This window comes from Protopterus annectens, chromosome 2.part0 (assembly GCF_019279795.1).
Source record: "Protopterus annectens isolate FY-2018-M chromosome 2.part0, PAN1.0, whole genome shotgun sequence".
NCBI lineage: Eukaryota > Metazoa > Chordata > Ceratodontiformes > Protopteridae > Protopterus > Protopterus annectens.
The window spans coordinates 618,441,857-618,513,945 of NC_056728.1; positions in this window are offsets into that span (position 1 = coordinate 618,441,857).

Sequence of the window (72,089 nt, forward strand, 5' to 3'; positions counted from 1 at the left end):
AGCGCTCTTTTACCCTCTCCGGTTCGTCTAACTGGAAGCACTTTTGAAAAAGGTTTAGTGTTGATTGATGCATTCTCTTAGCATCATTGATTTTCTTACCATCACCACCATTCCTCATTTCTCCCCCAGTCAAGCGTGAACTGTCACTCGCATCAGCTGGTTGTGATGTAACCGAAGTAGGCGTGGTCACAGACACACTATCAGTTTCTTTAGTTAGTACCAGTTCCCAAAAAGGAGTGCTTATTAACATTGACTCCAGAAATTCATCAAGAGTGTCCATAGAGGTTTTTTGAGCCATAGGTTTATTACTATTATTGTTTAAAGAAAACACATCACTCTTCGGCCAAGAAAAGATATGGCCTTTTTGAAAATCTGCCATATCTCGTAGCAGCTTGCGTTTCTTGATTGCCTCTAGGGGATCATCAAGTGCATGCAATCTGTCGAGCATTTTCTGATAATTATTAAGCATAGTATTAAAGCAAGACATAGCCATAATTTCAGTTTCCATATTCATTATCTCCTCCTTCAATTCTTTCTCATTGTTGGAGAAAAAATCTGTTGTGATGCATACCAGCTATGGGAGTAGTGATAACTGCCAAGGCTGCCAGCACATGCATTCATGATAATCCCCTGGGCATTGCACATGACTTGGCAGTTGATGGAGTGGTACCCCTTATGGTTGATGTAGATTCTACCCTCCTCACCGAGTGGTGCCTTGATGTGCACATGAGTGCAATCTATGGCACCCAGTACCTCAGGGTAGTGTTGCATATTGCTAGCCCTTGCCTCAGTAGTGAGGGGGAAAGAAATGTGCTCACTGGCATGTGGTAGTATGGCATCCAGGATCTGGTGGAGTACCCTGGATGCTGATGCCTGTGAGACCTCCATCATGTCCTAGATGGCCTTTGGAAAGTACCTGTAGCTAGTATTCTTAGGGCTACACATACCTTTTTTCCACTGGGATGGATTCTCCTCTGTTGGCTGTGGGTCTGTACTGAGGGTGGCAAAGCTCAGTGAGTTCTTGTAGTATGTCCCTGTCCACCCTTTAGCGCTCTACAATCTCCAGCTCATGTAGCCCCTGGAAGGTTACTCTGGGACTGAACACACTTCTCCTTCTCTGTCTAGGCCTGTTGTCAGCAGTAGCAGCACTGACTTCAGCATCTAGCACATACAAGTGCAGCAGACCTGCAGCAGCCCATATCATTACCTCAGTTAAAATTCCCAAGTCTGTACTCCAAGGGTCCAGAGTATTGGGGTAAAATCAGAATGTAGGGTGTATGCATACTTTATACAGCTCTGCTGTAGGTGCAGAATTTGTGATTGGCTAACTGTGATGCATTTTACCTGCCTACAAAATAATTGACATAATTTTATGGCCCTGTTTTAGCTTAAACAAGGGTTAAAACTAATTAAATAAATTTTTTCGGACACGCTCAGTATGGTGGCATGCCACACAAACATGCGCACGGAAAGTAAACAAAGCTTAGAAGTTAGTGGACACACACCCCCTGGAAGGACAAGCTCAGACAGATGGCATGCCATGCAACCACACACACCTAAGTTGAAATGAACTTAGAAGTCAGTAGACACACACACACACCCCTGGTGAAAGCTACATCCTATGTAAACAACAACATGGGTCTAAACCTACATGACGGGGATATGCAGACACTATTATTCCTTTCTGCTATTTAGTAACTCCACCTTATTTGCATAGGTATCCATGCTCACAGCCTGGAAACTACACTCTACATAGTCCAATCACTTTAGCAACAGCACCAATGCACCATTGTAGGGACTCCACGCACAGTCCTGTAATACATTTCTCTCACATTATATTAATTTTTTTTCTGATTTTTTTTTTTATTTTTCTATAAAGCATGTCTGCACACTGTAGCATGCTGTGCAAACATGCCCAGATTATTAAAAACAATTTTATTTATTCCTTTCATTCTTCCAACATACAGGATAATAATTTCACTCATATGTGTATATGGTATGGCATTTCTGTCCATATATCTCCATTTTTACAACCCCTTTTGTCTGTCTACACTCCTGTACAGATACTTTTTCTGCATACACTACAGACACTGACACGTGTCTACACAGATGCCTATCTACTTGCTGGATCGCTCTACCTGCCTCATTTGCAAGAGATTCACCTGCTTATGAGGTGATTTGCATGCCATGAAAATTTGTATGTTGGCGCTTACATGCCCCACCACTCAGCAGCGCTTACTGAATTTAAAAATATTCATGCCCATGTAAGCAGCGCGGAGCAATGCCTACATGGAAAAAAAAAACATGTAGGCTTTATTAAATTCCCCCACAATCTAAGTAAGTCATCAAGGTTCCCTGAAAACCTCAAACTAGTATGTGAATACGCCATCACTTCAAAATAGTTAATGCAAGCATTATTTAAGTTATGGTGTTAGAGCAACTGAGTATTCAAAGGGGCAGGTCTAGAAAGTCCAAAGCTAAAATATACCAGATGATGATCAGACCAGGAGAATGGCTCCACTTCTGGGCCTGAGGCTTACACATCCCTATGAAAGAACAGTTTATTATGGCTTATTTCCACATGTAAAAACAATGTTACTTGTGGTAATTTATGTGTTATCAGGTGAGACACAAAAGTGCTGCTTCTGTCTGTCCAAGAAGCCATTCAGGTTCAAAATAATGGATTCCTCCTTTAAATGTTATACTTATCATATATAGACCCTTGCACTCCTAGAACATACATGAAAATGAGTGCTTTACTCTCCTTTTGACCATTCAATAGCCTTTCCTATTTCTGACTCAATGAACCATTTTCATGTCCTTAACTGTTTGTTTTCTTGGTCACTCCCACGATGAGTCTACTACCCTTCAAGCTTATTTTTTTACAAGATGTGTAGATACACACACACACACACACACACACACACACACACACACACACACACACACGCAGCAACTTCTCTACTGTAAAAATGCAGCACTTTCAAGTAAATAAAATAAGAAAAAAGCAGTCAGAGAGCCAATATTGAGTGCTTTCATCCAGTTTAATATGCTGGACTTCTTCAGAAATATGACACTATCCATTCAAAATGTCAGTATATATATAGCTGACAGCATAATTAGAAGTGATATCATGAAATGATCAACGAATGTAAAGAATAGTAAGTGAACTTCTGCATAATAAATATTAAAATACAGCATCAAATGAATATGCAGAAGGACTGTAGTGCAGTAAATAACATTTTGCATAATAAATATTACAGTAAAGCACAGAATGAGATAAATATGCACTAGGACTCATGAATATGGAACAAAACAGAGAATAGGACTCATGAATATATAACAATACAGGGAATTCATATAAAAAGTAAAAATTATAGACGCCATTTCAGGGCACATCTAATATTCAAGTTCTCATTTAACCCCGGTGGTGCTTCTGCATTTAAAAAAAGTTGCCATTTTAATTCTTTAACTTCTAAAAGAGTGTTTTTTGTCTCCAAAGAAAACAGGAACCTGCTCTAAAACAAAGAATTTAAACTGTGAGAAAGCAGTACATGTAAGACTATGCTTGGCTAATGCATTACTGAGATCAGTATTTCTAATAGCAGCAGCATGCTCCTTAATTCTTGTAGAGAGTTTACGAATAGTCTTACTAATATAAAATGAAAAATAAGTTGAGCATACAGCAGCATATACAACAAAAATAGAATTGCAGTCATAATAATGCTGGAAATGAACTGTAAAATTATTATGAAGAAACAAGTACGAATCACCTGTAAGGATCCATTTACAAGCAATGCACTTCCCACAGGAAAACATGCCTATCCTAGATTGTATAATAGGAGACAGTAAAAAAGGTGTGTCTCTGTTCTCAAACAGTATACACAGAGACTTAAACGTCTTATGTGTAAAAACAGGAGAAGCACCTAATTTTAGGTTAATTTCCTGGCTAGAGGTCAGAATGTCCCAGTTGTTAAAACACAAATTTTTGATAGCAGAAGCATCTCTACAAATAGGAATGGGAAATGACGTAAATCTGTCAGTATTCTCATTAGAGAGTGTCTTAGTGTGTACATTAACATCAAGTGGTGGAAGATTAGGAAAAGGCATAGTATTATTGACTGGGCAACTATGAATATTTTTACTCTTAGGTATAAAACCTTTTAAAATAATAGGTGGAAATCTAGTATGTTTCAAACTATTAATTTCATTGAAAATAGACAGTAATACATTAATAGGATAATCCCTTTCTACTAAAAAAGGGGTGAATAAATGACAATCTTGTACAAAATCCGAATCATCAAAAATTATTCTGGATAATCTGATGTATTATCCCCTAGCCATATTTCTCTTTATAAACATAGGGTGCATACTGTAGTAATGTAAATAATTGTTTCTGAAAGCACTTTTCCTGTAAATAGAAGACATCCATGACAAATAGTTAGTATTAATAGATAGTTGTACATCCAAAAAGTTAACAGAATTGCCGCAGGCTGAAACTTTGAGCTTAAGGAACGAAATGCTATTATACAAATTATTAAAAAAGTTCAAGAGATCTGACTTACTACCTTCCAGACAAGAAACAAATTATCGATATACCTCCTATATAAAAACACTTGACTGAAGCCAGGCAAAGAAGTCAAAGTGTTAATTTCCCACCATGCCAACACCAAATTTGCAAATGCTGGGGCTAATTTGGCTCCCATGGCAACTCTTTTAGTCTGATGAAAAATCTTATCAGTGAAATAAAAGTAATTATTCGTGAGTGCTAATGACGTTAATGTACAAATAGAATCAATTTTATTCTGTGAAAGGTTAGTATGTCCAGTGAGGTATGATTTTAAATAAGTAATACCAATATCATGAGATATATTAGAGTATAAAGACTCTATATCTAGTGTGACTTGGATAATGTCAGACACTGGTGGTTTATTTAAGTGTAAGAGGTTTAAAAAATCCCATGAGTCCCTTAGAAAAAATGGAGATTTCTGTACAATAGGATTTAATAAAATGTCTATATATTCTGCTATACCCTCAGTTTTAGTTCTTTTATTGGATACTATATGTCTAAATGGAGGGTTAATAGTATCCTTGTGGATTTTAGGAATCCCAAAGAACTTGCCTAGATGAGGATTAGAAACTGTGAGGAAAGAAACTTCTGTATCTGAAATTAGATTATTTCTATACAACTCATTTATAGTTTTGTCAATAGATTTAAAAGCTTTATTCACATCAGACATAGAGGCTTGAGTGTAAAATTCATTGTTAGTGAGGTCCTTTAATAAGGAATTAGTGTATCTATCCTGCTCCATTAAAACAATACACGAGCCTTTGTCTGCTCTCATAATTCTCAGAGACTTATCTTTTATGAGAGCTTTTAAAGTAACCTGTTGTTGAATAGAAAGATTAAACCACTTACTTTTACTTTTGTTTGAGAGTAACAACCTTATGTCTTTTTCACACAGTTTAGAGAAGATGTGTAAAGTATTACATAAAGGTGGGTTAAATAGACTTTTTGTGATAGGTAATTTAGGTAGTGTTTCTGTGTCATCAGTACCAGAACAGTCAGAATCGTTAACATCCATAGAAGTAACACTTTCAACAGTTTTTTTGAGATGCAATAACTTAAGGTTAAGTTTTCTGACATATAACCTAAGGTCTAATAGCAATGAAGAGACATTAGCCAGGAAAGCTGGAATAAAAGTGGATCCTAAGTTTAGTAAACCCAGTAAATTATCAGAAAAAGTTCTGTCAGTTAAATTGAATACATCAGTATTGGAATAATTGATCATATTTAAAACAGGGGTAGACTCAGTGTTAGAAATCAAAACATGGTTGGAATCCAAAACAGGGTTAGCATCAGAGTTCCTGTTAAAAGCATCCTCAGAATTAATCTGGACCTCATCAGTAGAGTTAACCTGTTGTTGGAGGGTGTTTAGACAATTCAACAAGTTGGTGTTCTCCTTGGTCTTCCTCTGGGTATCCCTCTCCCTTGTTGTGTGCTGGATCTTAGGGAGAATATTCTTGTAAAGTCTGGTTGGTAATTTCCTTCTCTTCGATCCATGGTATTGCCCCTGCCATTGAACTGAACTAATTTCCATCTCCTTCTGGTGATGATGGGGGACGGAGTCTGATTCACATTGGCTAAAAAAGAATGGTTATTAGAAATGGCAGAGTCACGTCTATTATTAGCTGAAGAGATGGAGAGAGATCTAGTGTTTAGTATAGCAGGAGATATATTGGTAGAAGCAGGAATGGAACCTGGAAGGCTAGTAGTGGTAATAGTAGGAGCAGACAGAACAGAAAAAGAAGTATTAGTGAAGGCAGGGTAGTTAGAAGAGGGGGTAGTAGAAGCAGTCTGAAAACTTAGAGTGGAATCAGTGGTGATAATAGAGGGGAAAGAGTTAGTAGTTCGGTTAATTAAAGACAAATTAGCAGAGTCAATTGGACGAGCAGTCTCTGTGACTACTACAATAGGAATTTGTTGGTGTCCATTATTAAGTGGAGGGTGGTTTTCTGAGGCTGAAGAATTCTGCAAGTCTGAGGAACTGTATGGACTAACAACCAAATAATGATTAGACTGATTATTGAAAGCTGAAGTGGTTGTACTAGTATTGTTAGCCAAAGGGATGTCATTTCTGGAATTTCTATAACTGAATCTGAATAATTACTTTTATTTCACTGATAAGATTTTTCATCAGACCAAAGGAGTTGCCATAGGGGACAAATTAGCCCCAGCATTCGCTAATTTGGTGTTTGCATGGTGGGAAATTAACACTTTGACTTCTTTACCTGGCTTCAGTCAAGTGTTTTTATATAGGAGTTATATTGATGATTTGTTTTTTGTCTGGAAGGGTAGTAAGTCAGATCTCTTGAACTTTTTTAATAATTTGTATGATAGCATTTCGTTCCTTAAGCTCAAAGTTTCAGCCTGCGGCAATTCTGTTAACTTTTTGGATGTACAACTATCTATTAATACTAACTATTTGTCATGGATGTCTTCTATTTACAGGAAAAGTGCTTTCAGAAACAATTATTTACATTACTCCAGTATGCACCCTATGTTTATAAAGAGAAATATGGCTAGGGGATAATACATCAGATTATCCAGAATAATTTCTGATGATTCGGATTTTGTACAAGATTGTCATTTATTCACCCCTTTTTTAGTAGAAAGGGGTTATCCTATAAATGTATTACTGTCTATTTTCAATGAAATTAATAGTTTGAAACATACTAGATTTCCACCTATTATTTTAAAATGTTTTATACCTAAGAGTAAAAATATTCATAGTTGCCCAGTCAATAATACTATGCCTTTTCCTAATCTTCCACCACTTGATGTTAATGTACACACTAAGACACTCTCTAATGAGAATACTGACAGATTTACGTCATTTCCCATTCCTATTTGTAGAGATGCTTCTGCTATCAAAAATTTGTGTTTTAACAACTGGGACATTCTGACCTCTAGCCAGGAAATTAACCTAAAATTAGGTGCTTCTCCTGTTTTTACACATAAGAAGTTTAAGTCTCTGCGTTTACTGTTTGAGAACAGAGACACACCTTTTTTACTGTCTCCTATTATACAATCTAGGATAGGCATGTTTTCCTGTGGGAAGTGTATTGCTTGTAAATGGATCCTTACAGGTGATTCGTACTTGTTTCTTCATAATAATTTTACAGTTCATTTCCAGCATTATTATGACTGCAATTCTATTTTTGTTGTATATGCTGCTGTATGCTCAACGTATTTTTCATTTTATATTGGTAAGACTCTTCGTAAACTCTCTACAAGAATTAAGGAGCATGCTGCTGCTATTAGAAATACTGATCTCAGTAATGCATTAGCCAAGCATAGTCTTACATGTACTGCTTTCTCACAGTTTAAATTCTTTGTTTTAGAGCAGGTTCCTGTTTTCTTTGGAGACAAAAACACTCTTTTAGAAGTTAAAGAATTAAAATGGCAACTTTTTTTAAATGCAGAAGCACCACCGGGGTTAAATGAGAACTTGAATATTAGAAGTGCCCTGAAATGACGTCTATAATTTTTACTTTTTATATGAATTCCCTGTATTGTTATATATTCATGAGTCCTATTCTATGTTTTGTTCTATATTCATGAGTCCTAGTGCATATTTATCTCATTCTGTATTTTACTGTAATATTTATTATGCAAAATGTTATTTATTGTACTACAGTCCTTCTGCATATTCATTTGATGCTGTATTTTAATATTTATTATGCAGAAGTTCACTTACTATTCTTTACATTCGTTGATCATTTCATGATGTCACTTCTAATAATGCTGTCAGCTATATATATACTGACATTTTGAATGGATAGTGTCATATTTCTGAAGAAGTCCAGCATATTAAACTGGATGAAAGTGCTCAATATTGGCTCTCTGACTGTTTTTTTCTTATTTTATTTAATTAAAAGTGATGTATTTTTACTGTAGAGAAGTTGCTGTGTGTATATTTACTCTCCTCTTCGTGGTTTCTCAGAGTTTTATTTTAGTATTGCTATACATTCTCTTTAGTTTGGCCTATGGAGTCGCTAGGAGAGTTTGGCTCTAGTAGCCAGTTAAATACGGATTTTTCACCTCTATCCATGCCACCAAACTTCTTTGCATCTATGTACACAGATGCACATCAGGATACTTCTACATTGACTGCTACCACAAACCTTTCAACAGATCGACTAACCAGCTCCAATATTAGTCCTGCAATGCTGAACTACACCACTACAGAGGTACAACTACAATATTTACTTAATGGAAATGTTCCTAATGCTGTTTCTAACTGTGTCACTAATCTGGACAGTCTACCGATTGCTACTACATCTATTGGGTTGCCGGTTAACTCTACTGTGAATACTTTGCCATGCATATCTAAGACTAATACTATTGGACTGCCTGCAGCTAATTTTGCTGTTTCTGTACCAATTTCCTCCACCACTATTAATTTACCTACTGTAGTGAACTTGACTGGGTTACAGGCTGCAACTGCAGCTAAAACGAATGGATTGCAAGCTAAAATGAACGGACTACAAGCTGCAGCCGTATTACAGGGATTACCATTACTTACAAACAAAAATGGATCTTTTCCTTCGAATATTAGAAATAGTCCTAATATAAGTACTACTATGGCTTCTACAAATATTTCTGCAATTCCCGCCCCAAAGCATAACTTGTCTGCTTTGCCTCAATGCACAATAACTGTCTCTAACGGACTGTTATCCCCGCCCACTCTGTCTACTGCTGAATCAATTCTACGAGTGCAAGCTCTTAATTCTCAAAGAAGCAATGACAGTTTACAAGATACTAGGGCTGGTTTTTCACTTTCTAACTTGAATCATTTCACTAGTGTTTCGAATGACTTTACAACATACTCGACTACTGTTTTTAACAACCAAGCACAGTTAAATAATTTACACACACCGACTAGGATGTCAGATGCAAGGCAGATTCCCGCTTCTTCTGCAGATCAGTTGAATGCTACTGAAACACAGCCTTTTACGGGACAACAACATTTTTTTACCACTATGACTGAAGATTTATTGGCATTTGTTAATAGGGATAGCCTTACCAATCCATTCACTGAAGTGGTTAATTTTCCACAAACAGTTAATGCATCGGACTCTATGCAAACTAGTCAGGCTAGAAGTTTCAGAGACCTAAAACAGAAGCTATTCAATCTGGAAAGACTGTTCATTTCCTTCAAGAATGTACAGTATAATAACTTTTATTTATCCTACTGTCTCAGCAAAGATATCGTTCCATTGGGGCTAAGAACAACTAAATTCCCAAACAATATTACCTCTAACTCTGCTTTATACAAAGAACTAGTAGCCCTATATAACACCACGGGCTTAATTGTTATGAGATCCTTAACTGAACACAATAATTCTGTGCTTGAAGAGATTGACAAAGATATTCATGCCTTGCACTCAGAGGTTGTTGTTCACCCTGACTTAAACAAGCTTATACATATTTTTAATGGAATCCAACCGAGAGTCACTAGACATGAAGCTACCCTGATACACAGAAAGAAACTGAAACTGCAGAGAGATTTACTTCAATATTCTAACAACAGAGCCTATCTCTTAAGAGCAGAAAGGAAATTTAGATTTGGTTATAGAAATTCCAGAAATGACATCCCTTTGGCTAACAATACTAGTACAACAACTTCTGCTCACAATAACCAGTCTAATAGTTATTTGGTTGTTAGTCCATACAGTTACTCAGACTTGCAGAATTCTTCAGCCTCAGGAAAACCACCCTCCACCTAATAATGGACACCAACAAGTTCCTATTATAGTAGTCACGGAGACTGCTCGTCTAATTGACTCTGCTAATTTGTCTTTAATTAACCCAACTACTAACCCTTTCCCCTCTTTTATCACCAATGATTCCACTCAAAGTTTTCAGACTGCTTCTACTACCCCCTCTTCTAACTACCCTGCCTTCACTAATACTTCTTTTTCTGTTCCGTCTGCTCCTACTATCACCACTACTAGCCTTTCAGGTTCCGTTCCTGCTTCTACCAATATATCTCCTGCTATACTAAAAACTAGATCTCTCTCCATCTTTTCAGCTAATAATAGACAGGACTCTGCCATTTCTAATAACCGTTCTTTTTTAGCCAATGTGAATCAGACTCCATCCTCCATCATCACCAGAAGGAGAGGGAAATTAGTTCAGTTCAATGGCAGGGACAATACCATGGATCGAAGAGAAGGACATTACCAACCAGACTTTACAAGAATATTCTCCCTAAGATCCAGCACACAACAAGGGAGAGGGATACCTAGAGGAAGACCAAGGAGAACATCAACTCGTTGAATTGTCTAAACACCCTCCGACAACAGGTTAACTCTATTGATGAGGTCCAGATTAATTCTGAGGAAGATTTTAACAGGAACTCTGATTCTAACCATGTTTTGGATTCTAACCCTGTTTTGGATTTCAACCCTGTTTTGGATTCCAACCATGTTTTGATTTCTAACACTGAGTCTACCCCTGTTTTAAATATGATCAATTATTCCAATACTGATGTATTCAATTTAACTGACAGAACTTTTTCTGATAATTTACTGGGTTTACTAAAATTAGGATTCGCTTTTATTCCAGCTTTTCGGGCTAATGTCTCTTCATTGCTATTAGACCTTAGGTTATATGTCAGAAAACCTAACCTTAAGTTATTGCATCTCAAGAAAACTGTTGAAAGTGTTACTTCTATGGATGTTAACGATTCTGACTGTTCTGGTACTGATGACACAGAAACACTACCTAAATTACCTATCACAAAAAGTCTATTTAACCCACCTTTATGTAATACTTTACACATCTTCTCTAAACTGTGTGAAAAAGACATAAGGTTGTTACTCTCAAACAAAAGTAAAAGTAAGTGGTTTAATCTTTCTATTCAACAACAGGTTACTTTAAAAGCTCTCATTAAAGATAAGTCTCTGAGAATTATGAGAGCAGACAAAGGCTCAGGAATTGTTTTAATGGAGCAGGATAGATACACTAATTCCTTATTAAAGGACCTCACTAACAATGAATTTTACACTCAAGCCTCTATGTCTGATGTTAATAAAGCTTTTAAATCTATTGACAAAACTATAAATGAGTTGTATAGAAATAATCTAATTTCAGATACAGAAGTTTCTTTCCTCACAGTTTCTAATCCTCATCTAGGCAAGTTCTTTGGGATTTCTAAAATCCACAAGGATACTATTAACCCTCCATTTAGATATATAATATCCAATAAAAGAACTAAAACTGAGGGTATAGCAGAATATATAGACATTTTATTAAATCCTATTGTGCAGAAATCTCCATTTTTTTCTTAGGGACTCATGGGATTTTTTAAACCTCTGACACTTAAATCCACCACCAGGGTCTGACATTATCCTAGTCACATTAGATATAGATTCTTTATACTCTAATATACCTCATGATATTGGTATTACTTATTTAAAATCATACCTCACTGGACATACTAACTTTTCACAGAATAAAATTGATTCTATTTGTACATTAATGTCATTAGTACTCACGAATAATTAATTTTATTTCACTGATAAGATTTTTCATCAGTCCAGAGGAGCTGCCATGGGAGCCAAATTAGCCCCAGCATTCGTTAATTTGGTGTTGGCATGGTGGGAAATTAACACTTTGACTTCTTTGCCTCGCTTCAGTCAAGTGTTTTTATATAGGAGGTATATCGATGATTTGTTTTTTGTCTGGAAGGTTAGTAAGTCAGATCTCTTGAACTTTTTTAATAATTTGTATGATAGCATTTCATTCCTTAAGTTCAAAGTTTCAGCCTGCAGCAATTCTGTTAACTTTTTTGGATGTACAGGTATCTATTAATATTAACTATTTGTCATAGATGTCTTCTATTTACAGGAAAAGTACTTTCAGGAACAATTATTTACATTACTCCAGTATGCACCCTATGTTTATAAAGAGAATATGGCTAGGGGACAATACATCAGATTACCCAGAATCATTTCTGATGATTCGGATTTTGTACAAGAGTGTCATTTATTCACCACTTTTTTAGTAGAAAGGGTTACCCTATTAATGTATTACTGTCTATTTTCAATTAAATTAATACTTTGAGACATACAAGATTTCCACCTATTATTTTAAAAATTTTATACCTAAGAGTAAAAATATTCATAGTTGCCCAGTCAATAATACTATGCCTTTTCCTAATCTTCCACCACTTGATGTTAATGTACACACTAAGACACTCTCTAATGATAATATTGACAGATTTACATAATTTCCCATTCCTATTTGTAGAGATGCGCCTGCTATCAAAAATGTGTTTTTAACAATTGGGACATTCTGACCTCTAGCCAGGAAATTAACCTAAAATTAGGTGCTTCTCCTGTTTTTACACATAAGAAGTTTAAGTCTCTGCGTATACTGTTTGAGAACAGATACACACCTTTTTTTACTGTCTCCTATTATACAATCTAGGATAGGCATGTTTTCCTGTGGGAAGTGTATTGCTTGTAAATGGATCCTTACAGGTGATTCGTACTTGTTTCTTCATAATAATTTTACAGTTCATTTCCAGCATTATTATGACTGCAATTTTTTTTTTGTTGTATATGCTGCCGTATGCTCAACTTATTTTTCATTTTATATTAGTAAGACTATTCGTAAACTCTCTACAAGAATTAAGGAGCATGCTGCTGCTATTAGAAATACTGATCTCAGTAATGCATTAGCCAAGCATAGTCTTACATGTACTGCTTTCTCACAGTTTAAATTCATTGTTTTAGAGCAGGTTCCTGTTTTCTTTGGAGACAAAAACACTCTTTTAGAAGTTAAAGAATTAAAATGGCAACTTTTTTTAAATGCAGAAGCACCACCGGGGTTAAATGAGAACTTGAATATTAGATGTGCCCTGAAATGGCGTCTATAATTTTTACTTTTTATATGAATTCCCTGTATTGTTATATATTCATGAGTCCTATTCTCTGTTTTGTTCTATATTCATGAGTCCTAGTGCATATTTATCTCATTCTGTACTTTACTGTAATATTTATTATGCAAAATGTTATTTACTGTACTACAGTCCTTCTGCATATTCATTTGATGCTGTATTTTAATATTTATTATGCAGAAGTTCATTTACTATTCTTTACATTCGTTGATCATTTCATGATGTCACTTCTAATAATGCTGTCAGCTATATATACAGACATTTTGAATGGATAGTGTCATATTTCTGAAAATGTCCAGCATATTAAACTGGATGAAAGCGCTCAATATTGACTCTCTAACTGCTTTTTTTCTTATTTTATTTACTTAAAAGTGCTGTATTTTTACATTAGAGAAGTTGTTGTGTGTATATTTACTCTACTCTTCATGGTTTCTCAGAGTTTTATTTTAATATATATATATATATATATATATATATATATATATATATATATATATATATATATATATAGTCTTCCAAAATCTCCATGCACGTAGCCCTCATAGTGCTCAAACCATACCAATAAAGAACTCACACATAGGTTCCAGCACATAAAAACAGTCATCCAAAATCCTAGTAATTGACATGAAAGAAACAAATGAGCCAAGCAGTTGAGTCAAAATCGACAAACCTTATATTTCCAATAATATGGCCACAGTGGAAAGCGAGTAGTCAAGCAAACAACACAAACTGGTTTCACCCTCTGACATCTTCAGTGTGGTATAATCACAAACAGTTCTCCCCTTAATATATTTATGGTCTTAAAGCTGCAACACACAAAAATGTACATATATCAAACATTTCTATATAAGCATTAACTTATATTACTAACTTGAGTTTCGCCGTACAGCACAGAATGGGAAATTTACCGTTTTCCTCACTGTAGTGTGATCCTGGAGTTGGTATATTTATTTAGCAGGGAGTGTGTTTGTTTTTGTTTTTTTATTACAATTTTGAAGTTTCAAAACATCAGTCTTATGGTCTTAACCATTTGCAGTTTTAAGTTTTGAAACTTCGAGCTTGTGAAGTAGATCCATATATATGTGTATATATATATATATATATATATATATATATATATATATATATATATGTGTGTGTGTGTGTGTGTGTGTGTGTGTGTGTGTGTGTGTGTGTGTGTGTGTGTGTGTGTGTGTGTGTGTGTGTGTGTGTGTGTGTGTGTGTGTGTGCTCGCATGTACTGCATTTAATCTAAAACACTCAAGGTCGATTGAAAAATATCAACTGAAAAAGGTCAAAAACTCTGTAATCAAAATAATACTATGTATGTGTCAGGAAACGACTTTGGTGCATAAATAAATCTACATTTTAAAAAATCAAAGAAACACATTGGGCAGGATTCACGATGGCTTGCACGGAGTCTAAGAGTAGTGTAAGTCTCCATGCAGCCATAGCAATCCAGGAACAGCCTGTATTTGTGTGTAAGAGGGCACCTAAAAAAGCTCTTACACGGACAGGACGTGGGTATGCTAATTACCTCACTTGCAGCCGAAAGGCATGCAAATGAGGTAATTTAGTGATCCAGGAAGCAGAAACCTGCCCGTGTAAGAGCCATGTTATCTGCAGAAATGTACTCAGTTGACAACTGAGCACCGTTCTGCAAATAACACAATGGAGCCTTGTCAGCTCCAAATAAAGGTTGCATATGTTCCAGGCAGCATGCCAATGGCCAAATATGTGGCCACTGGCAATGTACCCTGATGCAAAAATGAAATAAAAATGTTTTGTTTTTTTTCGGCGAGTGACGATGTTTAATAGCGCAGCGCCGCGCAAACGGGTTGCGCTATAAAAAACAGAAAAATAAAAATTTAAAACCCACAAGCGTGGGTTTTATGCAAAGCATGAATTTACAATGTAAGGGAATAGCAGGCTGAAAACAACATGGCCACCGAGTAGGGGTTGCTAAGGGGGCAAGCTGAGTGTAAGACATGTAATTAAGCATTAGTAGGCAATCCTATTTAAATGAGTGGTAGGATAGTGAATCGCACTGTAACATAGCAAATGAGCACATTCCCTGCAGTGTAGGAGTAGGATAAGGGGGAGTAACAGAGTAGGAGATAGGTGACATCACAGGGGGGTATGTATGAAAGAAATGAAGCTCATTGGAGCACAGTGGCATGTGAAAGATGTCAGTGACACATCATGGAAAGAGGAGTGTCAACAAGTAGGCATGGGAAAGCCAAGAAATGGAAGGTGTACACTATGGATAACACCAAAGTTTCATGCTGGGCGTGCATGCGCATGTGTGCGCGCCTGGATGCACGAGTAAGATAGAGTGCGCACGTGTAAGAGTGAGTGCTCGCGTTTAAGCTGGAGTAAGCATGTAGGAGCCTGTTTAAAGACCTGTAAGCTTGTTTGCACTGGTGTGTGCACAGTTTAACCCGAATAAGCAGATTCTAGTCCGTCTAAGCATGTGTGCGTGTGTGTTAGCCGCTGTGAGCGTGTTTGCGCTTGTATGCTCGTCGCTCCCCCCTGAGGAAACAGAAAGGAAAAAGGAAGCAGAAGAAATACTAGGAAGCTAGCAGGGAATACTGGCAGAGCTAGCAGGTGAAAATAATCAGAAGTAGGCAATTACACAGGCAGAACAGTAGCCCAGCCCAGCACTTAAAACTCTGCAAACAACAGTGCAGTATGTTTCTCTCAAGAGACACTGCAACAGAGGAGTAAGCTATTAGAAGTGAAAACTGAAAAAGCTTCACTCAGACCAAAAATGCTAGGGGCTGCCATAGCTGTTATAAGGAGACATATGCAACATGCTGAGGGTGGTGACTATGCAAATGCTGCTGGACAACCCACAGTGAGGAGACGGAGAAGAGTGTACAGGCCCAGGGTCACCTACCAGGGGTTACATGAGCTGGAGATAGTGGAGCGCTATAGAGTGGACAGAGACCTCCTACAGCAAATTGCTGAGCTGTGCAGGCCATGCCTCACACACAGAACCAACAGAGGGGAATCCATCCCAGTGGAAACCAAGGTATGTGTTGGCCTAAGAATACTAGCAACTGGTACCTTCCAGAGACCAACTGGTGATATGATGGGGATATCGCAGGCATCAGCATCCAGGGTACTGCACCAGTTCCTGGATGCCATTTCAGCACATGTCGGTGATCATGTATATTTCTCCAATTCCCGTGAGGTATTGGCCGGCAATATGCGTCTCTTCCAGAAAATAGCGGAGTACCCTGAGGTAGTGGGTGTAATAGACTGCACGCATATACGCATCAAAGCACCAGCTGGTGAGCAGGGTAGGGCCTACATTAACCGCAAGGGCTTCCCCTCCATCAACTGCCAGGTCATGTGTGATGCCCAGGGCATAATAATGAATGTGTGTGCTGGCTGCCCTGGAAGCTACCATGATTCCCATAGCTGGCATTTGACGCAGCTATACCAGACATTTGCCAATGGGGACATCCCACATGGTCACTTAGTGGGGGATGCTGGCTATGCACTGGAGCCGTGGCTGATGACACCCATCAGAAATGCACACACACCTGAACAAGAACATCATAACGAGGCACATGCACAAACACGAAATGTAATCAAGCATGTGTTTGGGTTGCTCAAGTCACAGTTCCGGTGCCTGGACACATCTGGTGGAGCCTTGCAGTACTCACCAACTACATGTACCCAAATTGTCATGGTATGTGCTATGCTACATAATATGATTCTGTGAAAACAGCTGCAGCAGGAGCAGCATAGGGCTGGGCCAAACAGCCCCCCACCATTGCCAAGGCCATCACAGGCAGAGCGTGACTCAGAGGAGGAACAATCTGAGCCTGCCGCAGTAGGCAGAAGGAGGCGTGCCCAGTATGCCTTGGCCTTTTCAAAGAGGCAACGCATAGCACATACACTGGCTCATTAGGAACCCTGGAAATGATACCTCTCTCTGGCTCGCACATATAGTAAAAGGGATGCCTACGTTGACACAACCTGCTTTCAAACATGTACAGGGAGTGTAGTATGTGCATCCAACATAGACAGCCCTGCAGCACCACCTGAGGCATGATTGCCATGTGTTAAGCAATGTAACACCATGTAGTATATGCAAACTTGATGACCCTGACGAACATCCTACCCTCACCAAGCATGATGCCACAATATGAAGACAAGATGATCAATTACAATAATTGGCTTAAGTATTGCTTTTAGTCAAAGGGGATCCAATGCCTGTCAGCCTGGGATGACATGCTGAGCAAGACACGATGCTCCACCTGCTACGGATGGCTTGCACCTATCACCCCTGGCCTTTTGGATACTGGCAAAGGCTGTTGTCACCCCCACCATGCCTTGAATAGGTAAGGCTCAAAACACAAACCCACCTCCATAGGTATCACAAGGGATAAGAACCTAGAAGTAATGCTACCCAATGCCAGAAGTCTAAACTGCAAGATGCATGCAGTCCAAACTCTCCTCAGCATGGAGAATGTTGATATCTGTTCTGTAACAGAAACCTGGGTCAAGGCTCACAAGAGCACCCTAACACTACCAAGTTACACCTCATACCATGCTTTACAGCCCCAAATCATGGAGCAAACTGCAAAAGGAGGGTGACTATCAATAATTGTCAAGGATAACCACACCCCCAGGTTGGTGCCACAGCAAGAAGCAGCATGGACTATCCATGGGCAAGTAACAGTGGCTAAAACTGCCTGCCAGTTAGTAGCCTGCTACAGACCATCCTCCTAACTCCAGGAACTGCACTTGGCCTACTTCAGAACACATGAAAATATCAAGGTCTCTCCAAACAACATTATATTGGGCTACTGAAAATATTCAAACATAGACTGGGAGCATTATTCTAGCTCCAACACCCTAGGCCAAAGGTTCCTAGAATTCATAAACCAAAATGCTATGGAACAACTTACCACTCCCACAAGAGGGGTAAGCATACTGGATGTGATAATCAGCAACATGAGTACTCTATGCCCAAGATGAGAAGTTTATCCCTCACTGGTAAGATCAGACCATAGAGTAATCTCACTGGATATTCACATCCTGACCCCAGTCCCTGGGCAGAAAACCACAGTGAAAAACATGTGTAAAGCAAATGTTGCACACCTCCAAACTGAGGTGGAATCCATTAAAGACCTTGTGCCTGTGGAAAATATGGGCCAGACCTCAGAACCCTTTATAAATGCATTCTATGAACACATTCAGGAATGCATGGATTATGCAATCCCAAATAAAACCAAGACCCAATCCCATACATGCAGGCATCTGGCCTGGTGGACCCCAGCCATTACCAAACCATGCAAGAGAATGAGGAAGCTACTACATGATAGAGCAAAACCCAAAAAGGGAAGTAATCACTGATCAGTATTATGGTAAAAAAATATGGCCACACATAAAATCCTCTAAGGCCAGCTACAACATGTTGAATCTGGGAATCTTGAGGCAATGTTACACCTGCCTCATGTACACAGACAACCCCCTCCTCCCCCCAACAAATACAAATATATGTGAGAGATGCAACTATTTAGCCAAACTGGAGGCTGAGCTCTCTGAACTCAGTACTGGCAAAAACAGTCAGGAGGAGAAGCTAACCACACACACCGCAAACCCAGTCTCACATAGACCTATCACAACTGCAAACCAAACACATAAACACACAAAAACATTCCCAGAGGCTCTAATTAAAAATCTACCAAAACAACAGAGGCCTCCAAAGCAGACACCCTAGCAACCACTACCTCAAAACATAGCACATGCAACACATACTTCACAAAGTCAGTGTGCCAAACAGTCACAACCCTTAAGGCCAAACAACATGCCTGATACACTTGTAATAGGTGACTCCATAGTCAGACACACTGATGTCCCGCTCACCAGACTGAACAAGGGAAAGGTTACAGTAAGCTGCCTGTCGGGTGCTAGAATCCGCCACATAACACAAGCACTCAGGTCACTCCAAAGCAAGTACAAATATGACTCAGTCATTGTCCATGCCGGTGTGAATGACCTGAGACATACCTCCCTTGACTACATGAAAAGAGACATAGAGGAGCTCTCTGATTATGTATCCCAGGCTGGTATGACCCTGACCCTGAGCAGCATCTTACCCTCACCAAGAATGATGCCATAATACAAACACAGAATGATCAGCTTTAACAATTGGCTCAATTACTGGTGTCATTCTAAGGGGATCCAATGTCTGTCTGCTTGGGATGACATGCTTGACAAGCCACGCTGCTTCGCAAGGGATGGCTTGCACCTGTCACCCGTGGGCTTCCGGATATTGGCCAAGGCTCTTGCCACCTCCATAGTGCCTTTTTTAGGCAAGGCTCAAAAGACAAACCCACCTCCCTAGAAAATAAAGTGGAAAAAAACTAAGGGTAATGCTGCTCAACGCCAGAAGTTTAAACCTCAAGATGCATGCTCTCGAGGCCCACCTCAGTATGGAGAACATCGATGTCTGTGCAGTGATGGAAACCTGGTTCAAGGCTCCTGAGAGCACTCCAGCACTACCATGTTATACCTCATATCAGGCTTTTTGGCCCCAAAACTTGGACCGAACCACAAAAGGAGGGGGAGTAGCCATATTCATCAAAGATACCCACACCTCCAGGTTACTGGCAATGCATGAAGCATCGGAGACCATCCATGTACAACTAACCATAGGCAAAACTGCCGTACAGTTTGTAGCATGCTACAGACCACCCTCTCAAACTCAGGAACCCCACTCAACCTTCCTGAAGACACTGGAGAGTATGAATGTCTCTCCAAATACCATCATATTGGGAGACGTCAACTACCCAAACATAGATTGGGAGCATTACTCAAGCCCCAACACCCTAGCCCAAAGGTTCCTAGAATTCATAAACTCAAATGCAGTGGAACAACTAGTCAAAACTCCCACAAGAGGAGATAATATACTAGACCTGATCATCACAAACATGGGGACACAATGCTCCACACAGGAAGTATACCCATCATTGCTGAGATCAGACCATAAATTAATCTCACTGGAAATCCACATCCCATCCCCACCCCCTGCACAAAAGACCACAGTGAATAATTTCTCAAAAGCCAACTTCACACGTCTTAAGACTGAAGTGGTATCCTTCAAGGCCCCTGGGCCACTGGAAACCACAGACCACACCGCTGAATCCTTTATAAACACTTTCTATGGACAACTTCAAGAATGCATGGATCATGCAATCCCAAATAAAACCAAGACCCATTCCCCCAAAGGCAGGCGTCCTGTCTGGTGGACCCCAACCATTAACAAACTTTACAGCAGGAGGAGGAAGCTACTAAATGACAGAGCAAAATCCCTAAAAGGGAAGGCATCTCTGATCAGTACTAGCAAAAAACCACAATCACTCATAAAATCATCCAAGGCCAACTTTGACAGAAAAATCACAAAGGTCACAAAAGACAATCACAAGACCTTCTTTACTTATGTTAGAAACCTGGGTGGAAACTCCCCGATATGCTCAGAGTTAGTCCAACATGACACAAAATACACTGAACCCACAGACATTGCCAACATTCTGGCAGTCAGGTTCAGTGCAAATCCCCCCCCCCCGCAAGGAGAAATATCTATCCCAGCAGAGTGTAGCCTCCCTAACATCTCAGATGCCCAGGTGAGAAACACCCTCTCCAAAGCTAAAAACACAGCATTAATGGGACCAGACGGTGTCCCGGGTTGTGTGCTACATGAACTCCAAGAAGAACTAAACCCGCACATAAGGCTGCTGTTTAATCTCAGCCTTACTACAGGATACGTACCCAAAGAATGGTGTACATCAACAGTGGTCCCACTCCACAAAGGAGGTGCTTCTACAGACCCTGGAAATGAATGCCCCATAAACTTGACGAGCCTGGTCTGCAAAGCTATGGAGAGGATCATTATGGAACTCATAAACAAAGACATTGGGGACCTACAGACACTGGATCCTACCCAATTTGGCTTTGTCAAGGGCAGATCCTGCTTTTTGAACCTGGATGACTTTTTTGAAACAGTCACTAAGGCCATTGATGAGGGTAAGGCAGTTCACACTGCCTACCTTGACCTTGCAAAAGATTTCGACATAATACCCCATAGACAAGCTCACCAGCTCAAATGTAAACCCATATGTCATAAGATGGGTTGCAAATTGGCTCAAGGACAGAACCCACAAGGTCAGAATTGGTGGAGCCATGTCAGACTCTAAGCTAGTCACAAGCGGTGTCCCACAGGGCTCTATCCTGGAACCCCTCTTGTTCGGCATTTATTTTTACGAGGTGCAAGCAAACATAGGAGGATTGTTGCAGAAAAAGTTTGCAGATGACTGCAAACTGGGCGCCATAATTGATACTCCAGTGGACACAAGCATCCTTCAGAAAGGCCTCATAGAAACGGATAACTGGTGCTAGAGCCATGGCCTTAAACTGAACGGCAAAAAATGTATAGTCATACCCTTTGGGAAAAACAAGGTACCCACAAATTACCACATAGCTGGTAATCCATTAAGTATAGAAGAAGTAATCAGGGACCTAGGGACACAAGTTGACAGTAACCTCTCATTTGACACTCACATTGCCAAGGTGGCTAGGAAGACCTTATATATTGGCCACCTTATCATGAAAGCATTCACATCTAGATCAAGAGAGGTCATTGTGCCCCTATACTCTTCTCTTATCAGGCCCATAATTGAGTACAATGCCCCATTTGGGATGTACCTTAGCCGACACCTGAAGCAGTTAGAAAGACCCCAAAAGTACCTCACCAAGAGGATAAAGGGTCTCAAACATTTGTCATATGCTGCCTGGCTGAAGAAACTCCAGCTCTATTCAGTCGCATACTGCCTACTCAGAGGCAATCTATGCCTGACGTACAAGGCCATGTCCAATACAGAATTAATGGACATGCTCCACCTCAGAAAATCCAAATCCATCAGAACCACGAGAGCGAGAGATTTGAACCTCAACACAGAAATAAATAGGATGTGCTGGTGGGACAGATTCATAACCCAAAGGGACCCTACACTCTGGAACAGAATCCCAGTCCATGTTAGGCAGAGGCCCTCACTGACTCTCTTCAAGAGAAATCTTGACGAGTGATGGGAGATCGTAGGTTTACACCGGGGGTCATCTCTGTGTCACTACTAGACAGAGGCACAGTAAACTAAACCCTAAATGGGCATAATATTCACATTCCAAGGGGTGGCGAAAGCCACACACACTCTGGCTAGGCTTATAAATGCCCTAGGGCAGATAGCCTAGTATGAACCTATGAACCTATGAAGATACAAATTGTGCAGGACACTAAGGATAATCACAAGGCTTTCTTAACTGATGGTAGGAACCTTGGTGGAAATTCACAGATATGCTCAGAATTACTCCAAAATTACAAACAATACACCAAACCCACACACATTGCCAACATCCAACCTGACAGGTTCAGTGCAATCCCCCCCCCCCCCCCACCAAAATGCCAAATATCTATCCTAGCAGAGTGCTGGCCCCCTGACATTGCAGATGCTGAGGTAACAGCCAGCGTCTCCAAAGCAAAACACACAGCATCAATGGTACCAGATGGTGTCCTGGGCTGCGTCCAACATGAACTCCAAGAAGAATGGAACACCAAATAAAACTACTGCTCAATCTCAGCCTTACCACAGGATATGTACCCAAAGAGCAGGGTACAGCAACAGTGGTCCCTCTCCACAAAGGTGGTGCCTGAATGGATACTGCAAACTATCACCCCAGAATCCTGACTAGCTTGGTCTGCAAAGCTACGGAAAGGATCATAATGGACCTCAGAAATAAAGATATTGGGGACCTACAGACATTGGACCCTACCCAGTGTGGCTTTCTTAAGGGCAGATCCTGCCCCTTAAACATGTTTGACTCATTTGAGACAGTCACCAAGGCCACTGATGAGGGGAATGTGGTCCACACAGCCTATCTGGACTTTGCAAAAGCCTTCCATACAATACCCCACTTGTTCATTATAAATAAGCTCACCAGCTTAAATATAAACCCCTATTCAAGTAGATGGGTTGCAAACCAGCTCAAGGACAGAACTGACATGGTCAGAAATGCTGCAGCCATGTCAGACTACAAACCAGCTACAACTGTCATCCCACAAGGCTCAGTCCTGGGACCTCCCTTGTTTGGTATATATTTCCCAAAGGTACAGGCCAACATGGAAGGACTGTGTCTGAACAAGTTTGCAGATGACTACAAACTGGGCACCATATCTGACTCTCCAGCTAACACAAACATCCTACAAAACGGCCTCATAGAAACAGACAACTGGTGCCAGAGCCATGTCATCAAGCTAAATGCAGAAAAGTGTATAGTCATCCCCTTTGGAAAAACAGGAAGTGCCCACCAATTACCACATAGGTGTTAACCCATTAAGTACTTTAGAAGTAATAAGAGACCTGGGAACACAAGTTGATAGAAATCTTGCATTTGGCAACCATGTGGCCGTAGTGGTTAGAGAAACATATCATATACCCACCTAATCATGAAGGTATTCACATCTAGATCAGGGGAGGTCACCGTGCCTCTTCAGCCATCCTTCATCAGCCTCACAATTGAGTACAATGGCCCTTGTGGGATGTACCTTAGCAGACACCTCCAGCAACTGGAAAGACCCCAAACGTACCTCACCAGGAGGATCAAAGGGCTCTAATAGATTCCATGTGTTGCCTGATTAAACAAAGTGCAGCTCCACACAGTGCCATACAGTCTGCCCAGAGGTGATCTGTGCCTGATGTATAAAGCCATGTCCACGCTGGAATCAATGCACATGCTGCAGCTTGTAAAATCTGAATGCCTGTGAGCTATGCACATGAGAGACCTGAACCTCAGCACTGACATAAATAGGACATGCTGTAGTGATTGATCCATAACCCAGAAGCTCCCTCCACTCTTGAGTAAACTCCCAGTCCAGGTTAGCCAGAGAGTCCCTCGTTGACTCTCTTCAAGAGGAATCTTGATGAGTGGATGGGAGATGGTAGGTTTACCCTGGGTATCACTTTTATGTCACGGGTAGACAGAGGCACAGTATACTAACCTTGAAAAATGTCATGGCAAACTCCAGTTAAAATGTGTGTTGAAGGACAAACACACTGACTAGCATTAGAAATGGCCTAGGGCACATAGCTAGTGTTTGTCAATGTCCACCCAAGTTGCGGAATACACTACTAATGTTGGACAAGCCTGGTTTAAGTAGTTCATAGATGAACAAAATGCAACATGGTCATATTTGCACAACTGGCCCTTAACCAGTCTGGTGTGCTCAGTATGAATATTTAAAGCAGTGATAGGACTGAAACCCAGGATACTGTCCACTACAGTGAAAGTACTGAACCAGTACACTATACGATATTACAGTGTTTGGTCAGTATGAAAGAATGTGGACAACTGTATGCAAACTATCCCATGGAAACCCTGCAGGCACAGCATAATCCCTGTTGGGTTCAGACACAAAGCAGTTGGGCAGTAAGAACACAACATGACTTCCAACACACAACTATAAATGTGAAATATTGTTGAAGTTCGCACACAACCACAAATGTGGTGGACCTCATATCTCAACATATGGAAAGCTCACACTGCTCATGCTCGCACACTTTGATAAATGAGACATATGATAGGCAACAAACCATGGAAAGCCTGAACTGGGTATGCTCACACACTTAGCCCATGTCTCAGTATAGCAGTTGGCCACACATATCTGGCATTTGTATGTGTTAAGCCAGGAAACTCCCACAATACAGCAATATGCCAAGTGCACACAGTTAAATGACAACAGAAAAATAAGTAACATAGTGGATCCCTCTCATATTCAAACATCTTTCACAGATACACAAGTTGTTCATAGAAACAGGGAAAGCTATGGCAATAAAGACCTGCAAACAGTTTATCAGCAACAAATATTGTGCATCTGAAACTTAAACATAAGGGTGTAGAGGTCAATACTAGGCTGTTTGCCCTAGGGAATACATAAGCTTAGCCAGAGTGTATTTGGTGTCTGTCTCCCCAGTACAGTAGGCTACTGTGCCTCTGTAAAGTAGGTCACAGAAGGCACCGTTTAAGGCTAGTGTGCTGTGCCTCCGTCAAGCAGGGACACAGTGGAGATCCCAGAGGTTGCATTTGCAATGTCACATCCATGTGGCTGGAGTTTGCTGGAAGAGGGTTGGCGAGGAGTTATAACATTAATTGGGATTCAGTTCCAGACTGAGGGGAGCCTTATCTGCAGTGTCTGGACAATTTCACTGTCAACACTTGCAAGTGATGATTTTGGGGAGGGGGGGAGTTAGGGTGTGTGCAATTCTCTTTGAAAGAAATGGCCCTTTTGGCAACTGGAAATCCAGCACAGCAGGCAAAACGCTAGTAAACCACACGCCAGCAGAACAGCAAAGGAAGTCAGCTACAGCAACGTAGTAATCCACGTAAAATGTTTAATTTAAAACAACGACAATAGAGTTGAGCGCTTTCACTCGTAGTACACGAGCTTCATCAGAACTTCAAAAAAACACCTTTGCCTTCCTGTCATAAGTTTGCGCATTAAACCCCAAATCCAAAAGGCTCCAAACCCAAAAAAATCCAATGCAGAAGGTCACAAGCAGCAACTGTTTTATACTTCATCAGACAACTGAAACTGGCAACTGGAAGAACACACTACATGATATACATTCCTCTTTCGAAAGACTGATGATGTCAGCACCCTATAAGTATAGCAGGAGAAGGAAAACCTCCTAGTAATGTGAATCGCATGCTCCGCTAATGCATCTCTTTGGAGTATCATAACATAGTTAGGTAGTGGTTTGAATCCTACAAATGCCGTGTGTGTTTTTGTCACACAGTTTGTCAATGTGTGGTGGGTGTTGCTTTTATTATTGTATGACATATATTATAGTAGTAATTTCAATGCACACATGAGGTATGTGTGTGCCACATAGAGATATGTACCTGTGATCTTAAATAGTTCCTATGTGTGAAGCCTGCCTCATGTGAATCCATGGAATTTGCATTACACAACTTTTTCACTGTGATTTTCTGTGCAGGGGCTGGGGATGGTATGTGAATATAGTGAGATTACTCTATGGTGTCATCTTACCAGTGAGGGATACACTTCTGGTCTGGAGCATAGAGTCCACATGTTGGTGATGATCAGGTGCAGTATGTTTTCCCCTCTTGTGGGAGTGGTAACAAGTTGTTCCATAGCATTTGAGTGTATGGATTCTAGGAACCTTTCGCCTAGGGTGTTGGAGCTACAGTAATGCTCCCAGTCTATGTGTGGGTAGATGCAGCTGCCCAATATAATGTTGTTTGGAGACCACTTCATATATTCATGTGTTCTTATGTAGGCCAAGTGGGTTACCTGTGTTTAGGGGGGAGTTAGGGTGTGTGCAATTTTCTTTGAAAGAAATGGCCCTTTTGGCAACTGGAAAAACACACTACATGATGTACATTCCTCTTTCGAAAGACTGATGATGTCAGCACCCTGTAAGTATAGTAGGAGAAGGGAAACCTCCTAGTAATGCAAATAGCATTCTATGCTAATACATCTTTCTCTTTCAAGTGTCATAACATAGTTAGGTAAGGGTTTGAATCCTACAAATGCCATGTGTGTTTTTGTCAATGTGTGGTGGGTGTTATTATTGTATGACATATATTATAGCAGTAATTTCAATGCACACATGAGGTATGTGTGTGCCACATAGAGATATGTACCTGTGACCTTAAATAGTTCCTATGTGTGAAGCCTGCCTCATGTGAATTCATGGAATTTGCATTACACAACTTTTTCACTGTGGTTTTCTGTGCAGGGGCTGGGGTTGGTATGTGAATATAGTGATATTACTCTATGGTGTCATCTTACCTGTGAGGGATACACTTCTGGTCTGGAGCATAGAGTCCACATGTTGGTGATGATCAGGTGCAGTATGTTTTCCCCTCTTGTGGGAGTGGTAACAAGTTGTTCCATAGCATTTGAGTGTATGGATTCTAGGAACCTTTCGCCTAGGGTGTTGGAGCTACAGTAATGCTCCCAGTCTATGTGTGGGTAGATGCAGCTGCCCAATATAATGTTGTTTGGAGACACCTTCATATATTCATGTGTTCTTATGTAGGCCAAGTGGGTTACCTGTGTTTAGGGGGGGGGGGGTTAGGGTGTGTGCAATTTTCTTTGAAAGAAATGGCCCTTTTGGCAACTGGAAGAACACACACTACATGATGTACATTCCTCTTTCGAAAGACTGATGATGTCAGCACCCTGTAAGTATAGTAGGAGAAGGGAAACCTCCCAGTAATGCAAATAGCATTCTCTGCTAATACATCTTTCTCTTTCAAGTGTCATAGCATAGTTAGGTAAGGGCTTGAATCCTACAAATGCCATGTGTGTTTTTGTCACACAGTTTGTCAATGTGTGGTGGGTGTTGCTTTTATTATTGTATGACATATATTATAGCAGTAATTTCAATGCACACATGAGGTATGTGTGTGCCACATAGAGATATGTACCTCTGACCTTAAATAGTTCCTATGTGTGAAGCCTGCCTCATGTGAATACATGGAATTTGCATTACACAACTTTTTCACTGTGGTTTTCTGTGCAGGGGCTGGGGTTGGTATGTGAATATAGTGAGATTACTCTATGGTGTCATCTTACCAGTGAGGGATACACTTCTGGTCTGGAGCATAGAGTCCACATGTTGGTGATGATCAGGTGCAGTATGTTTTCCCCTCTTGTGGGAATGGTAACAAGTTGTTCCATAGCATTTGAGTGTATGGATTCTAGGAACCTTTCGCCTAGGGTGTTGGAGCTACAGTAATGCTCCCAGTCTATGTGTGGGTAGATGCAGCTGCCCAATATAATGTTGTTTGGAGACACCTTCATATATTCATGTGTTCTTACGTAGGCCAAGTGGATTACCTGTGTTTAGGAGGGTGGTCTGTAGCAGGCTATGAACTGGAAGCCAGTTCAACCCACTGTTAGTTGCACGTGGATAGTCTGTGATGCTTCATGCTGTGGCAACAACCTGTGGGTGTGGGTATCCTTGACATTTATTGAGACTCACCCTCCTTTCATAGTTAGTTCCATGTTTTGGGGCTGTCAAGCATGGTATGAGGTGTAACCTGGTAGTGCTAGGGTGCTCTTGGGAGCCTTGAACCAGGTTTCTGTCACTGCACAGATATCAACATTCTCCATGCTGTGTAGAGTTTGGACTGCATGCATCTTGCGGTTTACATTGAGTATCATTACTTCCATTTTCTTATCCCCTGTGCTACCTATGTAGGTGGCCTTCTGTTTTCAGCCTTACCACCAGAATGCAAAGATGTGCAGACATTACACTTTTGTAATTAATAGTGGTGTATAAAAAACTACAATGACAATCACACTGTTAATGCATCAGGCATGCTGGGATATACCCACAATGATATCATTACACTGTACTGTTAACAACATAGGTTCATAGGTTCATAGGTTCATAATAGGCTATCTTCCCGAGGGCATTTATAAGCTTAGCCAGTGTGTGTTTGGCTTTCACCACCCATTTTAAATGAAATTTTCTATACCCTTTTTCGAGGTTAGTATACTGTGCCTCTGTCTAACAGTGACACAGAAGTGATACCCGGGGTAAACCTATGATCTCCCATCCACTCATCAAGATTCCTCTTGAAGAGAGTCAATGAGGGACTCTGCCTAACCTGGACTGGGATTTTATTCCAGAGTGAAGGGAGCCTCTGGGTTATGAATCTGTCCCTCCAGCATGTCCTATTTATTTCGGTGCTGAGGTTCAAGTCTCTCGAGTGCATAGCTCGATGGGATTTGGATTTTCTGAGGTGCAGCATGTCCATTAATTCCGGGTTAGACATGGCTTTATACATCAGGCACAGATCGCCTCTGAGCAGGCAGTATGCCACTGAGTAGAGCTGGAGTTTCTTTAACTGGGCAGCATATGGCATCTGTTTGATCCCTTTGATCCTCTTGGTAAGGTACTTTTGGGGTCTTTCCAGTTGCTGCAGGTGTCTGGTAAGGTACATCCCAAAAGGGGCATTGTACTCGATTATGGGCCTGATGAGGGATGAGTAAGAGGCACGATGACCTCCCCTGATCTAGATGTGAATCCCTTCATGATTAGGTGGGCTATATAAAATGTTTTTCTAACCACTTTAGCCATGTGGTTGTCAAATGAGAGATTGCTATCAACTTGGGTCCCCAGGTCCCTAATTACTTCTTCTGTACTTAATGGATTATCACCTATGTGGTAATTTGTGGGCACTTTGTTTTTGCCAAAGGGGATGACTATACACTTTTTGGCATTTAGCTTGAGGCCATGGCTCTGGCACCAGTTGTCTGTTTCTATGAGGCCCTTTTGGAGGATGCTTGTGTCGGCTGGAGAGTCGATTATGGCACCCAGTTTGCAGTCATCTGCGACCTTGGTCAGCCACAGTCCTCCCGTGTTGGCCTGTACCTCCGAGAAATATATACCGAACAAGAGAGGTCCCAGGACTGGGCCTTGTGGGACGCCACTTGTAACTGGTTTGGAGTCTGACATGGCTCCAGCAATTCTAACCATGTGGGTTCTGTCCTTGAGCCAGTTTGCAACCCATCTAGTGACATAGGGGTTTATATTTAAGCTGGTGAGCTTATCTATAATGCCCGAGTGGGGTATTGTATCAAAGGCTTTTGAGAGGTCCAGGTAGGCTGTGTAGACCACCTTCCCCTCATCAATGGCCTTGGTGACTGTTTCAAAGAAATTGACCAGGTTTAAGAGGCAGGGTCTGCCCTTAACAAAGCCAAACTGGGTAGGATCCAGTGTCTGTAAGTCCCCAATATCTTTATTTATGAGGTCCATGATGATCCTTTCCATAGCTTTGCAGACCAAGCAAGTCAGGCTTATGGGGCGATAGTTTCCAGGATCCGTTGAGGCACTACCTTTGTGGAGAGGGACCACTGTTGCTGTACGCCACTCTTTGGGTACATATCCTGTAGTAAGGCTGAGATTGAACAGTAGTTTTATGTTTGGGTTTAGCTCTTCCTGGAGTTCATGTAGGATGCAGCCCGGGACACCGTCTGGTTCCATTGATGCTGTGTTTTTTGCTTTGGAGAGGGCAGCTCTTACCTGAGCATCTGAGATGTCAGGGGGGGGCAGCACTCTGCTGGGATAGATATTTGCCCTTTTGGTGGGGAGGGGGGGAGAAGTTTGCGCTGAACCTGTCAGCTAGGATGTTGGCAATGTCTGTGGGTTCGGTGTATTTTTTGTCATTTTAGACTAATTCTGAGCATATCTGGGAATTCCCACCCAGGTTCCTAACATAACTAAAGAAAGCCTTGTGATTATCCTTAGTGTCCTGTGCAATTTTTCTCTCGAAGCTGGCCTCAGACGATTTTATGAGTGCCCTTAGTTTTTTGCTAATACTGATCAGAGATGCCTTCCCTTTTTGGGATTTTGCTCTATCATGTAGTAGCTTTCTCCTTCTATTGTATAGTTTGTTTATGGCTGGGATCCACCAGACAGGACGTCTGCCTTTGGAGGATTGGGTCTTGGTTTTATTTGGGATTGCATGATCCATGCATTCCTGAAGGTGTTCATAGAATGCGTTTATAAAGGATTCTGCGGTCTGGGCCGTATTTTCCACAGGCCCGGGGGCTTTGAAGGATTACACCTCGGTTTTGAGGAGTGTGAAATTTGGTTTAGAGAAGTTTTTCACTGTGGTTTTTAGGGGGTGGAGTCGGGATGTGAATATCCAGTGAGATTAGTTTATGGTCTGATCTTACCAGCGAGGGATACACTTCTGGTCTGGAGCATAGAGTCCCCATGTTGGTGATGATCAGGTCCAGTATGTTTTCCCCTCTTGTGGGAGTGGTAACAAGTTGTTCCATAGCATTTGAGTTTATAAATTCTAGGAACCTTTGGGCTAGGGTGTTGGAGCTAGAGTAATGCTCCCAGTCTATGTTTGGGTAGTTGAAGTCGCCCAATATAATGGTGTTTGGAGAGACCTTCATATTTTCCAGTGTTCTCAAGAAAGCCGAGTGGGGTTCCTGGGTTTGGGAGGGTGGTCTGTAGCAGGCTATAAACTGGAAGGCAGTTTTACCCACTGTTAGTTGCACATGGATAGTCTCTGATGCTTCGTGCTGTGCCACCGACCTGGAGGTGTGGGTATCTTTGACGAATATTGATACTCCCCCTCCTTTTGTGGTTCGGTCCAAGTTTTGGGGCCAAAAAGCATGGTATGAGGTATAACCTGGTAGTGCTGGTGTGCTCTCGGGAGCCTTGAACCAGGTTTCTGTTACTGCACAGATATCGATGTTCTCCATGCTAAGGAGAGTTTCGAGTGCGTGCATCTTGAGGTTTAGACTTCTGGCGTTGAATAGCATTACTCTTAGTTTCTTATCCCTTGTGATACCTATGGAGGTGGGTTTGCCTTTTGAGCCTTGCCTAAAAAAGGCACTATGGGGGTAGCAAGAGCTTTGCCAATATCCGAAAGCCCAGGGGTGACAGGTGCAAGCCGTCCCTAGCGAAGCATCGTGGCTTGTCGAGCATGTCATGCCAGGCTGACAGGCATTGGACCCCCTTTGAATGACACCAATACTTAAGCCAATTGTTGAAATTGATCATCTTGTCTTCATATTGTGGCAGAATTCTTGGTGAGGGTAAGATGCTACTCAAGGTCAGGGTCATACCGGCCTGGGCTACATGCTCAGAGAGCTCCTCTATGTCTCTTTTCATGTAGTCCAGGGAGGTACGGCTCAGGTCATTCACACCAGCATGGACAATGACTGAGTCATATTTGTACTTGCCTTGGAGTGACCTGAGTGCTTGTGTTATGTGGCAGATCCTAGCGCCCGACAGGCAGCTCACAGTGACCTTCTCCTTGTTCAGCCTGGTGAGCGGGACGTCAGTGTGCCTGACGATAGAGTCACCTATTACAAGTGTATCAGGTGTGTTGTTTAGCCTTAAGGGCTGTGACTGTTCAGCACACTGGCTTTGTGAGCTATGTGTTGCATGTGTTTTGTTTTGGGGTAGCGGTTGCTTGGGTGTCTGCTTTGGAGGTCTCTGCTGCTTAGGCAGATTTTTATTTAGAGCGTCTGAGTATGTTTTTGTGTGTTTATGTGTTTGGTTTGCTGTCATGATAGGTCTATGTGAGACTGGAATTGTAGTGAGTGTGGTTTCCTTCTCCTCCTGACTGGTTTCACCAATACTGAGTTGAGAGAGCTTAGCCTCCAGTATGGCTATATGGTTGCATCTCTCACATGTGTTGGAATTTGTTGGGAGGAGGAGAGGGTTGTCTGTGTAAATGAGGCAGTTGTGACATTGCCTCAAGATTCCCAGATTCACCAGCCGGACTGGAGAGGAGATTGACAACTGACCTTTGGACATGCTAGAATAGTATTGGGAATTCCTTTATAATTGAAAAAAAGGGCCAATGAGGAACGAGGTACTCAAGGGGAGTTTGTGAGGGTGTAGTGCTTTTAATATTTTAGTGCTGACTTATATAATTGCTTTAGTGAGCAAGTGCCAGGTAACTTAAATGCAATGTCTTACATGTAACTTAAATGCAGAAATGACAAACAGTAACTTTCTTTCAAGTGAAACATGATAATATTACTACAGTTCTATGTAGTCACCCTGTGCATCAGCACCATGTTATCCTGTTCCTGCATCAATGTGACAGATTGCAGGAGGTGGCACAGTTTCATCATATGCACAGGGTGTGTACTTGGTATGCCTGAGTCTGCCACTGATACATCCAATAGACATGTATGTGTGTGTGTGTTAGTGAGGGACAACAGTACAACATGGGGCAATGTTGATGCAGTGTGTGTGTGTGTATGTGTTAGCCCTAGGTGTTAGCATTATGCATGTGTGTATGCATGCACACAGTTCCACCTCATGGCTGCCATATACGGGTGTTTGTGGACAGCTACAGACTGTACCTGCCAGGTCATACAGATCACTGTCTCTGGCCACAGACACGGTACCTGTGCCTGGCAGGGGTGCTACGAACAGTATCAGGTACTGAGCCAGACTGGGTACTGTCATCAGAAGCAGTTTGTTGATGACTGGACACATGTCCCTGCTGGGACTGTCCAGAGCCACGTGCACGTGGTCTCCTAGGGCGGTCTGAATACAGCACAGACCCAGCATTGCTGGGGCTGGTACTGGCACTATGGGAATGGCTGCGGGTTTGTTGCCATTCGCGATGACTGCCAGCTGCTGATGTTGCTGGCATATGTCCACGTCAACGCCTCAACTGTCCTGCATTGCCCTGGCTCATGGACATGTAGTTGTGGAACAGATCTAATGTGCCCCCCCAACCTCTGTCAATGACCTCGCCGACAGTACGGATGGCAGCCGCAACGTCACGCATAGTGTCATTCATAGCAGTGCAATGTGCTCTAAGCTCCCTCAGACCCTGTCTGGTGTACCGTTCCATACGTGCCTGTGCCTGCATTACAGCCCGGAACATAGCTGAGATTGAAAGACCTCTGTGGGCACGTCTGACAGGGGCAGTACGACGACAGATGCTCCCATGAGAACCCCTGGACATCTGCCTGTGTGGTACCATGTCGGGACTCTGGCCATGGCTGCTGTGAGGGGATGCATGTGCCACTGATACCACATTACCCTGGTCAATGCCCACTGTATGCTGTCCCTCAGCTAAGGACATTGGTGACAATGGATGTATCGGCAGGATGACTGTGTGCCTTGATGGGGCTGACTGCTGTGTACTGTCGACTGGCTGACCAACAACAGACCCTGACACACCTCCCTGTGCCATTACACATGTATCATCATTATCACTATCCCCAGCAGTGGCTTCAGGTTCCCTGCTGCACACCACCAGAGCAACACCAGACCCTGTGAGAGGAAGACAGGAAATACAGTTTACAATGTGTACACAATGTTACCACAGATGCACATGGGCACATGCACACATGGGCACATGCACACATGCACACATGGGCACATGCACACATGGGCACATGCACACATGCACACATGGGCACATGCACACATGGGCACATGCGCACATGCACACATGGACACATGCACACATGCACACATGCACACATGCGCACATGCACACATGGGCACATGTGCACATGCACACATGCACACATGTGCACATGCACACATGCACACATGTGCACGTGCACACATGGACACATGCACACATGCGCACATGCACACATGGGCACATGCACACATGGGCACATGTGCACATGCACACATGCGCACGTGCACACATGGGCACATGCACACTCCTCAGTACATGAGTTGCAAACACACCTGCAATCCAACACATAACAATACTGTTTGAGGGTATTATTACTATTATTATCATTAGTTTTAAAAGTATTATTACACACTCACCAGCATGGATTGGCTGCCTTGCTGTTACTCCAGAGGGACCTGCACAAATAAGACAGTTATTGTCAGTGGGCACAACTGTACCATTGATACTGTGAGTATGATACAGTACAGTAGTACAACAGTTGGCTTTCACAGGTGTACTGCTGATATTGAGAATATTAATCTTGTACAATAATGTCCAGGATAACAGCTACAAACACAGTACACATCTCACACATGCATAAACTACCAGTGCAGAGAACAGTCAACTACAGATATGGCATGTTACCTGCACACTCCATGTCCACATGCTGGGTGGCTCCAGCCTCCATCATTACACACATCTGTGGATGTTGTTGTTGTTGGGCTGGAGCCACAACACTTAGGAGAAGCTCCTCCAGTCTGGTGAGGGGGGTGTATAGGTGCCCCACCACCTGTGGCAAGCTGTTGCCTGTGGATATCAGATGCACGCTGATGGACATTTCCAATTAAATCACTGCAGTGATGGCATACCTGCTCGTATGTCCGGTTATGCATGCCTATGTCATTTACCCGACGGACAAGGTCTTGCCACAGTGCAGCCCTCTCCTGCTGGTTCTGGCTGGTCCGGGAAAAGAGTGTTGAAAAATCCCACACCAGGCTCTGGTGTATCTCCTCATCCTCTGCTGCCGAATAGCAGGGGTTGCACTGATGCACCATCACCCTGGAAGGAAAAGGAAAATATGTGAGCAAGTAACATGGCACACATAATAATCTACTGCACTGATATCACTGAACTGCCATATATAGCATCTGTCTGTCTATCAGGGAATACACATGTAAATGACCACATATCAGTGCTCAGCCAACAACTGTGTGACAGTGCCTGCCACACTCCTTACAACAAACTAGTATACACCAGCACTCAGCACACTGTTTGAGGTCCAATGCACAATCTCACACTGGGGGTATGTATTAAGGTAATGGATGGGGAATATTGTCATCCCATGCAATGCATGCAATACACAGTTACAATTTCAATGGTAATGCACCCTAGTCTTTGCGGCCATACCCCTACCTACACCGCAGTCATATACACTGAACCACAGCACAACATATGGCAATGTAGTATGTTTGTATCCCAATAACTGACACATCTTTCTCTGGACTCACACCAAGGACACACACTACCATGACAGACACAAAGTCATGCTGAGCAATCACACCATTACAGACCTTGCACACAGTCAGTGGCACACTCATTCCACCTCACATAGTTGGTATTGCAATGAGTACATGTGTGTGTGCATTGTGTCATAGGTAGGTAGTATGCTATTGGACCTGGGCCTATGGCAGCATACTGTTAGCAACCTTCAACTACATATGTATGTCCAGCCTTCACTAACAGTTGCAGTATGTCCCTTGCCCTATGCACATCTTCATAAATATAGATAGAGACTGCTAACACATATGGAGGGTTCACAGTATGTAGATTATTAGATTATGTACTTTACATTACCTTTGTTTCTGACTGCTGTTTTGGGTGGCTTGCTGCTGGCTGCCTTGCTGCTGGCTGGCTTGCTGCTGGCTGGCTTGCTGATCACTGGCTTGCTGCTGGCTGGCTTGCTGCTGGCTGGCTTGCTGATAGCTGCCTTGCTGCTGGCTGCCTTGCTGCTGGCTGGCTTGCTGCTGGCTGCCTTGCTGATGGCTGGCTTGCTGATGGCTGGCTTGCTGATGGCTGCCTTGCTGCTGTATGGCTTGCTGCTGGCTTGCTTTTGCTGTCTTGATGTTTTTTCTTTTTATTATTTTTTTTTGGTCTCTCTCTCTCTCTCTCTCTCTCTCTCTCTGTCTCTCTCTCTCCCTGCAGTTGCTGCAATGATATTATTGCATGTGTGGACTGGGAGTACAGGCTGCTTTTGTAGGTATCTGCACATGTGCATGTGATGGCCTCTGCACCAATTGTTAGCCAGCATTTACTAATTGCATGTAGCCTGCTGTGTGGTAATTGCAGTTCTCACTGTGATGTCAGGACAGTGCTATAAAATGTTAGGTTAGGTAGGCATAGCCCTTTCAGTTTTTCAAGGTGGGGACCATGCTGGTTTTCTGTGGACACTGTTCTGTGAGTGTAAAGGTTGGTATGTCTCTCATATCTAAGGCTGTGTTGTAGGCACTGAAATGCATGTTGTACTGAAATCTGACTGTTGCTTCTTCCAGTTCATTCTTCTCAGTGTGTTTGCTAACTGACACCTAATAATACTAATACTGTTTAAATGGGAGTATGTGCTTTCCTGTGGGACTTGTGGATTAACTGGTATACAACAGTAGCTCTTGCAATTTGTTGCTATGGCTTCACTATTTAGCCTTTACATTCACTCCTTGAAGGCCTGCTAAGTGTCTTCTGGAATGTGTTGCTATGGCTTTCCTATTTTCCATTTACATTCACTCCTTGTAATGCATGATATATTTCTTTCAGCAGCAATTCCTTATATGTTTGGTGTGGTTTGGTGGTATTGCATGCAGTCTGGTAAGGCCAAGGTGTGGGGTTTGACACCTACAAGGGTATCTTATTTTGCTGCTGAGCAGTAGTGGGGCCTTGTACTTTGGACTAACAGTTATGAATATCAGGCACATGCAGTGCTTGTAAACTGCTATACTGTCCTTATTTTATTAGATGGCTACAACCTTTGATATTTCTGGGTTGTACTCTTACATGAGGGTGTGCTTGTGGAAGCAATTCTACAGCTATTCACAGAGTGTGTGACAGCAGACAGAATGATGTGCCTGTGAGTTTCTGACACTTGCAGGCCTCAGATACTCTCAGGTGTATATTTTAGCAGCCATATCAGTGGGATACACCCGTGATATATTTCAGATATTCTGCAGTTGTGACTGTGGGGTATTTTGAGCATATGTATTACTACACCATTTCTGACATGCAAGTAGTGTGTACTTTAACGAATTGAGAGTTACCATTATGTGGGATTCCATCTTTCTGCCTACTGTTAGTACATTTCACAGGGAGTCAGTGGGGCACAGTTAACATTTGTTTGCAAATCAGGAACATCCCTGTAAATCAGTCACAGTTGCGAGGTCTGGCCTCTTACCTATTCAAATATGGTGGTGTTTATCCTGCTCTGATAGTGTGTGTGGTTTGCAAGGTGCTACTGTCACATTATTACCTACTAATGTAATGCAATTCCACAAGAATTGCCAGTAAAGATACAAGAAAAGCTTTGTGTAATAGCCTTCCTATATTCTCTTTACATTCAGTCCTACTATTTCATGATATATTGCTTTCAGCACAAAGTTCTTGTATATCAGTCATGGCTTAGTGGTAGGTCATGCAGACTAGTGTTTCCAAGGCCCTGGGTTCGAGACTGACAGAGGAATTCTATTTTGCTGCTGAGCAGACTACAGGCCTTGGCATTCAGAGTGACTAAGGCACTTTTAAGCAGTTGTAAGCAGGTTAGCGCTGGTTTGCGCGGTGCTCACGCATGCGCACTGTCACTTAGCTTCGCGCGCACACTTAACTAAGCGCACACACGCGCACACCCGCTGACTACTGCTTAAAAGTGCTTATTCTCACACACACCCGCGCTAATTTCTTTTAAAGAAAAGAAAATGGGGAGCTAGGAAAGTGGTGAAAAAGGGGGCACAAAGAGGGTAGGACAGTAGGAAACCAAGCTCGGGATTTGCAGGAAGGATGTAGGAAAGGCCCATAGCTGCCCATTTCTTTATCAGCAACAGCTGTGCATATGTGTGTAATTTGGTGTGAAATTTGAAACCTTCCACCCCTGAGAGAGGGGTGAGGACGACAAAATATGTTGTACAGCCAATTGTAATTACCAGTTCACATGTCCAGCAGACATGTCTGCAAAATGGGCAGCTATGTATGGGTGTAATTTTTTTGTGGGAACAGAGTGCCCTTTTTTTATTTTTTTTTCAGGTGAGAGTGGAATGTGAGGTACAGGAAGTAGGTATATTTGGGGAGGTAGGTAGGGGAGGTTAACAGACAAGACAAACAAGATGAATACAGGAGCAGAGTATGACACATGTGGGGGGAACACAATTGACGGGGATGGATGTTTGGATATCGCAAGCCCATGAGCCCACAGATGACAACAGTGGAACTGAGATCCCCACCCATGGGCAGTTGCCACTGTGCCTTCACTGCCCAGAACGGGGCTGTGCTGGGGCTGTGTAGGATGGGCAGGCACACCCGTGAGTTGCACCACCTGTGCCTCAAGCTGGCGCAGGGGTTTAAGCACAGAATGCTTGATCTCGCTGCGCACCACAGACCGGACACTTTGGAGGGTGAGTGGACGTTCTACTCTGGCCACGCTTGCAGAGGGGGGACAAGCCCCATCCCCTGCAGCACTTACACCCGAAGGCGGCACAGGGCCACTGGAGGAGGTTCCGGCCTGGGCACTAGCGCCAGGTGCACTTGCCAGCTGAGGTGGGAGAGGTGGGTCCGCTGGAACCCACCTTCCCTGTTGTCCTATGTTTAGCAATATTTTATGACATTTTGGGTTAATAACAAACAATAACATTCAAAATTAGTTGTAACAGCATGCATCAGTATTCCCATTAACCAAACACCCATGAATTCCAAACATTGAACAGCAAGCATAACACATGCATATTTTGAACAACAGTACACAATCCAACAGCATGCAGGGTTGATTGATGGCAACAGGCCATCAGGTTTGGATATGTGAACAGGGCACATGCATCAACGTACATGCAGATATGTATGAACCAACAGGACAAATGTCCATGGGAATTAATTGTCAATACACATACCCAGTTTGGTGTGGAATGGCATTATTTGTGAAAATAGGGTAGAGTGAAGAAATATTTAATTAACAGCTTCAACTACCTATACATATGCTGTACATTTCTAGTAGCTGCAGATATATATACCCTACAGGTCTTAGTACAGTTTCCTATATGTAACCTTAGGAATGTTGGTGATGGGAATGTTACTGCTACATTAATATACATTGCATTTTTATTCATACACGTTCATATCTGGCTGTGTTCAGGTACAGCATCCTGCTACATTTGATTTATATGGCTCTAGACAACTGTGGATGTTCAGTATTTCATACAAGCATACTATCTCCATATTGCAAAGGTAAAGCAACATATCCAAATTGTGGGACAGACACATTCCAGCTTCATTACTTTATTACAAACATTTCACTCTTTGGTTGTGGCTGTCTCATTCATTTCATTATGTACTGACTGCAGTATAACTTTATTCAAGACTTATTATAGCTTTCTTGGTCGATTCAAACCTCTTTCTCACACTCTCACTTGTTTTATTTGTACAATTCAAGATGGTACTTAATTCTAGGCGTTATTAACATTTCTTACTTGGTTACAACGATCCTTTCCAACAGACTCACTTGTTTCATATGGCAGATTTTCAAAAGGGATGTATTTGACACATGTCTATCGTCTTTAGCTTGTTTACCAGTAATTTTCAGGCTGAAGCAAGTTATCTGATATTACAATACAGGTGGAAAATCTCTATTTCAGACTTGTTTAATTTTTATTTCTGGATTACAGGCTGCATCACTTATCTAATCATACAGTACTAGCAGAATCTTTCTTCTAGTGTTATTTGAACTTTATTAATATGTAACAACACTGAACTCTTTTACAAGCTGTCTCACTTATATTCTATAACAATTACAGCAAAATAATTACTAACCTGCCTGGTGGTGCAACCGCACCAGCCTATCACCATAGGCTTGCCGATTCATGGAACGCACACCTGCATCTGTAATATAAATGAAGTAATATTGGAACATACATCTCCATAATATCAGCTAGGATAATTTCTTACATACTTAATTACATGGATACTTACTCAGTAGTGGGGCATTGGGCATTTGCATGGCCTCCTAGATCCAACAGTTCAGTTGGTCCTGCTTTTGTCTCTTCAGATCCGCATGGTGGTGACGGACCTGTTCACCAGTCCTTGGTATGCCTGTGGCACTGGTGAGATCATGTGCCAACTGGTTCCACGCCTCTGCCTTGTATGCACCCCAGAGAACCTGGCCCTGCATGAGTTGAGCCTCATGATCGTGGACTAGGAGCCAAACCATACTTTTAGACTCCTCAACACCCCACCTCTGTGCTCGGAAGCGACTGCCCTCTCCTACACCTGCCATCCTGACTGCAAATAGGTTCCACAATCAGTTATGCTGTGTATTCCCGCCTATGGGGCTTATATATGCCATTTTTCCCGCACTTATCTGTGATTGGCCATTTTGGAAATGTATCAGCTTAAAAAAACCTGCTTTGTCATGCTTCTATTTCCATTCATTCCTATTTATATGCTAATACTGCATTTTTCAATACAACTGTCATGGCTTAGTGGTTCAGTACTTTGACTATGATGCCCAGTATCCTGGGTTCGAGCCTGGGCATTGCTTTTTTTATTTTACTACTGTCTAGACAGGCTAGGAGGTGTGTGTCTGTGTACAGGCGGCTTTGATACAGCTTGCTCAATGTTGCCCGCCGGTAAGCCAGTTGATGTGCTGCGCAGCTTCACGCAAATGGCTTACGCTGGTTAACGCGTTATTTGGCTATGAGCACGCATATTACGCTGTGTGAAGCATTGCTCAGCTACGGGCACACAGTTTCAGCGTGTTAAAGTGCTGCTCAACTCTGGGCACTCATATTACACCTGTTAAACTACTGCTTACCTGCGGCCAGTCATACTCAGCTTGTTAGAGCGCTGCTCAGCTATGGGCACTTATAAATTTTTTTTTTTATTGTGTCAGATTTCTTCAAAAATACAAGGCCCATTTCATTACATTTTACTTAAATTATAGTCATATATATATATATATATATATATATATATATATATATATATATATATATATATATATATGTCAGGGGATTGTTTGGTGCTTATTTCACTAAAAATAGAAAATGATGTTGTTGGGGCTCGAACCATGACTACCTCCTCTTTGGCCAACGTCTCTTCCGCTACAATATTGCTACTTGGCTTAATTTGCATATTTAGATCTTATATGCTTTTTCAATGACTGCTAACTGTGGCTGAGCGAAGGGCACACCCGCGCAAATGAGCGCAATTACGGGCAAACATTTTTGAAATTATAAAAAAAATTAAAATGTTGATTTTTACGATTTACATTACAGTTGGGTTTATAGTCTGCGGGGGCATATGTGTTATTGTGTTGTTTGACATTTCCGCGGACTTGCTCGTGGGAGTTTATTTTCAGGACTGTGACTCTTCTGGGGGCGTGTCCCTTTGCAGAACTCACCGTGCGGACACGTCCCTACTTTCCTACATGGACCGTGTTAGCCTAGGGTGTGATTCAGCATGCCCTCATGAATATGCATGGCATGCTGATGTCACACTGTTTAACTGCAGCCTCAGTGTAAGACATATTTACTCTTACACGGAGGTTTCGTAAATCCTGCCCACTGTTTTGGCATTGGGCAAGTCCCACCACCCCCCCCCCACACACACACACACACACACACATATACACACCTCCTACACCCCTGCTAATTCTATATACTAATTCCAGGATCACACAAACATGGGGTAAGGATAAATTTCCCATCCCTGGAAATTGTGTGATCTTGCACACCTGTCAATCAGCTACTTAGCTGACAATACGCAGTCAACTAAGCAATTGTTGTCTTAATACACACTTGACAATTGAATTAACACACACACATACATACATATATACACACACACACACATCCATATAGATATATATATATATATATATATATATATATATATATTATAACAAAAAAAAAGTGAATGCTCACATGAATGAACAAAAACTGGGATTACCTGGGATAGCTTGGGATGGACGGCACTGCAAATTTACTTGTCTGCTACTTTGGGTGATTTGCTTTTCATAGTTCTTACTCAAGCAAACACTACTGAAATCACTCGCTGTTGATCTGGCCTGTTAAATAATGTATTTATTTATATCGGATTGTTTTCCAGTATAGAGCAGTGCGCTTCATAGACTTTTTTCACCCTTAGCCTGGGAGCAGTGTCTGGTTAAAATGACTTGCTCAGAATCACACAATTAGGAAATGGAAGCTGAGTGAATCAAGCCTTCCACCTCTGGACCAGAGGAAACAGGTCATTAACAGCAGCAGAAAATGTGTATGAGACAGAAAATATCCCATGCTGTTTTGTCATTACTTCAAAATGCAGTGACCTTTGATTCTATTCAATAAAAATGCAGGCGTTTCATGGGTTCTGTCCCATACACAGAATACAACATTTCAGATATATAGGATTAGGGGAGGTATCTAGCTAGTGAATGCACTTTTAGTCTAATAACAGTGATGAAGTACTGTTTAGTACTGTGAAATTTGTGGAACTGTCACTACTTCTTCTGCTATCTTTCTACCCTGATAACCACAGCCTCTTAATTTGTAAGTTTTCAAAGTACACTTCCCACCATCTCCTGTAAGTGTATACCTCTGCCCTGGAAAGCTGCAACCCTAGTCCTCATTCATAATGGTGATACTCACGTTTCACCTAACATCCACACACCTATTTTCATGTTCTGTGTTCTTTCCAAAGTCATTGAATAACCTGACAAAACAAGTGAAAAGGTGCCTTACAAAATGTGACATTCTGTTCCTCTACCTGCATGGCTTCAGGCATAAATATAGTACCCAGTAGTGATGTCATCCCTCTGTGATGATGTCATCTAAACTATAGGCATAAGTCTTCTTACTAGGGCTATATTTATTGCGCCCACTAAGCTTTTGATTCTGTTTGATCATCAACTACTCTCAAAGTGACTCCAGCTTACTAGATTTGACAGTGAGAGCTGATATTGGTTCACTGACTACTGGGATCATAAAACACCAGCTCTCATCCTGGTGAGTAGAAGGATTGATTCCTAATCCTCTTTTATTATATATAATCCTCATCATCAACCTCATCAATGGAAATAAGCAGTACTTTCCCTAATTATTTATACTGCAAACTCAACCTTCAAACATGCATCTTACTTAAATAGCATCAGGTGGGATGTCAGTTACTCTTATGAATATATAAAGATGGCAACGGAAGAAGGTGCATATGGTCTGTACATTATAACTGAATGTTGCATTTAACACCTTAGGAGCTATTCCAACTAATACATTTGCTCCATTTTTTTTTATATCTCCATCTCAAGCAGTTTTGTATAATTTTCTCATATATAACTTGAAACATTCGCCTGCTAGCTGCTACCCATGTCCCCTTCTCATCCTTTGCCATTATTCTTCAACTTTCACTTTCTACTTGTCTTCAAATAATATATATATATATATATATATATATATATATATATATATGGGTCCCATTCAAAAGACCGAAACGCCGATTCCCCGACGCGGAAATCACCGACGCCAGATGACCGACAGGTACGTATACCGACAGGGTGATTCACCGACAGTGGAAAGACCGACAAGGGTAATCTGCGATCGCAACCGTAAGTGTGCGACAGTGACGGAGGTAGGAGTGGTCAGGTAAGTGAGTTAGGGTTAGGGTGCAGGTAGGTGATGTGTACGTTAGTGTCGGAGCTTGGGCTAGGGGTGTGTAAGTGAGTTAGGGTTAGGGTGCAGGTAGGTGATGTGTACGTTAGTGTCGGAGCTTGGGCTAGGGGTGTGTAAGTGAGTTAGGGTTAGGGTGCAGGTAGGTGATGTGTGCGTTAGTGTCGGAGCTTGGGCTAGGGGTGTGTAAGTGAGTTAGGGTTAGGGTGCAGGTAGGTGAAGTGTGCGATAGTGTCGGACCTTAGGGTTAGGGTTTGGGTCAGGGCTAGTGTGTATGGTATGTAGTGTCGCGTGTTGTTTACGTTCCGTGTGTCGGTGTTTTGGTGTTCGGTGTTTTGCGTTGTCGGGTTTGTGTCGGGTTTGTGTGTTGTCGGTTATTTGGCGTCGGTGAGTTTTGTGTCGGGGAATCGTCGTGTCGGTGTTTAGAAGTAGACCCATATATATATATATATATATATTTATATATATATATAAAACTAAAGGTTATCTACCTTTATTTATTTGCTTCTAGTACATACATTTTCACTTAAATCTCTGTCTTAATACCACAGCTTCTCAAAAACCTTCACTGTTTTGGTAATTATGCCTAATTTCCATTTATCTGAATTGCATCCAGAGCTATACAAAGTACTTTATATGTAGCCTTGTCAGTTACCTGTACAATGAAAGGATGACCTCAGGGTCTCTGGCACCCCATTCTCATAATATTTGGGACATCCAAACATGGGGGTTGATTCTCATTAAGACAGTAAGCAATTAAACAGACCTAATTCTTATAATTATGATGTTTATAATTTTTACAGCTGTGATAAATATCAATGCATAATTTTGTGTGCCTTTCATCATTGTATGACACCTCTCTATTACTTATGTACTTTCTCAGGCTGAAACTGAAAAGTGTCATTTTAAATAAAATAAAAATAGAAACGAAATCTTCAGTCACCAATTAAATCCCACCGGGAAAGAAGATCAGTACCAGTATCAGTTTTAAAGCTGGCCACACTCTCTTCACTCACCAGGTACAAAACAATGTACGTGTTCTTTTAATCAACAATCACTACAAGCAATACCATTATTGCCACTAATGAAACTCAGAGTGGAAAGGAATTCATTTTTTACCCCGGACACTACTCCAGTGGACCTTGAGTAATTAGAAACATTACAAGGCAGAGCTGCAGTGAATCAAGCATTTGCAGCTAATACTAATGGAAGCCCTCATACCTGAAGGGATAGGGTGATATTTCCTTTGTCTTCTCACTTACTAATCTTACAATGCATTTCTCATCTTTGGTATGGTGTATTTACAAGCATCTTAGGTACAACGATGCTATCCCATTTGCCGCATAAGTATTTCTCCCTACAGGAGCGACAGATTATTCACATTTACTATATTAATTCTCTCCACATTTTTATTTGTATTTGATGTCTGACAGTTCCTGAAATATTGTCAGTGGATTTCAAACTGTATTAAACTTAACAGGATTTACGTTCATGTTTCCATAGAAGTCTGTGTAACACTACTGCCATCTTGTGTCTTTAATTATAATTGCAACTGCTGTGTCATCAAACTTGCATATAGACTCACTTTATTACAGGAATCTAAATGACATTGTCGCCGTCTAAAGTTTTATTTTATAATTGCAGCTGTTAGAAAACATCAAAGTGAATTGTTTTATAATTGTAAAAAACATTTTTTCTCCCTGCCCCATTCTCCCTTCTTAGTATTAAGTCAATAATATATTATTAAATATTTTAATATTAAGAAGGCATGCACATATCAATTTAACTGCATGTAGTTAAATTCTAGAGACACATGGTCAGTGATATCATAGGTTATCTACTAAGGTTGGATGTTAATAGTTTTTTTTCACTATCTTTAATACTGCAAACCATTGAAATTATGCATATTTTTGTATAAATAACAGTGAAAATACGTAACAAAATGCTTTGATGAGAGAAAAGGCATATTATATCCAACCCTCTAACATCCACATCCATACCACTTTATCTTCCAAGCTTGTTTCATGGAACGGCAGGGATTTATCTGCAACTATGAAACAGAGAATATGCACTGATGTCCTGTTTAGGAAAAAAAATTAACAAAACTAAAGGGAGACAATTTTTATAGGAAATGGAATGGGGGATTTCAGGCTGTATGCCATCATCGAAAAGGGGGACTACTATTTTAGTACATTAAAATCTGAATTGGGATAACGTTTCTCATTCATCAATATCTCAAGGAGATAGGTTATGAGAAAGTTTGTACCCACCATGTCTGCCAGCCATCAAGACTTCCCCTCAACAGATTACATCCATTCTTCCTCCTTCTAGGAATTTTCCCATTGCATTATGGGGTATGTTGTATAGAGAAGACCACCATCCAGGCAGCCACAAGGGTGGTCTGTGCTCCTGCTTACTCTTAGTTCCTCTGATCTAGTACCATGACAGCACCCACCCTTGGCCCTTCACCAAGGTAAATCTGGCTTACATGCTGGACCAAGACGTTCTGGTGACCAATCATACTTGTCCCTGGGCAAGGAATTACATAATGCATGCCCCCACCCCATCCCAGGAAGCTTCACATCATTTTGAATGTAAGCTATTGTGACATTTCTGTACAGCCCTAGCCCTAACCCCTAGCAGATACCTGCACACTTGCATCGCTGCAGGGACTTGCAGTGCCCTTCTATCAATGCACGTGTGCACCCAGGCACATGCAAAGACAATTGCTACCATCACTGACATGGGTAGTCACAGTACATGTCATTCCCTGTACTGGAACTTATGTTTTGTACATCAGGTCTCTGCTCACAGCACAGGAGTTACAGGAAAGTTGATCGGGATTGCCACACCCGCTCCCTTGGCAAGCCATAGCCACTCATTACCCAGCCCCCCCCCCCCATTTTCCCAGTTCTTTTAATAACTCAGCTGCTAATTGAAGCCAAGTCATCTGGGTCTCAGTCACAGCCACAGAGCCAGGCGGTATTCCATGTTTGATTGCAGGGGATTTTAATTCTGCTTTGGACCTCAATTTAGACAGGATATCACCGGGAGAGAAGAGAATGCACAAAAATATTAGGCTTTTTCAAGAATTACTAAATTAATGTTTTAGTGGATACTTCACATGCTCTAAGTCTAACTGATAGATACTGTGCTTTTTTGGCACATATATCTGGAGCTGCCAGCTACCTAAACTATATCCTTATGAGCTCTTGTAAATCTCATGATGTCTTAACAGTAGATGACTAGACCTGTTCATTATCACGTCATAGTTATGTTTTACTTGACATGTTGAATTTGTACACGCCAGGCCATTTGCCACCCTGGAGGTCTGATGTTTCACTATAAATTTGACAACAAAAAAAATGTCATTAAAGAATATTGGGAAGGTTCAAAGTTTCAATCCAGATTAATGTTACAAAGTTAGGGAAATTTCAAAGAGCCAGTCAAAGGACCATTAAGCCAGTGGTGAACCAGCACAGATCCTCTCAACAAGATAAAACTGTAAAGCTTAAATGTTGTTGTTGTTGTTGTTGTTGTGTCTTTCGGCTTTTCCCAGTTAGGGGTCGCCACAGCGGAACTCTGGTCCGCTAATGATTGGCAGTTGATTTTTACGTGCTGAGTTGCCAGCCCTAACGCACAACCTTCAACGAAGGTATGCCCATTCATGCATGTCTCCACGCAGAAGACGCTCTAGCTGAGAGTCGAACCGGACAGCGTCTTACTGCGAGGCGACAGCGCTACCGCAGCACGACCACCATAAAAAAAATCCAAAATTCAACAAATAGATATTAGGGGGCAGGTTATCACATAAAAAATATATATTAGTTAGCAAATCTTAAAATGCAGAAAGGAATGTAAAGCATTATACCACTGCAAAATGTGAAAGATGGAAAATGGTCTATGAATATTACATCCCTAGACTTCTGCTACTACATTAGAAAGTGGAGGGTGGTAGGCTTATATCTGCCATGGAAGACATAGATGGTAATATACAAATAGATGTTTTTAAAATTAACAATATTTCATGCAGTTACTATAAAAAGCAATGTCATTTACTTAATGCTAATAATTCAACAGACATTTTTCAACAACTTCAACTATCACTACTAAACAAAAGTGAGTTCTTATTGAATACACCAGTCCATCACTGTAGAAGAAATTGTAAACAATATCAAAAATCTTCCATACAACAAGATCACGAGGCCTAATGGCCTGCCTGCAGATTTCTATAAAAAATTTAAAACATTTTAGCAAGCCCCCCTTTAAACTTGTTTCAGACCTCAGAGGACTTGGGTCACCTTTGCATCTAGAGTGGCATTTGTAATCCTCTTACCCAAAATGGGTAGTCAAGAACTCTGAGCATCTGAAAATAGAACCATTTAATTGCTTTAACTGGAGATGATAATATATGCAAGTATATTTGCCAAATACCTAGAGCTATTAATTCCAACCTTCCATTTTACACAACAAGGTTTTTTAAAGGGAGACAATTAAGTTCTGAATTATTGCATTTATGGCTAATATGGTTCTGTACCATTCCAATAATGCAGATGTTCCGACAGTGGCCCAGTTTGTGGACCTACAAAAAGCATTTGACTCTTTGGAGTGATTTTTTTTTTGTGGGATATCCCAGTAGCATATGAGATTAAAGGATCTTTTTTTATCTAGCTGTGAATTAGTGTTTAAGGAACATCTTCATCTTCTTCTTTCGGCCTTTCCCGGTTAGGGGTCACCACAGTGGATCACCTGTCCGCTCATGATTGGCAGTGGAGTTTTATGGTGTTGAGTTGCCAGCCTGATGCCCAACCTTCCACAGAAGGCACACACATGCACACACTCACACCTAGGGCCAATTTGGAGTGTCCAATCCACCTACAGCATGTCTTTGGGATGTGGGAGGAAACCCATGCAACCACAGGGAGGACATGCAGACTCCGCACAGAAGGCACCCCAGCCGAGGTTCAAACCGCCTTTCTTGCAGATCATGGATACTAGACAGGGCTGTTCTCTGTCCTCTGTCCCACTACCTTCTATTCTAGAGATAGGGATTTTCTCAACAGTTATAAAGCAGCATTATAAGCAGCGAAGTACTCTAATTTAAACATCCAAACCCATTGTTTCTGCTTGTTTTGTAAATGACAGGGTAACTTGATAATCGTACCTACTCAAAAACATTCAGCACATCTTAGAAACATTTAAATTTTTTTTGATCAGATATTCAGCTTAAAATTAATCTTAAAATGGCTATCCTCTTTTCCCTAAATGAACCATGTAAGGAGCTATTTTTCTACAAACCAAAAGATTTGCAGTGTATATCATATCAACTCACTTATATGCACACCCAATATGTTTCATGGAACATGCAGAATTTATCTCCTAGAGTTATATCTCAAGCTATGTTTGAATGTGCTAAGAAATTCAATACTAAATAGGAAAGGGGACCATTACTTTTTTTGGCTAATGTATATTTATAATGCTTTATCTTTCACATTATATTTTTAAAGCTAGACACATTCCCTAATTAATTATACCATTCTTCATTTCTCAAGTTACAGAAGCTAGTTGCACCAGTTCTATGACAAGCACACCCAAAGGATTACTGGGAAAAAGTTTTATATTTCTACTAATGAAAAGTTCTTAGGGCACCATTACTTTCAGACATACACTACACTAGATATACTTATAAATTTGGTTCAAGCCATATCCTTACCAAAACCCATTTGCCTAATCCCAGAACTGAAAATCAGATATAATTTTCCAAGTCATAAGTACCCGGTAGACAAAATAATCACCCAGATGATAAAAAGAAAATTAACAAAGGATCTGAGGACAGTTGACATCAATTACACTTCTTTAAGTATATGGGGAAGGATATGGCACAATTGTTAAGGTATTCACCACCCATGCACAAGGTACAAGGTTCAACCCTGACCTCAGGTCAATGCCTATATAAAGTTTGCATGTTCTTCCTATGTTTCTGTGTGGTTTCCCCCCACCTCCCAAAAATATGCTGAATGTTTCCACCTCAGATTCACCCAAGAATGAAGTTGTAGGCAGCAGCACAGATACTAGATGGTACCAACTGGAGGAAGAGTTGTTTAGACCAACCACTTTGGGCATCAATTGTGGTGCACAGTATCCTCAAGACAGCAGAACATAGATCACAGACTGCACACAGAGTCAGGGCTAGCCACACAATGATATAAAATATGACCCTAGGTGATTTGGTCGTGTTGACTGTCACTCAATGGGTATGGGCATTTACTGGCATTTACTGGTGATAAGTGGGTTGAGGACCCAGCCTACTCTGACTTACACCAGGGACCTATACTAACGTGGGAGGGGTGCATGTACCCATGTTGGCCAGTGTGTGCATAAAGCCCACAAGCCTTAGTCAATAAACTGCTAACTGGCCAGTGTCCACTTGCCCAGCTTGGATTACCTGGTATAGCTCTGTTGAGTGAAATCTGGATGTAAAACCAATCAACCTGCCTAAGGTGAACTAAGAATTACTGCACTCGTAGGTTCACTGATAGGATGCAGCTTGGAAGTGGATGACATGATGGTAAGGAGGAGGCTTGACATCCTATGTATTCAGGAGACAAGATGGAACAGCACTGCAGCAAAGCTACTTGGCTTAGGATCCAGAATCTACTACTCAGAGGAAGGACAGAGTAGAATGGTAATGAATTGTGGTGAGAGAAAGGCTTCAGAAGACAGTAAGATATGTCATCAGAATTAGTGACATGGCAATCAGACTGCAGTGTAAGGATAGAGCACTATTTCAAATCTCAGCCTATGCCCCACAACAGGGTTGTGATAGTGAGGAAATCAGTGCATTCAGAAATCAGTTGCAGGATGTACTAGATAAAGGAAAACAACAGAAACTGGTGCTGGCAATGGGTGACCTGAATGCACATATTGGGATGGACAAAACAGGATATAAGGACTTCCTGAGTTCACATAAATGATACAACAGGGATATAGAAGGAGAACCCATTCAGATGTTTGTCTGGCAAATGGCTTGATTGTGGCCAGCACATGGTTCAGCAAGAGAGACAGTCTCAAGATCACATACAAGAGTGACCAACATGTAACTCTGGTTGACTTCTTCCTGGTAAGAAAAGGTAACTGGGGTAGAATCAGTGATTGCAAAGTCATCTCCAGTAAAACAGTCAACCCATAGCATAAAACCACTGGTTGCCAGTCAGGTTCATAGTTTAGTACTAAGCTAACTGCCCTTGTGAGCCATTTTAAGCCTAGCCAATTATCCCTTGTGAGACTCAAACCCTGCACCTTGTGTTTGTAAAGTAAACACCTTAGCCATTAAGCCATCCTCCCAACCCCTTAAGCCATCCTCCCAACCCCCAGTCAGCTGCAAGCAATGGTCAGAGAAGGCTCTAAGGTCAACAGTAACTATGGTGAAGACCTGGAAGTTGACTAGAGAGAAAGCAAAAGAGAAATTACTCAAGGCTCTAGCACCTTAGAGGAAGAGGGAATAGATGGAGTTGAAGAAAATGGCAGCACCTCAAAACAGCATGTGTGAGGACCACAGAACAGATATGTGGCCGAACCAGGTATGGAAATAAGGTACATAACGAAATCTGATGATGGAATATAGAAGTTCAGGAAGTCATCAAAAAAAGGAAAGAAGGGGGTACATACAAAAGTGGGAGGCAGAAAAAAAACAGACCAGACTAAGAACGAATACTAATTGGCTAACTAAGAGGGCAGGAGAGGAGTTGCAATAGCAAAGAACAAGGCATCACAGGCACTCTACCATCTTCTAGAAAGTGACTCGCAGATAACACAAAGAAACTTTATCAGGTTGAAGGTAAAGCCAGAAAAATAAAGAAGATAGCCAGACACCCTTCGTAAAGGATGCCATCAACAACCTGCTCACCAATCCACAGGACATCAAAGGCAGATGGAATAAGTACTACCACCAGTTTCTGAATGCAGAAACCCCACAAAAGCTGTACTGCCCCAGACACAGCCTACAATGAATGAAAAGGAGAAGTCCACCCTAGAAGATGTAAGAACAGCACCCAGGAAAATGAAGTTAGGAAAAGCAGCGGGATCAGATGAGGTCACAGCAGATATGGTAAGGATGTTGGGTGAGATTGGGGAGAAATGGTTCCTGAGGGTATTCAAGGCAGTATGGTGGGAAAAGCATATCCCAGATGACTGAAGAGTAACTAGACTACTGCCGGTGTACAAGAACAAAGGGGACATTTACAGCTGTGGGCAGGACAGAGGTATCAAACTCCTGTCACAGTGCATGAAAGTTCTGGAGATGGGACTGATAAACAAATACACAGAATAGTATAAAGTAAGATGGGAGATGAGCAGTTTGTATTTGGATTAGAATGCAGTGTAAACTAACCTGATGTTTACAATGAGACAGATGGATGAAAAGAAGCTAGAGACGAGGGAAGAATCCAACCAGGCATTCCTAGACTTGGAGAAAGCATATGACAAGGTCCTAAGAAAACTTATTTGGGCAGTCCTGCGGTGGTTTGAAGTCCCAGAAACATTGGTAGAATTAGTACAGGCTATGTACAAGGACCCAATGCCACAAGTACAAACAGTGTTGAGGCTCACAGTTGGGTTCCCAGTGGGAGTGGGTGTGCATCACAGTTCAGCTCTGAGTCTACTGCTGCTCAAACTGATGATGGACTTCATTAGTAAACAGATTGGAGGGGACAGAACAACAAATTTGCTGTGTGCAGATGATGTGGCATTGCAGGCAGACTCTGAGCAAGAACTTCAGCAAAGCACAGGGGAATGGAATGAAACAGTACAGATAGGGCAGTTATAATGACAGCAAATAGGAGAACTCAGAAGAGGCTGAGAACTAGGACAGAAGGGAAAATAACGGGACAAGATGACAGCTTCAAGTAACTGGGAGAGATAACTGAGAAGAAGGGAAGCCTGAATGAAGAGGTCAAAGCTAAAATCAGAGGGGCAACCGCCAACTGGCACAGAGTGTCAGGGGTAGTGTATGACAGAAGAATGCCAAAGAGGCTGAAAGGTGAGGTGTACAAAACAGTGGTGCAACCAGTGCTAATGTATGGTACAGAAACCCGGGCAGTAAAGGTAGAACCGATGAGGAAGCTAGAAGTGATAGAGGTGAAGTGCCTGAGATGGGTGGTAGGATGCACACTGTGGGACAGATGAAGAAATAAGGACATAAAACCAGAGGCCAAAGTAGCTCCAATTGCAGAAAAGGTCAAAGAGAACAGATTGCAGTGTTTTGGGCAAATATGCAGAATGGCAAAAGATAATCTGGTAAAGAACATTTGGGACAGACAGGAAGAAGGCAAGAGGAAAGAAGAGCATCCGCCAAAGAGGTAGACGGATTGTGTGAGAGAAGACCTGTGACAGTCAGGACTGACTTCAAAGAAGGTAGAAGAGTGGTATTTAATTGAGAGAGATGGAGACGCTGACAGGACACCCCAACCCCATGTAGAAAATGGGAAAAGGGGGATTGTTGTTGTTGATGGTGATGGTGATGATGATGATGATAGTGAAGATGAAGTCTTCAAGCTCACTTAATAAAAAAGTTTTTTTTTTCTGAAGCACCTCATGTTGCTTATGTGTAATCTTAGATGCAGATTAACTTAACATACAGTGGAATCGTCAAACATTACTTGAAAATGGACTTTAGTAGTAAGCACTGCTTCATGGGTCTTGAGGCATGGACAACCCCCTCTAAAGAAAAACAACTTCTGGTTATTGGGAGTAGCTGCTCCAACAATTAATCTTACTGCAGGAGAAAAATGTAGTTATGAATTATTTTTATATTTCTGCAATTATTTTTAACATTGGAAATATGACTCCACAGAACATAAACCTACAGGTCTGTGAGTAGAACATTTGGAATTCTTACAAATGCACCATATTTGCTACTAAATTTCAGGACTTTTGGAATATTTTCCTATACTGTTTTGATAAGGAGTTAGGAATATTCAAATGTATTAAATTGATTGCAGTCTTCTCTTTTCATTATGGGCAACTCTTTCAAGGCTTTCTTATATTATTAGATATTTTCTTTCTGTTGTTTTAAAACAGTTTTCACTATTACTGTAGTCATTGCTTGAATTATCTTTTTCTGTTGTTTTAAAACAGTCTTCACTGTTACTGTAGTAATTGTTTGAATTACTATTTTTAATAAAGTTATATCATCCAAAGGACAAAGTCTGACACACTTTTATATAAATTCCATATACCACCAAATTTCACACAATGGCAGGCACCTAAGACTTCTCTGGAAGACACCCCAACCATTTTTGAGTAACTCTCAATAAATGTTTTATCAGTACTTACGTATTATCGCTACCACACACATTATCAGCTTTCTTTCAGGCCATCTAGCACGTCATTGTTCATATTCTAAAGCGTCTAAAGCATACTTACAGGTACCGGAATGACTGTTAACCATACTCTTTTAAACTGTCCTTGTATGCAATTGTGGTATTATTTTTTCAGTGTGGTTGTGTTAAAAAAAAAGTATTAGCCCAACCATGCTGAAAACATAAGCAGAAGACACGTTTGGGTTTTTGTTCGCAACCACACACATTGTCAGCTTTCTCTCCGGCCATCTAGCACATTCATGTTCATATTCTAAAGCATTTAAAGCATACTTACAGGTACCAGAAAGACTGTGTTGGTTTGGTGATAATGTGGAGGAATGTATGCTACACCTGATGTTGTTTTACCTTGGAGTATTCCCCCTGTTGTGAAGTATATCAGACTAAGAGTTAGTACACATATTTAGCATGGTTGTGAGGACACAGATTTCAAGCAAGTCATCTAATCTAATATGATTGCATCGGAAAATATTGCAGAAATACAGAAATAAAGCTGATAACAGAAGAAGTTGACTTTTTTCCCCCAAAATAAAACATATTCAAGCAAGCTCTTCTGTGACATTGTCTTCCAAGGGGAAGTGTGGTTGCATAACAGCCAACCCAGAAAGTGTCACCAAGCGTGATTGCGTTAATGTTGTCTTTAAAAAAAACCCAAACGTGTCTTCTGCTTATGTTTTCAGCATGGTTGCAATAATACTTTTTTTTTAAAGCAACCACGCTGAAAAAATAACGCCACAATTATACAAGGACAGTTTAAAAGAGTATGGTTAACATATTATCGCAACCACATATTCTCAGCATTCACAGCATTCTCGGCAGCCCATTAGTTCACTTAGAATGGAATGTTGCCGAGAATGCCTTGAATGCTGACAATGTGTTGTTGTGATAATATGTAAGTACTATTTTATCTTATTTTTCAAATCAGCTATAATGTTTTGCATGACAATCGCCAAAACAGAAATAAGACCAGAAGGCTTGCTATTACTTTGGCACTAGTTAGACCAGCCTTTATGCAAAGGAACCACCACTGCCAGCTTCTCTTACAACATTGCACTGGTTACAAAGAAGAGACTATCTATCAATCTTTAGTGAGCATACCTGACAGCTATTTTAACACTCTTCAAGGTAGCTTTGTCTTCTTGAAGGCTTCTGACTTCTTTTTCTACTAACTATCTCATGCTTCCAAGATACACTTGTCCCTTTTCTTACCTGCTGTAAATTCCCACATTGACACTCTGCTGAACCTAAAGTGCAGCTATGAAGGACAGAAATGCAAATGTGATTTTCATAAAGTAAAAAGTATACAGTCAACTCTCAGTTGACCGGCACTCATGGGGACTGGTAGATGTCAGATAACTGTAGTTTCTGGTCACTTGAGAGTTTCTATTAAACTAGGCCTGACTAATACTGTACCCTACTATTTGTTTGGTTTGACTTGTCTTAGGTTGTGGAAAGAGGGAATTTATTCCTATCTTCCTTTTTAAAACTCTAAAACTCTAAAAACTCTAAAAACATAAGGTATGTTTCTGTGGGGGGAAACAGAAAGTGCAACACATGAAAATTGTACTGTATTTCTTAGATTTTTTTTTCTGGTTGCTTAAGAGTTCTGGTTGCTTCAGTTCCAGTTAACTGACAGTTTCCTGTCAAATGACATTTATATAAACTGCTCACCATTGTTTCTGTGGGTCAAAGCCTCTCACACCATCATAGTCACATACACGGCTGCTCCAGAGGGTATATCACACTAACCAAGTCATTGCATTTTTGTCATGACCACTGTCATGATCTGCTTAATTTTGCTTTCTAGTTATAAGTGCTCTCATTTGAGTTTATGGGGAAACACAGATTGTCACTTTATGCATAGTGCGTCTGAAGCTCTCTGCCTCATACACTATATCAAAATGTAGTAAAATTAAAGCTTTCAGATATTCCATAGTCTGTTTTCCTGTCAGAACAATGAACTGAATAGTTGATATTAAGATTCTGAATTCCCACGTCCAATAAACTCACTGTTATTCACAAAAAGTGATGTCTTTTATATCGCTGTGTTAGCATGCTTAGCTTCCCTTATCAGTCTAATTACTTTCTTTGGTTCATTTCTTGTATTACTTGTGCCTACAGCTGTGCTGTAATAATTATATTATGCAAACAGTTTAAACACATGCCCTGAAAGAAAGATAAGAGAAATTAGGAGAAGCAGCTTGCAGTCTTATTTGAATAGCAAAGTGAAGGAGCATGGACTTAGCACAAAGAAAAAGATCCATCATTTGTACTTAAACTTGTACTAATAATGACAGGATTAGTTTTTTGTACCTGTTTTCATAAAGGATTAGCATTATACGAATCTAAGCTTCCTTTAAATTGCTCTACAAAAATACTGTAGAATAATAGAAATACTAATGAGTGTTATATATCATAATTAATGCAAAACAGAGAGCTTTGGCCTTACAGCAATGCCAGTTTGTAATATGCTAAGCACCATTTTATGATCTAAGCATTATCTTCATTCTGTTACTTCTGAAAAAAAACACGTTTACTTTAATTTTATTAGCTGCCACAAGCTACAAAACTACTGTATGATCGCAAAAACATGATCAGACCAGCTTCATTTGACTGTGTGAGAATGAAGACCATTCACTTGTGGAGACCATGAGCACAGTGTCGGGCTTCAAATTACATTTTTTCACATATAAGTGATGCAGTAGAAAATGTTTATATTTTTGTGCAGCAATATACATTTAGAAGACAATATACCTTGCACATAACAATATGGCATATTTTTTAATTACTGCTGTAATGAAATGCATGTTGTGCTACAGTTACTTGTGTTGCAAGTTTGTATAAATGTATCTTCATTTTTTGCTTTGACAAATTACTTGATACATTAAACCATTCACTCCCCTTCTAATCACTCTACTCCTGCAGCTTTGATGAACCACACTGCTCTGGTTTCAAAATTACTTAACAAAAACATCTTGCCAAATTAAACAACTTCTACTACACTCCTCACAATTTCGTCTCTGGAGTACCACAACGCTCAGCCATGGAACCCATATTCTCCCCAGTTTTTATCAACAACCTCTAGCTCCAAATCAACACACCAAACATCCTAATGTCACTGAAAGATCATCATTTTCAACTTGGGTCCAATCTACAACTTCATCCTAAAGGAAATCCACTCCTCTGTTAGCAATTTTCATTGATACCTATAATACAAACAGCTCACCCTAACCCCTAACAAAACACCTAAAAACATATTTAAATAAAATATATATTTATATACAAATATGTGCTCTTTAGTACTGTACCTCAGCTTAAATCACTGCCAATTCCTACTCCACTTCATGACGTCTATAATTCAACACCTAAATCCACTTCCACTTTCAAATATCTTAACATAACACACACACGTGTATATGTATTGTTTCTGTTACAATGCCTTTTTTGTTTCTTTCGCCCTTGTTTGCTTTACTGTAACCCTGGGCAGCACTGAATTGGGTCTATATGATTTACTACACTTTGAAAACTAAATGAATAAATACAATTTTCTGCAAAGTCCTATGAGATGAATATATGAAAAAATATATTTGTGTCTGTCAAGAGACATTCTCCCGGATTGACAAACAGATATTTTCCATTCAGGATCAGTGTAGGAGCTCCTGCATGGAAAATGGCCGTGGAGCGATTCAGGATAGTGCTGTTTTCACGTGCACGAGCGGCCCTACACTGTTCTAGCACAGAAAACCGGCAAATATGCAAATCACCTTATTTGCTGGTGAAAACCATGCAAATGAGGTGATTTTGTGATCCATCAAGCTGCCAGGTCTCCGTGCTAGAACAGTGTCAGCGCAGAAATGCATTCAGAAAATAACTGAGTACATTTCTGTAACTGACAAAATGGAGGCATGACAGCTCGTGGAAAAGCATGTATTATGTACATTAGACATGCAAATGGCCAACTAAAAGGCCATTGGCATTGAAAAGTGATTAATTATTATGAAAATTAAACCTTTTTTTGGCCAATCTCAGCCATTTAAGCATAGGGCAATGGCGCACAAACAGGATCATGCCGAAAATAAAAAAAAAAAAAAAATGAGAAAAGTCAATTTTAAGTTAATTCTGCATTTTGCCATTATAGTAAATGGCTTGCAGAATGTAAACAATACCACGGGAAACACTGGTTGTCAAGGGGAAAGGGTCCGTTTAAGTGCAGTAACTAATGACCTACACACTGGGGTATGCAAATGAGGGGAGTTATACTGAATCACAGATTTCTTCAAAGTATCAGCTTGTACCTAGTAAGTAAAACCACACAGCAACTCAGCAAACACAAGAGAAGTGAAAAAACAAGCCGGTCATATGAGGTACTTAGCGTATTTGCAGTTTAATCCAAACACTTTAGTCTTACTAGTTTCAGACTTCTTCAGAATAAAGAATAAAGTGCACAAACACATACTATATACCCATTTCTCCACCCCTTTCTTAATTAGTTCAATTCAGACCAACCCAGTTGTTAAAACACAGCACAACATAAAAGGCATATTACATTCATTTGATGCTCTGTTGCAGACTCCTAAGAAATATTTTTGTTATTCCAAAGGAGTTGTATATGTTGCAGTATGTCAGCCATGTGGCAGTCATTATGTGGGGAAAACCAAGAGAGCATTCAGGACTAGGATCCATACGCATATTTATGAAATTAAACATCACAATGAAATGAATGCCCTATATAGATAGACATGTTAGGGAGAACCCAACACATGCCTTTAAATTTTGTGCCATAGATCACGTTGACTTAGGACCTAGGGGTGGGCTAAGTGACAAATTTTTAGAATTTAAAGAGCTAAAATGGCAAATTAAACTTAACTGTGATGAAAAGCCTGGACTTAATGACAGGCTGTCATTAAGTTCTTATTTGAAATTGAAAGCAGCATATTTTTTATGAATTTCATGGCATCATTTGCAATATTTAGTATGTTTTGTGAGACTGCAACAGAGTATCAAATGACTATAATATGCCTTTTATGTTGTGCTGTATTTTAACAACTGTGTGGGTTTGAATTGAACTAATTAAGAAAGGGGTGGAGAAATAGGTTTATAGTATGTGTTTGTGCACTTTAATTTTTATTCTGAAGAAGTGTAAAACTAGTAAGACAAAAGCGTTTGGATTAAACTGCAAATACGCTAAGTACCTGGTGTGACCGGCTTGTTTTCTGACTTCTCTTGTGTTTGCTCAGCTTGTAACTAACCATGTAGGTTCAGCAATACAACAGTGCAAGTATAAGACGTGAATGACTTAATAAGGGGGTGTGTCATGCTTGCTGTAAGCTCATTGGAGCTATGTGGCCCATGTTTGCCCTTAGCTAAGCACAGCTAAGGAAGGGGGTGTGTCAGATGTGCCTGAGCAGTGTGTACATAGCCTAAACGGGTATACGTGCCCCACACTGGGATATAATAAAAAAAAAAAAAAAAAAAAAAAGAGGAAATGGCAGCACTGTTTACATTTCAGCACTGGGTATGCGCGGTGCACCTCAGGGCTTAAATAGGGAGGAACTGGGAAGGGGAAACAGCAGTAGGAAGGCAATCAAGGGTAACTAGCATAGCTGGCAGGTGGAATGTATCAGAATCAGCCAATTACACATGCAGCAGCCCAGCACACTACTACAAACTATGCAAACACCTTGCAGACTGTTTTTTGGGGAAACAGCAGTAGGAAGGCAATCCAGGAGAACTAGCATAGCTGGCAGGTGGAATGTATCAGAGTCCGATAATTACACATGCAGCAGCCCAGCACATTACTATAAACTATGCAAACACCTTTCAGATTGGATGTAGGGGAAACAGCAGTAGGAAGGCAATCAAGCACTAGCATAGCTGGCAGGTAGACTGTATCAGAATCAGCCAATTACACATGGAGCAGCGAAGCACACTAGCATAAACTATGCAAACACCTTTCAGACTGCTCTTTGGGGAAACAGCAGTAGGAAGGCAATCAAGGAGAACTAGCATACCTGGCAGGTAGAATGTATCAGAATCAGCCATTTACACATGGAGCAGACCAGCACACTACTGTAAACTATGCAAACACCCTACAGACTGGTTATTCCCATAAACTCCACATCAGCTGTGTACACAGATGGGGGATATTTAACTAGCAAAACTATCTAAAAATGTTAGAGGCTGCTGTTGCTTTACTCCATCAATATGTGCTAGAGACTCCGGGTGGTGAGGATGACAGTGCTGACAACCGACCCACAGTGAGGAGGAGGAGAAGAGTGTACAGACCCAGGGTAGCCTACCAGGCCTACATGAGCTGGAGATAGTACAGTGCTATAGGGTGGACAGGGACATTCTACAACAAATCGTTGAGCTGTGCCAGCTACACCTCACACACAGAACTAATAGAGGGGAACCCATCCCAGTGGATACCAAGGTGTGTAGGCTTAAGAATACTAGCAACAGGTACCTTCCAAAAACCAACTGGGGATATCACAGGGGTCTCACAGGCATTAGCATCCGGGATACTCCACCAGTTCCTGGATGCCATGACACAGCATGCCAATGAGCACATATATCTCCCCACCACCCATGAGGCGTTGACCAGACGTATGCGCCTCTTCCACTATATAGCAGAATACCCTGAGGTAGTTGGTGCTATAGACTGCACGCACATAAACATCAAAGCACCACCTGGTGAGCGGGGTAGGGTCTACATAAACTACAAGGTCTTCCCCTCCACCAACTGCCAGGTCATGTGCGATGCCCAGGGCATTATCATGAATGTGTGTGCTGGCAGCCCTGGAAGCTATCATGACTTCCACATCTGGCATTGCTCACAGCTGTATCAGGCATTTGCCAGGGGTAACATCTCATATGGCCATCTAGTGGGGGATGCTGGCTATGGACTGGAGCCGTGGCTGATGACACCCATCAGAAATGCTCACACACCCAAACAAGAACACATAATGAGGCACACACACAAACTAGGATCATTGTAGAGCATGTGTTTGGGATGCTCAAGTCACAGTTCCACTGCCTTGACATATCCAGTGGAGCCTTGCAGTACTCTCCAGCTACAAGTACACAAACATTCATAGTATGTGCCATTCTACACAATATGATCCTGCAGAAACAGCTGTAGCAGGAACAGCATAGGGTAGGGCCACACAGCCCCCCACCATTGCCAAGGCCAGCACAGGCACAGAGAGACTTGAAGGAGGAACATCCTCAGCCTGCCCCTATAGGCAGAAGGAGGCATGCCCAGTATGCCCATGCCTTGGCAAAGAGGCAAAACATAGTACACACACTGATACTGTAGAGACCCAGGGACTGATACCTTTCTCCAACTCGCACATACAGTAAAAGGGATGCCAAGCATGACACTACCTGAGCTTTACCATGTATAAGGAGTGTAATAGGTGCATCCAACATAGTCAGCCCGCCAGCACCATGCTCAATACTGGCCCAGCAACAAGATAAGTCACCCTTCCTATCAATTACTGAATGGAGTAGTATGTTCTCATACTTGTATGTATGATTTGGATGCAAGCATGCAAGGGAATTGGGTGGCTGAATGAGATAACAGCAGACAGCTATATGGGACAGCAGCAAATTCATAACAAATAAATTCATAACAAATACTGGTGACAACATACTAGGCAGCACTACACAAGGTGACAACCCCCACCGCAGTACATATGATGGCCCAAATAACTGTGGGTGCCAATAGGCCACACACATGGATGTCAATGAGGGTCACATACCCACCACCAGCCTCACCCAGCAGGACAGGGGTAGATGACCATAAAGAAAGGCTGGGCTAAGGCCCCCAAATGATGACAATGGTGAACAGCCCCCCACCAGACCTACACAGACATACTACAACAGGTCTGGCAGTTGCATTTTAGTTCTGAAGGGCAATAAGTCTGAAACTGAAATTGATGCCATTAGGATTTACCATGTGTACTCTACTGATATGCCTCCTTTCTTCATGATAGATCACAATACAATATGAAACGGAAGCCAACAGAATAACCAAAATACCAGTACAGTCATTGCAAATGTTTAAAGTCTGCAGATGTGCACCCCTCCCCCCACAATCCCAGGTAGAAATGCAGTAACATGTACGTTTGAGGAGTAATTATCACTGGAGCACAGATTGCCAGAGCTGTCCCAATCTACATTGTTGCATGTGTACAATATGAAGGGGTCAGTATGGTAAGTTTGTTGTGTGTTTAATATTTCCTGAAAGTGGTCAGCATGTGGGATTGGATGGTTGTGTCTCAGTGCCCTAGGTACAGTACAGTGGATGATAGAGTCATATTTCAACAGTTGCAGTGCCAACCACACTGCTTCTCAGCTACACCCATGTCAGCAGTTGTACATACTCACTGTCCAGATGTCAATATCTGTCACTGTTGGAAAGCTGGACATGCCATGAATGGGAGCCCATACATAGAAACAGTACACAGGTGGAAGTAACCTACACAGAGTGCATATAAAATAACTGTCAACTGCACAGAAGTTTGGAATTATATATAGAGGTTAGCATCACATTAGTTGTCCCTCTAGTATGGAATACTAGTAGTCTGGCCAATCACTGGAAGACCACAAACGGCACAGTTAGAAAGTGATGACAGGCTGCCCATGTCCACACACAAGCCAGCATAAGGGGAATGTCCCAGGTATATTTGTGAGTCAGGTGCAAGTAGCTTCCATATCACACATGCACCCAATTCACCCCACCATCAGCCACAGGTTTATCACAGGTCATAGCCTTGCTGTAGGGAATGAGTACAGCATGAACCCATCTCTGTATGGGAATACATACATGATACTGCATGCTGAATAGGTGTCCAATGCAGGTGTGTCCTTAGCTGTAAGCAGCAACCTTACCACATCCAGACCCGTGGATTGGTATGAACAGGAAGGATTGACAGGAACACCTCAACCACTCACCAATGTCACACCAGGGTAATCCACACTGGCTTGCAGCCTGGGAACGTATGACTGACAGAATGCACTGGCCTGCTACAGATGGCCAGCAGCACTCTCAAATGGCCTACAGTTCTCTGGCAAAGGCCCATTCCTCACCCATAGTGCCAATGTACAGAATGTCAGGGGGTCCCAACTAACAGCCTAATACAGTAAACAAGGACTATGGACCAGGCCATAAATACTACTAGGATAAAGGCCCAACTATAGGGATACCTCTGAGATATTGCTTACATAATGTTAGGAAGAGGAGAGAATAACAGAGGGGGTAGAAGCATGGATATCATGGAGTGTGTGAAGTCTGAAACTCTAATGTCCTCCTATACTACTCCCTTACTGAAACCCATGAATGAATAGCCACAAAACTGCTTGTAAACCACAATGTGAAGGTAAAATGACCAGATATATGAGTCCTGCCTCTGGATAACCTGAGTGTATCTGTACAGCTGAGAGGTATGGCTCAGCAGGATATGGCCATTCAATGAAGTTGAGAAAAGCACAAGGAGGGGATCCCCAGCCAGCATACTAACAAGGTGCTGCACCATTTACACATTAGCAGCAGTCCACTGTCAGTAGCTACCCCTCCACAATGGCAGGTGTGTACCATAATGTGCAGTCTATATGCCTCAGAATATTATTCTCAGCTTCAGTCATATTGTATTTCCCTGGTAAATAACTGTGAGCAAAGAATGATAAATGTCAGTAGCTGATGACATGATACATCACAGTGTAAAACAGTGCATATGTCAGAAAATCTGTGCTACAACCAACCATGTTACACAAGCGGCACAGACAGCAATAATTAAAGTATTCCCCGTATGTTACACCCATTGTGTCTCCATATTGGCAACCTATCTACAGATATCCTGCAGAAACAGTTTGCAAGGTGTAGCTGTAGCACACAAAACCCTGAACTGGAGTCCAACCCTCCCTGGAATGGATGCACACACTCAGTATAAAAGTTCGTACTGGGCATGCTCCTACACTTAGAGAAATGAAGCCCATGTCTCACAACACAATGGACTACATATATCGGTTATTCACAGATGTCTTTGCACACACACCAAATTGAACACCATTGATACATCACACACATATATTGGATAGGAATACTCACACATATCTAAGGCCAACATAATATAATATGTCAAACATGCACACACAGAGATGTGGGGAAGAGGAAGACAGACAGCAACAGACAGAATCCCATTATGAGGCCTTTCCCATCCAGTACATATCCCATTGGCCTATATCACATGATGTGCTGATGTCATTCACTGTAGAAACTCCTTTGATTAGCCCTTAGCCATATAGTCTCAGTAGTGCTTGTGATAACTGTGTAACACTACAGTAAAAATAAGTATCCATGTAGCAGTTGTAATCTCAGTCCTGTCAAATGTAAAGTTGCGTGTGAGTGTATGTGTGTTTCTAGATGAATGTGGTTGAGGCCATTCACACTTACTTAACTTCCCTTATCCCTGCTTTAGCACTGCTGCTGATGTCACTTTTCTTCAAAGATACCTTTGGACAGCTTTCCAACATATATGCTCCGTGGTTCTTGTGATAACTGTGTAATACTATAATGTAGCAAACTAGTTAGGTAGGAGTTCTAATCCTGGTCTTGGCAACTGTGAACATGTGTGTGTTTGTGTGTGTGTGTGTCCTTGTAGAGACATGATTTTGTGGTCATTCACACTTGTTACACTTCCCTTACCCCTCCTTTAGCACTGCTGCTGATGTCACTCACTTTCAAAGATACCTTTGGACAGCTCTCTAACATGTAATCTCTGTGGTGCTCGCAATAACTGCCTAATACTATAGTGTAGCAAACAAGTTAGGTAGGAGTTCTAATCCTGGTCCTGGCAACTGTGAAAATGTGTGTGTGTGTGTGTGTGTGTGTGTCTGTGTGTGTGTTTGTGTGAGAGAGTGTGTGTGTCTTTGTCAAAACATGATTTTGTGGTCATTCACATGTACTACACTTCCCTTACCCCTCCTTTAGCACTGTTGCTGATATCACTCACCTTCAGAGATACCTTTGGACAGCTTTACAATATATAAGCTTCGTGGCACTTGTGATAACTGAGTAATACTATAGTGTAGCAAACTAGTTAGGCAGGAGTTCTCATCCTGGTCCTGGCAACTGTGGAAATGTGTGTGTTTGATGAGAGAGTGTGTGTGTCTTTGTAGAGACCTAATTTTGTGGCCATTCACACTTACTGCACTTCCCTTACCCCTCCTATAGCACTGCTGCTGATGTCACTCACCTTAGAGGTATATTTGGAGAATGTTCTACCTATAATCTCTGTGGTGCATGTAATAAAAGTGAAACAATGTAGTAGTGATAACTACATAGGTAGGGGATTGATACATATACCTACATATATATATATATATATATATATATATATATATATATATATATATATATATATACATATGTATATATCCCTACCTTAAAGATCTTGACCCCATTTATACCCAGTACACCTCTCAGTGCCTGACTTTAGCAGTCCTGCAGATATCATTCACCTTAGAAGTACCTGTTGGCAACCCTAAACCATGTAAGGTCAGTGGTGCATGTGGTAAATGTGTAACATAATGGCCTAAAAACATAGTTAGATAGAGGTTTGAACCTCACTTCTGGTAAATGTGTGTGTAGGGTGAAATATTTTGTGAAATCTCTCACCCACTACATCACCCAATGCCAGTATTTACAAGGGCTGGTGATGTTCCCCACCTTTTCAGTACCTTGAGACACCATCCATCCTATAAGCTCTGTGGCGCATGCAATAAACACTGTAGTAGCAATACATAGCTAGGTAGGGGTTCAAAACTCAGTATTGGCAACTGTGTGTGTGTGTGTGTGTGTGTGTGTGTGTGTGTGTGTGTGTGTGTGTGTGTGTGTGTCTCTGTCATCAGTATTGGGTGTGGGTGTTGGTGTGATTGTGTAATAACAGGATCCATTAGGGTGGTTTGCTAAATTATTATATTGAGGACCTAGTATATGTCCCAATATCCACATTACAAGGCTAACAGTTGTCAAACACTATAGAGGTTGGTGTAGACAATCCACAGCCCTAGATGTCTAGTGCTATGTGCAATGACTATGTGACAGTATGGATTAGTTAACAATATAGGCAACCCTTCTAATACTCAGAGATGACTCTGCACCCATGAATCATATGCAAACACACTTGTCTAGGCAACAACCACTATATCGGTAGTTCTCCTGCAAATTGAATCACAGATAGTACCCATGGTGTAATTGCAGTGGAATACATGCCTGTTGGCCACAACATTGCCACTGACATAAGAAAGTACTTTGATGTGTTACATCTCCTGACTGTGTGTTATCCAGCAAGTAAAAGGAAATGGCATCCTGTTCCATCCCCTCAGTAGCCCAATCAATGTGTACAGTGGCCCTTTTACCATGTTCCCCACTGGAAGCCTGCAACAACTGTAGAGTCTGCAAACATACCTCACAAAGGGAATACCATGCCTTATACATATGCCCTGTATGGACAGACACCAATAACTTCAATGAATCCCCATATCATACTGTCTATCTAGGTGCAATAACTACCTCAGTTACATAGCTACGTCTCACCAAACAAGGTCAGGAATACTACTTCTGAAGATACCAATCTCTCCACACAACATGCCCCAGAGATCTCAAGCACACTTCCACTCTTCAAAGAATATGCATGTGGAACATGTGCACAACCCAGACACTGTCCATGTTATGGAATATAAATCACATACATGTGAAACAGTGCACATCACTGGCCATGCACAATAGAAATCTGGATGAGTGGATGGGGAATAAAATACCCACCACTGGGGACCACTCCAGTAACTATACTCCTGAGCCACACTGGGGTCTATTTTCGCCAGGGCCTTGTATAGCCTTCAGGCCCATTCACCTACTACACACCTATGAAGGATCTCAGTACTAGCAAGTGTGTGTGTGTGTGTGTGTGTGTGTGTGTGTGTGTGTGTGTGTGTGTGTGTGTGTGTGTGTGTGTGTGTGTGAATAGTAATCTCAGTGTGTTTGGTTGATGAATATCCCCTGTGGCTGTGGTTATTAGCAATCGCAGATGTGTCCAAACCGCAGCACGTACCATTCTCCATTCTACAACAGATGTAAATCAACATATACCTATGTACAACCCTCAGCCCTGTAATCTGTGAGGCATATGCAATCACTGTGTTACAGACCAGGGATTTCCATGCACATACTGTACCCTGCCTATGACATGTGGATGTGTTACCACACTGCCACACCCTGTGGTCTTGCTGCAGGGCTACATCCTGGTGGCACACAGATGCCTAGAATGGAAATAGGATACAGCATGTGAGAACACATTCACTCAGCACTTCACTTGTGGGTGGAGAGAGGGGTAAAGCTGGCACTGAATGTGTTGCCAAGACTGTGGCCAATATCTGTTGTCTCAGGATATATATTAGCATTGTGCAGTAACTCACAGCACTTGTGTTTAATGCTGTGGAGGTTGTTGATGTAACTATCAAAGGCTGTTGTGACTGTCGTCAGTGTCTGCTGCATGTCTACCATCATAGATGCCTATAAGGGATTCCATGAGGGATCCAAAGTTGTGTTTCAGGCTAATAAGGGAGTTCAACAGTCATGGGACACCACCTTTCTCTGCACCAGTGTCCTCCTTCTGATGTACACTTTAGTAATTGCAGGGGACCATCACATTGTCTCCCAGTGTTTGGAGGACAGTGTCTGGGTTCTGTTGGCTCTGGCTAGTACCATGCATTCATGTACCTGTTTGTCAGTCATCCAGCTATTTTCCATTGCCATGGGTGCATTGATGACATCCACCCCTGTTTTCATGGCTGCAAAGTCAGCTTTGGAGAGGTTTTGGAAGGTGATTACTTTTGTGGGGGGTGTGGCTGACATGTTGAGTTCCATATTGATTGCAGCCTGTGTGGATCTCACCATGCAGGGATTGACATCTATGGATAAGCAATAGTCCCATATTTAGGTAGTCAATACAGGTCAAGGTTGTTGCATCCTCTACCAGGGGTCAGTATGAGCTGGTCCAGGGCAATGGAAATGATGAATCCCAGAAGTGTTGGGCCACTGTACTGGTGCTTGACTACTTTCTCCAGGTGATGGAGGGGTAGTTGAAGACTCATACTTTGTCAGTGTTGTGATGGACTATCATAGATGGCAGAGTGTTGAGGGATGTGCATTGACAGCCTAGGGACATAGATGTGGACCCATAGCCGACTATGGTCTGGATTGCACTATTACCCCAAGGCAGTTGTACCGGATGTATCTCCAATGCATTATGATGGGATACTAGTCTGGAGGTGTTCCTAGCCTTAATGAATATGGAGACAACATCACCTGTGGAGGTGTGATGTGGCCCACATTTGGGGGCTGACAGCTGTGGGATGTGTCATAGCCTGATACTGCAGGCCTGCTGTCTGCTGCTGTGAATCCTCCATTACAGCAGACATGTGTCCTCCACTCCAATGACTGCTTTGAGTGACTACATCCTGACAGCTATATGCCTACTGTTGAGCAGCATGACTCTCAGATTGCATACATGTCTAGCTGTTATGGTGGTAATAACATTAGGAATACTGCCTAAAAAGGCATCATATGGGGTGGCAAGACACTTAGCCAGTACCTGGAAACCCAGGGGTGACAGATGTAGGACATATGTGGCAAGTTATTGGGTTCTGTCAATCATGTCATCTCAAGCAGAGAGGTACTGGATGCCCTGAGAATGACACATGACACATAAGCCAGTGTTGCAGTCAATCATCTGTTGATAGTACTGCAGCATCATTCTGGGTGACAGCGGTGCACTGCTCAGGGCTACTGTCACATCTGCCTGGACCACATAATTAGAGAGTTCAACCATGTCTCTTGTCATGTAGTCCAGGGAGGTGTGTCCCAACTCATTCACACCCACATGGATACAGGGTGATACTCGTAGTTGTTGTGGAGTGCCATGACTGGTTGAGTCATATGTTGGATGCTGGCATGTGAAAGATATTTGGCTGTTACCTGCTCCATATTCAACTTAGTGAGTGGGATATGTGTGTGCCTCAGTATTGAGTTACCCATGATTACTGTATTGTGCAAGGTGGTTAGCCTTAGGAGCTTAGGTTGAGGGGCACACTGTGTAGGTTAAATATGTGTTTCTTGGCATGTGACATGTCGCGGTGTCTGAGTGGGTGTCTGTCTTGCTGGTATGTGCTGCTGGGTAAATGTCCATTGAGTGCCTCTGTGAAGGTGGTTGTGTGGCTTTTCACTGTATGTCATAGCTGTCAAAGTGGGCATTATGGTGAGCTGCGTGTACCACATGGTGTGGTGCAGGTGTTGATCTTATCCTCATCACCTGCTAGTCCAGTCTTTGCTGGAGAGTGCATATGTCCATATTGGGTGATATACTGGTAACCTCACAAGTCTGAGTGTTTGGAGTTTAGAGGGGAGGGTTGTCTGTGTACATGAGGCAGTTGCAACAGTGCCTCAGAATGGACAAGTGCAGCCAGTTAATGGGTGAAAGCACAGATAACTTCCCTTCAAACATGCCAGGAGGGGTGGACATAACTAGTAAGTACTGGGGCTACATCTGTGATGAACGAGTACTGCTGATTGCTCCCAGGTGTGCCAAACTTCTTGATACAATAACCTGGTGAAGTGACAAGCCATAATGCTAGTTGAAGTGCAAGACAGAAAGAACTAGCATGATGTACAGGTGGAACAGAAGGCAGTCTGTCTGTCACCTATAATACGTTAGCACAGCTGTGCAGTTATCAGCAGCTTTGACCATGTGAAAGTTCAATAAGCTCTGTAGCACATGTGGTAACTGTGTAACACGATAGTAGACATACCTAGATATGCAGGAGTTCTAATCCCAATACTGGCAAGTGTGTGTGTGAATTATGTACTCTCTGGCTTATATCATTTTTGACCTGTGTACTACCCTTTACACTTCCCTTCACTCCAGTTTAGTAAACCTGTTGATGTCATCCACCTTAGAAGTACCTTTGGAAGAGGTGGAAATGTATAAGCTCTGTGGGGTGTCTGATAACTGTGTAGCACTATAGTAGGAGGACCTAGATAGGCAGGAGTTCTAATCATAATGCTGGCATCTGTTTATGTGTATGTGAGGCTCATATCTTGTGTGGCTTATACCATTTTGATGTGTATACCATACACAGCTGGTGACCACCTCCTGCTGCCATTACTTTATATAGTGTGGTAATAGCATCTGCCTCACATGCAGCAGGTTAAACCATTGTACAGTCCTCTGTACAGATGTGTCTGGAATATCCATATGTTTGCAACATATACATGGTTGCAAGTGGTCTGTGTGCCTTAACAATGCCCATGTATGTGATATTATAGCCAAATAGGCCACAGTGAGTGTACTGACACATATGGCAGCATGAGGTATCATACCTAACTGAAATATCATGCTGATATGACATCTGCCACCCTCATAAGTGGCCAGCCTTGTAGGTGCAATACATGAGTCCAGATGCTTGGTTTTACAAGTGAACTGTTCCTGTTATAAGTCACATTAAAGGCTGGTAGAGGTGTGGACTATAATACTGTGGTCCTAATTAGTATGTAACAGGAACACATTGCATCTTAAGAGGGGTGTATACACAATTTATATCCATTGTATGCCACTAATATGTCACACATGTCCCTACCTTAGACCATTTGTCCAGCCCATTTTGCTGGCCTCTGTCCAGACATCTTGGCACTGACAAGTTGTGAGGTATGCTGCAGGAATGTTGAATTGACATTAGATAGTCCCCAGTGGTGACCACTGTGATGCAATACAGTTAACCCCAGCACAAGTGAACAAGCACAAAAAGCAATATAGCTTTTACATAAAGCAATATAGCTATTACTGATGGTCATGTGCATGGTAAATTTCATGCACTTCACATGTCTGGGGTATTGCCAGGCAACAAAAGAACAATGTCATACTCACCAGCTTCAGGCTGCTGTCCCATATGCAGACCAGAGGGTCCTAGGAAGTTGTGACAGGGAGTTATTGTCAGCAGACATACATGTGGCCTTGGTACAGGATGGATGCAGCATGTCTGCACATCTACAGTACTAACCACAATAATACACAATGTCCTGTCCTCACCATAGATGTGCACCTATGTGCATTAGGCAACCTCATCCACAACTGCAATTGGACCTGACACATGGATGTAGATACAATACAGATACATGTATGTCTGATACATTAGTGTACTAATCCCCACTGTGCCCTTACCTGCATGCTCCTCATCCGGTGTGTGTGTGCAACCCACCTCCACAATGCT